This window comes from Strigops habroptila, chromosome W (genome assembly GCF_004027225.2).
Source record: "Strigops habroptila isolate Jane chromosome W, bStrHab1.2.pri, whole genome shotgun sequence".
Lineage (NCBI taxonomy): Eukaryota > Metazoa > Chordata > Aves > Psittaciformes > Psittacidae > Strigops > Strigops habroptila.
Window position 1 is genome coordinate 23040244 of NC_044301.2, and position 72089 is coordinate 23112332.

A 72089-nucleotide genomic window follows, 5' to 3' on the forward strand; every position below is an offset into this window, starting at 1 on the left:
TAACTTGAAAACATGAGGATAAACAGCCTACCATAAAGTATTCCACTGGCAAAATTATAGAATGCACACTATTCTAGAGATGCACTAGTGGACAATTTTAAATTTTTTTCCCAGTGTGTACAGCCAAACACAGTAACTCTTAAAGGCTTAACCTATATTTTATCAGGTTTCAAACAAGAAAAGGACTATAATGGAAATACTTCCAGAAATTCATAGAATCATAGAATCATAGAATAGTTAGGGTTGGAAAGGACCTTAAGATCATCTACTTCCAACCCCCCTGCCATGGGCAGGGACACCACACACTAAACCATGCCGCCCAAGACTCCATCCAACCTGGCCTTGAACACTGCCAGGGATGGAGCATTCACAACTTCCTTGGGCAACCCATTCCAGTGCCTCGCCACCCTCACTGTAAAGAACTTCTTCCTTATATCTAATCTAAACTTCCCCTGTTTAAGTTTGGACCCGTTACCCTTGTCCTATCACTACATTCCCTAATGAAGAGTCCCTCTCTGGCATCCTCGTAGACCCCCTTCAGATATTTGAAGGCTGCTATGAGGTCTCCACGCAGCCTTTTCTTCTCCAGGCTGAACAGCCCCAACTTTCTCAGCCTGTCTTCATACGGGAGGTGCTCCAGCCCCCTTATCATCTTCGTGGCCCTCCTCTGGACTTGCTCCAACAGCTCCATGTCCTTTTTATGTTGAGGACACCAGAACTGTACACAATACTCCAAGTGAGGTCTCAAATATGAATTCACAGATATTAACTTAGGTCAAGTGTCATGGATTGTATACAAGTAATTTGATAAACATAAATAAATAAGGATCTGCACTACTTTTTATTGCCTGACTTTAACGATTTTTTTTTAAGCCGAATTTGAAGTGCATCTTTACTTTAAAAGTCCTTAAAAATGTCTCAGAAATATGGTAGCTGACATTAAATTTAGATGTTCAGTTTCTGTCTGCTGTAAAGAATAGTGTTTACCTACAGAAAAACGAAGCACAGAAGTTCTTTGAGATTTGTATCAGATTATTTTCAAATAATGAAAAAAATCTTTTTAAATATTTTCTGAATTCACAGACTGAGAAATTATTCATGATAACTTCTTTAACCTATTTAAACTATATAAAGGAAATTCTGAATAGGGGAGACTGTTGCATTAAAAGGTAAGACAATTTGGCAGAAAATAAACTCCCTTGTGTTCCAGCTGGTCCTCAGATATTAGAGGGGCTGGGTGCGGCTAGGCTTAGATTCTGAGTGATGCCCAATTTGCCACTATCAGTCTGGTCACATTCAATATATATTGAATAATCACGATTCCAGATGCACTAATAGTGCACTGCACCTTCAGTCTAATCGTGCTCACGAACTAGCACGGCCACACTGAGGGAGCTGGTTGTGTTCAATGAGAGATTTACGATTAGCTACTTAAACAGTGCAGTTTATTAAAGCAACAGATACAGGTTCTTGTGGATTGCTGGTGATAAATACACTGTCTGCAAAAGCACGTGCAAATAATAAGGTATACAACCGCGTGACAAAGTTATGAATAATACAGCCTGGCTTTAAAGTATGAAAGTAAAAAGTAACTCTATATAGAGATTCCTAATTTTCCCAGGGAAGCACTGGATACAGTGCAAGTCTTACCCAAAGGCGTCCCTATGAGGGGGAAGAAAGGTCCAGCCCGTTGACCAGTCCCAGGAGTCAAGGGTAATCTGCTGATGGAATCTTCCTCAACTCATCCATGATGATGTCTTCCCTAATGCCCCCCACTTTTTGGGCCATTTTTATACTATTTTTCACTTTCAAGGTGGAGCTTAAGTGACTCTAGTCATACATACCTTTATTGTTATTGGTGTAAATTTTCCTCGCTTCGCTTTTAAAGGTACATGCCACAAAAAATTCAAAGAGCATGCTCAAAGAGGGGTGGTCTCACTTTGGAGGTGGGTAGCATTGGAGGTGGAGGTGTGTTTTCGTATTAAAATGCATTATAATGAAGCAAAGTTCACACAAAGGACAGCATTTTGTCAAAAGATGACAGACCATTGGCTCAGGGCAGCAAGTATGCAGCTTATCAGTTTTAAGTGCCACCTAGTTCCCATCTCTGCTGGTGTTATGACAGAGTTTGGCCGCAGAATCTCCACTCTGCTCCATCCTCCGTCAAGCAATGTTGCCACGGGAACTGCTGTGGAGTGAATTCCTGGCATACCACGTGCAGCTGCATCTTACCCTGAAAGTCCGTTTTTCCTTTATGTGTGAACAATGCTACATTTTTAAATATGTTTAATTTCTAAATCATATTCAGCAATTATTCCACAGAGACTGACTTATGACTTTGTGAATAATTTAATAGCAAACATTGTGATGTATTATTTATTTAGTGCCACTGATGCACAAAAGAATGTTCACACATAATAATGGGGTCCCTCCCTTGAAAGGCAGTTAAATAACTGACCACACATTTCTCATCCAAGTAGAACTTCCACTGAAATCAAATGAGTAAGGAATGCAGGATCATGCCATATTAGATCCTTCATAGAATTAAAAGTAGCAGGCTGAAATTGAAACAGAGAAAATATATGCAAACTTCTATGATTTTGCATATATTTTTTCAAAAGTGAAAGAAAATAGAAGAGAAAGAAAAGATCTTAAATTAATAGAGGCTTTATTGTGAAAGAGATTCCACAAGCATATTTGTCTGACTGTTTCACTGCACAGCCATACTATATTCCTTTAAAAATTTGCTAATCTACCCTTACAGGGCCATTATTTTTCTACTATTTGTAGACTCCAAATTATCAATGAGTATTAATGAACATTAAATTACTCACCAGGAACCTATATTTAAAATTTTCTAAGAATTATATTGAAGAAACAATAGATAATTAAAATGTAATGAGTTGAACTTCAATCTGAATCAGCTGGACATGAATTCTCTAAAATGGCAATTATGAACTTGTTTATTTATGAAAATACATCATAACCTATTATCATAACAATCTCCTTGATTAGAATTATCCATGGCTATTTGGTAAAACATTTTATTACTTAGTTTCACCAAAGAGGGGTTAAAAAATGAATAAAGCACATATTTCTTAGCAGAACAAGAAATTTTTACAGCTATATATAAACATTATGACATAGCTCTTCTAATGCTTCCACCATGGAGATTTCCATTTTTCACAATACCTTTGGCTTGCTGTTTCTTGCTCTTTCAGCCGTAGGATGGATTCTTGAATTGCCTTTCTTTCCTTCTTAGCTCACTCACAAGTATCTCTCTGGCATGCTCTAATTCCTCAATGTGTTCCTTTTGGGACTCAATCACAGTCTCCCTGCAAATACAAGCATCTTACAAAAGAAAAAAAAATATTCAAGAGAGCAAATATTTTAAAAGTGTTAAGCAAAATTAGTGTTTCTTAATGATATGCATCACAACGGAGGTTTAAGAGTTCAACTTACCATGAAAATAATTACAGGTGACCCCATGAAAAGATATGAACAGTACAATAAAAAGAGAAATAAATCAAACATTATCAAACATAAACTCTTAAAATAAATGTTTATGTGGACTGAACAACATTCAGTGGAACATAGCTGAAAACATCATTAATGGTTTCTTATACTCTATATTAAACATATCTTCCTCCTAATCCATTAGTACCAAGTATTTTCTGTAGAGGAAAACACCATTACTACCCATCAAAAGAACACAAAATCTTCAACAAATGGAGCAGTGAAAGTAATTTTTAAGCTTTTATTCTGAGTTAGGTAACTTTACAGAAACAAAAATAAAAATCAGATTATGTGTCTTTAACAGTGGAATTTATCCAGTAAATGCAATTAAAAAAAGTCAGACATCAGCCTTAATATTTTTAGTAGGCCACAACTTGGCAATTTTGATTTTCTCAACACGTTAATCTTAGATAACTTTTCCAATAACATTTTTTCAAATAAGAATAAGCAACAACTAATCTACAATTTTTTCCACTCTAAAGCTTTTGATGATGTCCTGGGTTCAGCAGTAGCAGTCATTTTTCTCCTTCTTAGTAGCTGGTGCAGTGCTGTGTTTTTGACTTTAGCCTGAGAACAACACTGATAACACACCGACGTTTTTAGTTGTTGCTAAGTAATGTTTACTCTGACCAAGGACTTTCTCAGTCTCATGCTCTGCCAGGGAGGAGGGGCACAGGAAGACAGGAGGAAGCAGAGACAGGACACCTGACCCAAACTAGCCAAAGGGGTATTCCATACCACAGCACGTCATGCCCAGTATATAAACTGGGGGGAGTTACCCGGAAGGCCCAGATTGCTGCTCAGGTCAGGCTGGGTATCGGTCAGCGGGTGGTGAGCAATTGTATTCTCTCCTCTTGTTATTTCCCTTATCATTATTATAATTGGTGATGGTAGCAGTGGTTTTGTATTATACCTTAGTTGCTGGTCTGTTCTTATCTCAACCCGTGGGATTTACATTCTTTCGATTCTCCTCCCCATCCCTCCGGGAGCAGGGGGAGGAAGAAGGCGGGGAGTGAGCGAGCGGCTGTGTGGTTCTGAGTAACTGGCCAGGCTTAAACCATGCCAGATACATAAGCTACAGTTCTTCATTACCTCATATACAAATCATAGACTTAAAAATACCTTGACATTTTTGGCCACGTGTTTGCTTTTGTACCTGAGTGCACCATTCTGAGCAGCTATGGTTATTTTTCACACCTTTGTGAGAACTGAAATCTCTGGGGGAAAAAAACCCCAAACAAAACTATTCAACTGTTTCCTGCATTATAACAATGTATTTGATCAGTTTTAGGTGAAAAGCTATTGTGAACACTGAGATTCATGGCAGTATTAATGAATAGCTCTTATTTTCCAAGTCCTAAAAACCGATAGGTGTAGGAGAAATAGCCCTTTCTAGGCCCATCAGTATAAAATTACTAAAGGGTTTTTTTTTTTTTTTTCCCCAGTAACAACTTTCTATTATAATGCAGATTATTTTAAAAAATAACTGTTCAGCAAGGGTTAAATTCAGACAGGATACTAGCAAGGGTGCAGTTTAAACACTGTTAAATAATTTCAAGTCATTTATTAAAATAATTGATAAGAACATTTCTGTAAAATTATTTCCTATGATCCCACTAAATCTTTGTGTTTACAAAATTCCGTGCACAAAATAGGTAATTGCACATATTAATTCATATATTTGTATACTTAGCTTGCCCACTTACTGAAAATTAGCATTTATGGATATTGTAGTAAATCTGATTTAGGTTCATGATTTCATCATTATGGAAAGAAACACACATACTGAAAGTAGCTTTTAGAAAACCAGATGTCTAAAAAGCATAATAGGTTCCGATATATTTTGGAGATGAAAAATATTCTAATCAGATCTTTAAATTAGATGTTAACTACCTCTTCTCCACCTTGTATAATGCCTCTTTGTTCTCATGCAGTGTCTACATTAAGGATGTTATCAAGACATTCCTGAGCTTCCATTTCAGTTAAAATGTGCAATTGGACCACAAACCAACTTTCAAAATGCAGATGTGAACCAAAATCATTTTACATTGCTATCCCATAGTGTGCTATTTGCAACTTATCCATAAAATCTGACCACCTCTAGAAACTGAGCTTAAATACATTAGCATAACGCATTCAATACAGTCACCACTTGCCTGGGTTATCCCACACATTTTAGGAGTTATGTTCATAATAATTTTGCAGCTAAGGTTCCCCTTGCTTTTGTCAGTTTTGTCCAGTGGTAAGCCAGGCAGCACTGCATCCTAGCAAAAAGAGAGGCTCACCATGGAAGATCAATTTCAACTTCCAGCCAAATTCTTATATACCTACATTGTGCATTCTGAATCTCTAATCCTATGTTTTCCTTATCATAAAACACTTCTGCATTGTTACCAGTGTTATTGTTGTCAGATCTAACAACTTTATTTCCTGTAGTGAAAACTTCTGAAAAATGTATTTTTTTTCCTTCAAGAAAACCACAAGTATTAACAGCTATAATGACAAAAATAAAGAAACATGAAAACCATACAAATCTCTTATTTCAGCCCTTGAATCCTCGAGCAGACTCAGTCCATATTCTGGGAGCACAAGGTTAGGTGATCTCACTTCTAAAATCTCATTCCTAAAAACAAAGAAAAGAAATTTTTGTCATGCTGAATGAAAAAGCATTTAACAAAACAACAATCTCTACACAGTACAAACACTTACGACTTGTATATAGATGCCATAAGAAGTATTTTTACATCAAATTCACATGGAAAGAGATAATCAGAGTATCTACAACATAGCTGCTGTGAAATTTGAACTATGGGTGATACAGCATGCATTGTTAAAAAGAAGTGTTAAAAACATGTCTTGAAAGGTTTTTCTTAGATGATTTTACTTTTAAAGACAGAAGAGAGATGTGGTCTTCAAAAAACAACAGTATCGGTATTATTAAACAGGAACATTTGTCATCACTTTTTCTCTGATAGCACTTTCTTTACAAAATCACCTAGACAAGCAACTACAGGACCATTTTTATCAGCACTGCAAATAATCTCCTTATGTTCTTTAGAAGCATATTGAGTCCCTGGTGAAGAAGTGAGAAATTACTTAAGGAAGAATTATTAGTTCAGGAGCAAAAGCAATGGTTTCTCCAAATCTCTTTCTCCTACTTCTCTACCTTCAGTAAGATGAAAACAATGAAGTTTAGAGTGGGGACCAAACTATGCATTAAATTTCAAATATAGCATTAAGGCTGCCATCCCTCAGTTCCCAAAATGGAGTCATTTAGGTTCAAGGTACAACGATACCAGCAGGTTCACAAAAATGACTAAAAAAAAAAAAATTCCTATATTGCATTTGTGCTGAGTTAACTTTATTTATTTATATATTTTGAACTTTATTATTTTAAGGCATTGGTAACTGTACTATATACATACGTGTGTATATATATGCCTAAGTATATGTATTTTGTTTATTTTTGTTCTAATCAAGATTTATCTTAGATGGTTGTATTCAATAAAGAATGTTATGAGAGAAACCAGTGAGTATTTAATGAACATTCATACCTGAACACATCTTTTGGATTGCCTTGTTACAGTATTCATAAATCAGCCAAACACAAAGCAGATACAATAAAGGGGACCTTATTATTTGTGGACTCTTCTTGCCTCTTCATACCCTGGAGACAGCTAAGCCTTCCTGAATTTATCCAGGCTTTTTTTTTTTTTCTTTTGATAATTGCTCTAAATAGTTTCTGATCTGCACTAAAAATGTTTTGAGATTCAACCTTATGGTTTCACAGAGGAATCTAAGAGTCCAACAATCTTTAAAGACAGGAAGCACATACCCGACACCAGACTGCAAGGTTTATCATCATTAATCAAAAGGGCAAGATGAGAAAACACAGAATCATAGAATAGTTAGGGTTGGAAAGGACCTTAAGATCATCTAGTTCCAACCCCCCTGCCATGGGCAGGGACACCTCCCACTAAACCATGTCACCCAAGGCTCTGTCCAACCTGGCCTTGAACACTGCCAGGGATGGAGCATTCACAACCTCCCTGGGCAACCCATTCCAGCGCTTCACCACCCTCACTGTAAAGAACTTCTTCCTTATATCTAATCTAAACTTCCCCTGTTTAAGTTTGAAGCCATTACCCCTTGTCCTACCACCACAGTCCTTAAGGAAGAGTCCTTCCCCAGCATCCTCGTAGGCCCCCTTCAGGTATTGGAAGGCTGCTATGAGGTCTCCACGCAGCCTTCTCTTCTCCAGGCTGAACAGCCCCAACTTTCTCAGCCTGTCTTCATATGGGAGGTGATCGAGCCCCCTTATCATCCTCGTGGCCCTCCTCTGGACTTGCTCCAACAGCTCCATGTCCTTTTTATGCTGAGGACACCAGAACTGTACACAATACTCCAAGTGAGGTCTCACAAGAGCAGAGTAGAGGGGCAGGATCACCTGCTTTGACCTGCTGGTCACGCTTCTTTTGATGCAGCCCAGGATACGGTTGGCTTTCTGGGCTGCAAGCGCACACTGCTGGCTCATGTTAAGCTTCTCGTCAACCAACACCCTCAAGTCCTTTTCTGCAGGGCTGCTCTGAATCTCTTCTCTGCCCAACCTGTAGCTGTGCCTGGGAGTGCCCCAACCCAGGTGTAGGACCTTACACTTGGCTTGGTTAAACTTCATGAGGTTGGCATCAGCCCACCTCACAAGCCTGTCAAGGTCCCTCTGGATGGCATCCCTTCCCTCCAGCGTATCAACCGAACCACACAGCTTGGTGTCGTCGTCAAACTTGCTGAGGGTGCACTCAATCCCACTGTCCATGTTGCCGACAAAGATGTTGAACAGGACCGGTCCCAACACCGATCCCTGAGGGACACCACTCGTTACAGGTTTCCAACTGGACATCGAGCCATTTACCACAACTCTTTGCATGCAGCCATCCAGCCAGTTCTTTATCCACCGAGTGGTCCATCCATCAAATTGATGTCTCTCCAATTTAGAGACAAGGATGTCATGCGGGACAGTGTCAAACGCTTTGCACAAGTCCAGGTAGATGATGTCAACTGCTCTGCCCCTGTCCATCAGTTCTGTAGCCCCATCATAGAAGGCCACCAAATTGGTCAGGCAGGATTTCCCCTTAGTGAAGCCATGTTGGCTGTCACCAACCACCTCGTTGTTTTTCATGTGCCTTAGCATGCTTTCCAGGAGAATCTGCTCCAAGATTTTGCCAGGCACAGAGGTGAGGCTGACTGGTCTGTAGTTCCCGGGGTCTTCCACCTTCCCCTTCTTGAAAATGGGGGTTATATTATCCTTCTTCCAGTCATCAGGAACTTCACCTGACTGCCATGATTTTTCAAATATGATGGACAGTGGCTTAGCAACTTCATTCGCCAGCTCCTTCAGGACCTGCGGATGGATTTCATCAGGTCCCATGGACTTGTGCACATCCTATGTTAATGAATACAATAGAAAATATTCTCTGACCTTCTGGAAGACAACAGTACTGTGTTCAAGTTCTAAGTATTGGTTACTAGATTTTTTTAATAAGTCTTCACCTTTGAAAAGTGTGTTTGAGAAACTGCATATTGATAGCACTCAAATTATCAGAATCCCTTCTAGTTTGGACAAGGTCTTAGAACTAAGGCACACTAGAACTTCTCTGAAATTTCTGAATGTTATTATCTGAACTGGATATTCTGTGGACAACTTTTCCCTTTTTTTCTTCCTCATGCTCTCTTCAGTTTCCGAACCAATAGCACAATCAACATGGCCCCAGTCCTAGTTCTGCAGAGGACATCTTTGATCTGGATCTGTTATTATACCAAGTCCTCACAGCATGTCATATCAACATTTGATCTTTAATCCTTGAATGAAGTTACCCTTTTCTCTCTGCTAGCACTGGGACTGAATAAATTTATTATATTTCTATCCTTTTTTTTGCATTGTTAAAATAATCAAACAATTTATTTTGGAAATAAAACTGCCTAGTTTATTTAAAATGTGAAAATGTAGGTGTATTTAGAATGTCAAAACTTTCACTATATTCAAATTAAAGCAGCAACTTGGTAGAGCTAATTGCTTTTTATTGCCTAAAAAATGAGAATTGTTTCTGTTTTCATATTCCTGAATAATCAATGCAATCAAAATAAAGACCAGTGGAAGGGTGATATGGAGAAAAAACACAGTACAGCTATGGATCAGACCATCACCCTGATCCATAGCTTGTAGAAGTCAAGGAGACAATTGTCTTGACTCAGTTTTGAATCAGGGCCATAGAGGTGTTTGGTGTTTTTTTTTTTAAACACATTATCTGTACATTGTGTAAGTTAACTGAGTACAACTACTTCTGCAAATGTTCATATGAAAATACAAAGGTTTTAAAGTGTAATTTCCAAATGTAGCTACCATAAATAAAGGACTGAGAGTGAGACTGCCTTAAGCAGCAAGTCTTGACAGTAAAAAGTATCATTATAGATGGCTGCATTGTGGTATTCTGCTTTCGAAAGTCCACACGTGTAATAGATTTTTCAAGTCTGCAGTGTTGTGCACACATGTATCAAGAGACGAAAACAAACCTTGAAATTAAAAAGGAAAAACATGTGCAAACAAACTACAGATGTAAAACTTTGTTATAACATGATAATGCTAAACTTTTTCATATACTTCTTTTATAAGCCTTGAACATGTTGTACTAAGAAAGTCCCATGACTTAACTGTTAGAAAACATGCTTGATAACTACTTTATTTTCAAATCTGTCCTTTTACCCCTACCACTGTGGATTCTCAAAATAAGGATGTCAAAGGCAAACAAGTTATCATGACTACTATAAACAAACACAAGAAAAAGGGGAAAGAACAATCTTTTTGCCTACAGGTACTATTGCCCGCTGGTGAACAGAGAAGAGTATGTACTTGCTTACTGTGATGTGCTAATTAGTGGTACCTATATAAATCACTGCTTTTCATAAATGTGAATTATATCTTTCTTTGTGTGCTCAGGCATGCCAGCAGCCTCACTCACTTTTTTGAGCCCAGTGTTAATACAAGATTGAACATAGCTGTATGGACAAGGTCTATGGCCTTGAATCTGAAGCTGCTGTTTAGCTGAAATGAGTTTGCTGTGGAGGCTCTCGTTTTGCTTCTCAAGCTCACGAACTCTCTTGCAAATCCTCATTCATTTCTTCCAGCTCCACAGCCTGGCCCAGCTGCTTGGGGCTGCCACCAACCTGTTCTGTTCAGACCTTTTTTTTAATCATTAACAAGCCATATTAACTTGGTGGCCATTCTGGGGAAAATAATAAAAAAAAGATGAAAAAGAATGTGAAAAGTCAGCATAAAAAGCACTCTGTTGAAAGGAACATAATCACTGTGAAGACTTCAGCATAGAACCTGAATAATAAATTTCAGGTTTTCATATAACTATTACTGTGAAGAACTCTTTGAAGATAATTTAAACCACTGTGCAGGAATCTGCTTTATAGCAATGACAAACAACAGTTTCCTAAAGCTTATCATTTAATGTCAGTAAAGGGAGGACACATATTTGCTCCATATGCTTCTTAAACGTAATTTTTAAAACATGACCTTATAGAGGAACCTCAGCAAGCTGTTAAGCAAAGTTACAGATTTGGGATGCAGTGGGGCAAACTATAAAAGCTACAATTCAAAAAAAAAAAACAACAAACTATTGAAAGAATGTTAATAATATGCAACATTCCGTAGTTCAGCTTGGAGAAGAGAAGGCTGCGTGGAGACCTCATAGCAGCCTTCTAGTATCTGAAGAGGGTCTACGAGGATGCCAGAGAGGGACTCTTCATTAGGGACTGTAGTGATAGGACAAGGGGTAATGGGTTCAAACTTAAACAGGGGAAGTTTAGGTTAGATAAAAGGAAGAAGTTCTTTACTGGGAGAGTGGTGAGGCACTGGAATGGGCTGCCCAAGGAAGTTGTGAATGCTCCATCCCTGGCAGTGTTCAAGGCCAGGTTGGATGGAGTCTTAGGTGACATGTTAGAGTGTGTGGTGTCCCTTCCCATGGCAGGGGGGTTGGAACTAGATGATCTTAAGGTCCTTTCCAACCCTAACTATTTTATGATTCTATGATTCTATACACAATTTCTAGATTTTTAGGGTTTAAATATATATATTTCAGTTCAAAAGTGCCTAAAATATAAAGGTGGAAGGTACTCCAGAAAAAGAAAATTAATAGTTCCCATTACCATACTGTTGTGGTTTAAGCCTGGCCGGTAACTTGGAACCATGCAGCCGCTCGCTCACTCCCCGCCTTCTTCCTCCCCCCACTCCCGGAGGGATGGGGAGGAGAATCAGAAGAATGTAACTCCCATGGGTTGAGATAAGAACAGTCCAGTAACTAAGGTATAATACAAAACCACTACTGCTACCACCAATAACAATAATGATAAGGAAAATAACAAGGGGAGAGGATACAATTGCTCACCACCCGCCGACCGATACCCAGCCCGACCCGAGCAGTGATCTGGGCCTTCCGGGTAACTCCCCCCAGTTTATATACTGGGCATGACGTGCTGTGGTATGGAATACCCCTTTGGCCAGTTTGGGTCAGGTGTCCTGTCTCTGCTTCCTCCCGGCTTCCCCTCCTCCCTGGCAGAGCATGAGACTGAAAAGTCCTTGATTGGAGTAAGCATTACTTAGCAACAACTAAAAACATCAGTGTATTATCAGCACTGTTCCCAGACTAAAATCAAAAACACAGCAGTGCACCAGTTACTAAGAAGGAGAAAAAATGACTGCTACTGCTGAACCCAGGGCACATACTCAATTTTATGCTTGGTAAATATTAGCAATGTGCTTCAGAGAAGGAATGGTTAGCTGAAGAATATAATTAGATACAGAGCGCATGGTTTTCATCCATCTTTAAAGTAACACAAACTTTGCTTTTGGCATCTGAAGAGTTGTACCTTTGATTTCCTTTAGTTCTGATAAACATTGATAAGCTAGAACAAAAGGCAGAGATGGCACATGGGGGTGATGTAATATACAAGAACAGAAAATATAACCAGCAGCGAATGAAAAAACTTGGCATATAAAGAAAGAAAAGGTGGCTTTGATGAGAGAGACAAGTTCAAGACTTCACAAATTTGGTCACAAATCTTCACGACCTTTATCTATTTTACAGGGAATCTATTTTTGCAGGCCCAGAAAGAAGACTGAAAATAAGGACATACTTCATTTCTTTAAAGGGGCTTGTTTTATTTTTGCATACTTGTGGACAGAAGCTTCTACTTCAAAGAACAAAAGTGAAACAAACAAAAAAAATCCATAGTAACTTTAGGATGTCACAGAATGTTACTTGCCTGTAAGCAGGTTTTTTGTTCATTTGTTTTTTTCAATGTACTTCTACTGCAAATTAATTCCAAACTTTTTGTTACAAAGGTTTTGACATAAGGGATACTGGGAAAGAAATTTAGCTTGAGGAGTTAAAATTTTTCTCTGGCAGCCTAGACAAACACTGTGTTTTATTTTCTGTACCTTAAAATATTAATTCCGGTATTCTAATTTGGACATTCTGTGTAATTTTACCCAAGTGGCTGATGAGTGCATTTGATGAGTCATCTAACAGAAACACGGGAAATCCCATTTGGAATAAGCAAACAATTCATTTATTCTGCTGTCTTATATTTGACAGTAGCCTGACAGAAAAGATGGAAGTTATGTCATGCTGGTTAATTTGATCCTGAATCACTGAATATGGAGTCAAAAGGGAAGAATGTTTTGGACTTTAGAGAAGTATGAAATACTCCCATCTACAGAGGCAATATCTTCAGATACACTTTCATGAACTCGTTAGCTTCTGACCAGAAGCTAGCTTAGATGCAGCAAGATTTTATTAGCTTAAGTACAGCTGTCCTGGGTTCAGCTATAGCAGTCATTTTTCTCCTGCTTAGTAGCTGGTGCAGTGCTGTGTTTTTTAACTTTCAGCCTGGGAACAATGCTGATAACACTGATGTTTTTAGTTGTTGCTAAGTAATGTTTATTCCAACCAAGGACTTTCTCAGTCTCATGCTTTGCCAGGGAGGAGGGGAAGCCAGGAGGAAGCAGAGACAGGACACCTGACCCAAACTAGCCAAAGGGGTATTCCATACTATGGCACGTCATGCCCAGTATATAAACCGGGGGGAGTTACCCGGAAGGCCCAGATCACTGCTCGGGTTGGGCTGGGTATCGGTCGGCAGGTGGTGAGCAATTGTATCCTCTCCCCTTGTTATTTCACTAATCATTATTATCATTGGTGGTAGCAGTAGTGGTTTTGTATTATACCTTAGTTGCGGGACTGCTCTTATCTCAGTCCGTGGGAGTTACATTCTTCCGATTCTCCTCCCCATCCCTCCGGGAGCGGGGGGAGGAAGGGGGGGAGTGAGCGAGCGGCTGTGTGGTTCTGAGTTACCAGCTGGGCTCAAACCACGACACAGCACAATGTGAACAGAGAGTCATGGTGCTTTTGGATTAATGAGTCCTCCTGGAATAGAGTAATACCATGAACAGTTCTGCTGAGTCCAGACTGGTTTGCCAGCACAGCACAAAGTTTAATAACACCCTTACTGTTGCTTGTGTATGTTTGGGCACACTGGATACTGTACTCCCCATGCTACTTGGGACTTCTTCAATGAAGTTATCTATTACCCTTAATAAAGGGGAGCTGATCATAATTATAAAGATATTTTAGGGTTAACTAGATGATAAAAGGTTAGATGCTAGTCAACTTGGAGGACAGAAAACAACAAAAAAAAAAGGGGCAGAATCTTTCTATATAGGCCATTTTGATTCTAGGATGAAATTCCTGATGAATAATTAGGCTTCTATAGCCTCTTCTTTAGTTCCCAGAATACCTGTTATATTTGTACTGAGACAGCATAGCTATGAACCTGAAGTACCAACTCTGAAGTGGTGGATAGCAGTGTGCCTCTCTACATGGAAATCTAATATTGTCCACTGCAAAGAATATCCCACATACCACAGAGACAACCAGAAATCAATTAAAAAAAAAAAAAAATGAATTCCCATGAGTGATTTATGCTACTGTTTTAAAAAGTGCTCTGAGAGAAATCAGCATGATTTTAAATTAGTTGATAATGCTTTAAAGAGCAAAAATGTTATTGTGAGCTAAAATAAAACCATTAAGCCCATACCTTTTAATCTTCTCCTCTTGCTTATTTGCATGCTGCTTGAGTAAGATGTTCTCATCATGTACATGAAGAAATCTGTCTTCCAGTTCCTTTTGACTGATTTGTGATACAGCTTGTTGAGCTTTTACATTCTGTGTAGTTGATGATTCTACCCAAACCAAGACAACTTTAAATTACCTTCAATACATTGAACAACATGTAATCCAAAGTCTAACTCATTTTGAAATAATGAAAAAAACCAAAGTTTTTAAGTAATTTGATATTTTACACTTGTATGAGTCTGTTGATTATCTTTTACAGATAAAAAAAAAGTAATTCAAATGATACAGCAAACAGTACATAACTAGACAGCACAAAGAAAATAGTTGAGCAAGTAACAAGGCACTGTCAAATATACTACTTAAAAAAATAAATGATCATTACCACCAAGATGCTTTCTAATCAGTTTCAAAGTTAACGTGCTCTCTTGAAGCTTGACAAGATTAACTCACAATTATGTAAATTTACTCGGATACAAGACTAAGCCCAGTAGTTCCATTCTAAGAGCAGCTGAGTAACATACCAGAATTCAATAGTACTTTTGGTTCCCATTTTGTTCAACATGCCTGGCCTTGTCCTCAGTTCAGCAAAACAAGTCCTCCTTTCTTCTGGAAGGATGAATGTTATAGCTCAATGAGATTTCCAGTTTCTAGCATTTCACAGCAGCCCCCCTCTTATAACAAGCAACATGAACATAGAATGGGTCATAGTACCTTTCATAATTTAACCCAGGTTTTGAATGGTATTTGAATTTAATTTTGTGAGTGGGAATGTCAGAAACACTTTTAGAAAGAAACTAAAGAAGCCACTGATCAAAGTCTGTAATTGTAATAAATAACAGCTGGTACAAACCTTGTAATCCTTCAATTCCAGCTGGAGTTAGATCTACATCTCTCACAGGCAGGTCCCCCACAGATTCATCAGGTGGAACAGACATGGCTTATCTATGGATAACAAAATACAAATTAAATTCTTCTCCATCTGTAACGTAAACTTGCGAGACTAGAATGAACTACAATACATCATATAAAATAAAGGAAAAAGTAATGACAGAGTCACTGAAATGACAGACTCACACATTACTGTAAATGCTTCCATCTCAATTGTGTCGCTCAGAGGAGAATCTAAACTTTCAAATTTAAAGTTATACCAGTTTTAATCCATGCACAAAATATGGCTTCTGGTACATGAGTAATGCCATTTTCCACATTTTGAATGGGACTTTGAAACAGAGGTGCTGGGGTGTTATGAAGTAATTTCAGTGTTGCCTACCATTCTCTTAGTCTTCTTTCAATCATTGTCATAAGAGAAATTCATAGAATCATAGAATCATAGAATCGTAAGGGTTGGAAAGGACCTTAAGATCATCTAGTTCCAACCCCCCTGCCATGGGCAGGGACACCTTGCCCTAAACCACGTGGTTCAAGGCTCTGTCCAACCCGGCCTTGAACACTGCCAGGGATGGAACATTCACAACCTCCCTGGGCAACCCATTCCAGTGCCTCACCACCCTCACTGTAAAGAAATTCTTCCTTATATCTAATCTAAACTTCCCCTGTTTAAGTTTGAACCCATTACCCCTTGTCCTACCACTACAGTCCCTAAGGAAGAGTCCCTCCCCACCATCCTTGTAGACCCCCTTCAGATACTGGAAGGCTGCTATGAGGTCTCCATGCAGCCTTCTCTTCTCCAGGCTGAACAGCCCCAACTCTCTCAGCCTGTCTTCATACGGGAGGTGCTCCAGCCCTCTTATCATCCTCGTGGCCCTCCTCTGGACTCGCTCCAACAGCATCATGTCCTTTTTATGTTGAGGACACCAGAACTGTACACAATACTCCAAGTGAGGTCTCACAAGAGCAGAGTAGAGGGGCAGGATCACCTCCTTCGACCTGCTGGTCACGCTTCTTTTGATGCAGCCCAGGATACGGTTGGCTTTCTGGGCTGCAAGCGCACACTGCCGGCTCATGTTAAGCTTCTTGTCAACCAACACCCTCAAGTCCTTTTCTGCAGGGCTGCTCTGAATCTCTTCTCTGCCCAACCTGTAGCTGTGCCTGGGAGTGCCCCAACCCAGGTGTAGGACCTTACACTTGGCTTGGTTAAACTTCATAAGGTTGGCATCAGCCCACCTCACAAGCATGTCAAGGTCCCTCTGGATGGCATCCCTTCCCTCCAGCGTATCAACCGAACCACACAGCTTGGTGTCGTCAGCAAACTTGCTGAGGGCGCACTCAATCCCACTGTCCATGTCGCTGATAAAGATGTTGAACAGGACAGGTCCCAACACCGATCCCTGAGGGACACCACTCGTTACAGGTTTCCAACTGGACATCGAGCCATTTACCACAACTCTTTGCGTGCGGCCATCGAGCCAGTTCTTTATCCACCGAGTGGTCCATCTATCAAATTGATGTCTCTCCAATTTAGAGACAAGGATGTCATGCGGGACAGTGTCAAACGCTTTGCACAAGTCCAGGTAGATGACGTCAACTGCTCTGCCCCTGTCCATCAGTTCCGTGGCTCCATCATAGAAGGCCACCAAATTGGTCAGGCAGGATTTCCCCTTAGTGAAGCCATGTTGGCTGTCACCAACCACCTCGTCGTTTTTCATGTGCCTTAGCATACTTTCCAGGAGAAACTGTTCCAAGATTTTGCCAGGCACAGAGGTGAGACTGACTGGTCTGTAGTTCCCTGGGTCTTCCACCTTCCCCTTCTTGAAAATGGGGGTTATATTACCCTTCTTCCGGTCATCGGGAACTTCACCTGACTGCCAGGATTTTTCGAATATGATGGACAGTGCTTTAGCAACTTCATTCGCCAGCTCCTTCAGGACCCGTGGATGGATTTCATCAGGTCCCATGGACTTGTGCACATTCAGGTTCTTAAGATGGTCTCGAACCTGACCCTCTCCTACAGTGGGCCTAAGGTCTTCATTCTCACAGTCCCTGCATTTGCTTTCCAAGACTTGGGTGGTGTGGTCAGAGCATTTGCTGGTGAAGACTGAGGCAAAGAAGTCATTAAGAACCTCAGCCTTCTCCAAATCCATGGTAGCCAGTTCTCCTGATAGCTTCTGGAGAGGGCCTACATTGTCCCTAGTCTGTCTTTTATTTGCTACGTACCTATAGAATCCTTTCCTGTTATCTTTTACATCCCTTGCCAAACTTAATTCTAGCTGGGCCTTAGCTTTCCTAACCTGGTCCCTAGCTTCTCGGGCAAGGCTCCTATATTCTTCCCAGGCTGCCTGTCCTCACTTCCACCTTCTATAAGCTTCTTTTTTCCCTCTAAGTTTCCTCAGCAGCTCCTTGTCCATCCATGGAGGTCTCCTGGCCCTCCTGCTGCACTTTCTTCTAGTCGGGATGCAACACTCTTGAGCACGTAGCAGGTGATCCTTGAATATCGACCAGCAGTCTTGGGCCCCCCTGCCCTCTAGGACTGTATCCCATGAAACCTTACTAAGGAGGTTCCTGAAGAGGCCAAAGTCTGCTTTCTTGAAGTCCAGGGCAGTGAGCTTGCTGCATGCTCTTCTCACTGTCCTGAGGATCTCAAACTCAACCGTCTCGTGATCACTAGAGCCAAGGCTGCCCTGGAGCATCACATTTCCAACCAGTCCCTCCCTGTTGGTGAGCACAAGGTCCAGCATGGCACCTCTCCTCGTCGGCTCCTCTACTGCTTGAAAGAGGAAGTTGTCTTCCACACAATCGAGGAACCTCCTGGATTGCTTGTGCCGGGCCGTACCATCCCTCCAACAGATGTCAGGATGGTTGAAGTCCCCCATGAGGACCAGGGCCTGCGAGCGTGAGGCTGCTCCTATCTGTCTGTAGAGCGCTTCATCCACAGAGTCCTCTTGATCAGGCGGCCTGTAACAGATCCCCACCGTAATGTCCCCCATTGCTGTTTTCCCTTTGATCCTGACCCACAAACACTCTGTTACCTCATCACCCGTCCCCAGACAGAGTTCCATACTCTCCAGCCTATCACTGCCATAGATAGTAACACCCCCTCCCCGTCTGCCTGGCCTGTCTTTTCTAAACAGCCTGTAACCTTCCATTCTGACATTCCAGTCATAGGAGCCATCCCACCATGTTTCTGTGATACCAATGACATCATATTCCCGTAGCCTTGCACACATCTCTAATTCCTCTTGCTTGTTCCCCATACTATGGGCATTTGTATAGAGGCACCTTAGCCGAGCTCCAAATGCAGCCGACTCAATGGCTGGGGCAGCTGGAACATCTCTACATTGCTCCAAGCACTTATTACAGGTGCTCGCAACTGACCGGGAATGTTGGGATGGATCAATGCTCCCCTCCCCCAACACATCTAGTTTAAAGCTTTCTTGACCAGCCTGGCAAGCCTCCTACCAAAACAGCTCTTCCCCTTCTTTGTCAGACCAGCTCCACCAGCCTCCAGTAGATCTGGCCTCCCAAATGGAGCCCCATGTTCTAAATAGCCAAACCCCTGACTATGGCACCACCATTCTAACCATTTATTAACCTGCCAAACGCGCCTAGCTTTTTTAAGGTACTCCCCTTTGCCCTGGAGAATTGATGAAAAAACTATCTGAGCTCCAGAGCCCCTAACCACCTCTCCCAGGGCTCTGTAGTCCTTCTTAATGTTTTCCAGGCAACTGCTATCTATATCTCTAGCACCCACATGGACCACTAGGAGGGGGTAATAGTCAGCAGGACTTAGTAGACCAGGCAGCCTCTCAGCAACATCCCTGATCCGAGCCCCTGGCAGGCAACACACCTCCCTCGAGACTGGATCAGGCCGGCAGATGAGTGCCTCTGTGCCTTTCAAAGTAGAGTCCCCTACTACTATGACCCTCCGCTTTTTCCTGGAGGCACCAGTTGTGATCCTCTTTACTGGTGCATCAGCAGGATGCTCATTAGGTGTGGAGGGTGCTTTCTCATTAGCCCCCTGCAGAGCTGCGAAGAGGTTCTGGGTGGGGACATCAGATTTAGGAGGAAGCCCCTTGTCGTTAATTGTCCTCTTCCTCCTTTTTTTGTTCGTTTTTCTCGTGACTAATTCCCAGCTTCCTGGGTTGCTGCCCTCCTTCTTTCCTATATGAGCAGTGCTAGACGTTTGCAGCCCCTGCACAGTTTGGGCCTGGAGCAAGCAGCCCAGCTTCCTCTCAGCTTCCCTGGCATCTTTTAGCTCTCCAACAGCCTCCCGCAGCTCAGCCACCTGCTGCAGGAGGACCTCCACCAGGGCGCACCGAGTGCAGCCCTGTCCATTGTGCACCCTCGCCTCAAGAGACCAGTCGAGGCACTTTCTACACTCCGAGGTCTGCGCCACAGCCTCCCCTCTCATCGGCTCTGTCTGGGTGCCTACGCTGGCCACTGCCGGGGCAGAGCTCCCAGAGCGGGCCCTGGTCCTGAGGCGAGTGCTCACCATCCCGCTCGCTGCCCGCTCGCCCTGCCTGCGCGAACTGCCGTGCCACGCTCCTGGTCGCTCGCGCTCCCTGGGATGGGTTTTTCCCCACTGAGGGCTGGTGCCGTCACTTCTGGTGCCGCCCTGTGAGTCAGTTGCTCGCGTCAGCTGAGCTGCCGGCTCCTGGGCAAGTCCTGTCGAGGACTTGAGGCTCCCTCGGTCGCTCTTGCTGCTCCGAGCTGAGGCTCCGGGACGCTGTGCTTCCCCCCGCTCCGGTGTTAAAGGCATCCTCTCTGGAGATACTCACCTCGGCAAATTACTTTCTAAGAGACTGTCCTATGAATGATTCTCATAAATCCAAACACATTTCTTTCTTGAGGCAACAGAAAGCTTAGCTATATGACAAAGTGAGGTTAAGAAAGTATTAATGTGAGAAAGTACCACATTCGTTTCAGTGTAATGTAATATGAAGATACTTGTTAACAACTACTGTTTCTTTCTTCCAGTGCAGAAAATTAGGTGCTGGCCATAGAGTCAAGTAAAGCTGAAATAGCATGAAAAGAGAGACATGAAGTCCTTTGGACAGTCTTTTTTCCCCCTATATCACCTTTCAGGTGATATAAATCCTTAGTGAATCAAAAAACATCTAGGAAAGTATTGGGAAATTAAGAGTGATATTACTTAAGACCTGCATTGGATGACAGAAGTGACAAAGTATAATCCACAGACATTGCATGAAGTATCTGTTAATTCTATTGTAACCAAAACTTCTGCTAAAGATGTGCCTTTCTTCTACCAGTAAAGTCATGACTGTTAAAATGCCTGAACTGATCTCCACTTATAGATTAGGAATAAGGTTGCAGTTTCAATGTTGTCAGTCACAGAAACAGAATAATAATTTGTGATGTTGAGTTCCATGGCACGCAGCCATTGTAACCAACGGCACAATTCTAATGACAGACCCATATCAGCCGGAATCCAGCTCCTCAGTGTCCTCTGCTCTTTCTGTGTTAATCACACGAATCCCTCAAAACTTTTTTTTAATTTGTTAAATTAGTGCTATCTGCAGTCATTGACTTCAACTCAGGTCTAGGTTCGTTACTGAGATGAGTATTATGTGTCACTGTATCAATATCACCACAGCAACTGAGACTGTAGTAAACCAGAAACCATTACTTCTCAATGATCCATCCAAATTTGGTTCATGATGGTAGGTAGCAAGGAGAAGATGCTACCATTATGTGTCTTCCTAGAATATGGTTGTCTTAGTCTTCACAAATCAATTACAGGGATTTTTTGGCAAATTTCAGAGAGGTCAAGAGCTAAACAAATATTTTATCAGCATGACTCCACAATGTTTGTGATCTATCAAAATCAGGCTTCAAAAACTCTAGCCCAATAACAGCACAGGCAAATATTCCTGTTTATCACTATTTGCCACTTGCTGAAGAAACATTGCTATGAATAGCTACATGTTATTTTCGGTGTGAAAGGAACCTATTCATTTGAAAAACAAAGACAAAACAACAGGTGCTTGTCGCTCAAATAAACAAACATAAAACCTCTTGTTAGTAGTAATTCATTACTGGCTGCAACAAAACCACAGAACTACTTAAGTTGTAAGCAAACATATCAGGGCTGTACATAAAAGCCAGTTTCTACTGGCAACATGATATGACTTGCAGACAAGTGAGAAAATAAAGCTGCTATAAATCTAAGGTTCCAAAAACTTAGAAATGAGAAATTTTCAAAAGTAAAAGGAAGAATTAGTCATTTCATTTTCATTACGAAGAGACTGAAATGGAGTATTCAGCTTTCTTTTCTGTCATGGGCCACAGGAAAAGAAAAAACCAAATTAACTGTTTTGATGAAAAAGAGTGGGTTTAGGTAGAAACAGTACAAATCTGCCTCCTAGCTTTAGGGAGGTAATGTATAATAACAAGATTTAGAATTTGGCTTGGCAATTTATTTGCCTCATTAGCAACACAGGAACCACCTATGTCCTTAATAATCACTAACAACCAGCATTTATGCTTCTTCTCCAAGAATCATAGAACAGTTAGGGTTGGAAAGGACCTTAAGATCATCTAGTTCCAACCCCCCTGCCATGGGAAGGGACATCTCACACTAAACTATGTCACCCAAGACTCCGTCCAACCTGGCCTTGAACACTGCCAGGGATGGAGCATTCACAACTTCCTTGGGCAACCCATTCCAGTGCCTCATCACCCTCACTGTAAAGAACTTCTTCCTTATCTCAAACCTAAACTTCCCCTGTTTAAGTTTGAACCCATTACCCCTTGTCCTATCACTACAGTCCCTAATGAAGAGTCCCTCTCTGGCATCCTCGTAGACCCCCTTCAGATATTTGAAGGCTGCTATGAGGTCTCCACACAGCCTTCTCTTCTCCAGGCTGAACAGCCCCAACTTTCTCAGCCTGTCTTCATATGGGAGGTGATCAAGCCCCCTTATCATCCTCGTGGCCCTCCTCTGGACTCGCTCCAACAGCTCCATGTCTTTTTTATGCTGAGGACACCAGAACTGTACACAATACTCCAAGTGAGGTCTCACAAGAGCAGAGTAGAGGGGCAGGATCACCTCCTTCGACCTGCTGGTCACACTTCTTTTGATGCAGCCCAGGATATGGTTGGCTTTCTGGGCTGCAAGCGCACACTGCCGGCTCATGTTAAGCTTCTCATCAACCAACACCCCCAAGTCCTTCTCTGCAGGGCTGCTCTGAATCTCTTCTCTGCCCAACCTGTAGCTGTGCCTGGGACTGCCCCAAGCCAGGTGTAGGACCTTGCACTTGGCTTGGTTGAACTTCATAAGGTTGGCATCAGCCCTCCTCACAAGCGTGTCAAGGTCCCTCTGGACGGCATCCCTTCCCTCTAGCGTATCAAATGAACCACACAACTTGGTGTCATCAGCAAATTGCTGAGGGTGTATTCAATCCCACTGTCCATGTTGCCGACAAAGATATCCAAATACCAATCCTTGAGGGACACCACTTGTTACTGGTCTCCAATTGGACATCGAGCCATTGACCACAATTCTTTGCGTGTGGCCATCCAGCCAGTTATTTATCCACCGAGTGGTCCATCCATCAAATTGATGTCTCTCCAATTTAGAGACAAGGATGTCATGCGGGACAGTGTCAAACGCTTTGCACAAGTCCAGGTAGATGACGTCAACTGCTCTGCCCCTGTCCATAAGTTCTGTAGCCCCATCATAGAAGGCCACCAAATTGGTCAGGCAGGATTTCCCCTTAGTGAAGCCATGTTGGCTGTCACCAACCACCTTGTTGTTTTTCATGTGCCTTAGCATGTTTTCCAGGAGAATCTGCTCCAAGATTTTGCCAGGCACAGAGGTGAGACTGACTGGTCTGTAGTTCCCCAGGTCTTCCATTTTCCCCTTCTTGATAATGGGGGTTATACTTCCCATTTTCCAGTCGTTGGGGACTTCACCTGACTGCCATGATTTTTCAAATATGATGGACAGTGGCTTAGCAACTTCATTCGCCAGCTCCTTCTGGACCCGTGGATGGATTTCATCAGGTCCCATGGACTTGTGCATGTTCAGGTTCTTAAGATGGTCTCAAACCTGATCCTCTCCTACAGTGAGCCTAAGGTCTTCATTCTCACAGTCCCCGCATCTGCCTTCCAAGGCTTGGGCGGTGTGGTCAGAGCACTTGCCGGTGAAGACTGAGGCAAAGAAGTCATTGAGAACCTCAGCCTTCTCCAAATCCAGGGAAGCCAGTTCTCCTGTTAGCTTCCAGAGAAGGCCCACATTATCTCTAGTCTGTCTTTTATTTGCAACATACCTATAGAAGCCCTTCCTGTTATCTTTCACATCCCTTGCCAGACTCAATTCTAATTGGGCCTTAGCTTTCCTGACCTGGTCCCTAGCTTCCCGGACAATGTTCCTGTATTCTTCCCAGGCTGCTTGTCCTCGCTTCCACCTTCTATAAGCTTCTTTTTTCCCCTCTAAGTTTCCTCAGCAGCTCCTTATCCCTCCATGGAGGTCTCCTGGCCCTCCTGCTGCATTTCCTTCTAGGCGGGATGCAACACTCCTGAGCTTGGAGCAGGTGATCCTTGAATATCAACCAGCAGTCTTGGGCCCCCCTGCCCTCTAGGGCTTTATCCCATGGAACCTTACTAAGCTGGTTCCTGAAGAGGCCGAAGTCTGCTCTCTTGAAGTCCAGGGCAATGAGCTTGCTGCTTGCTCGTCTCACTGTCCTGAGGATCTCAAACTCAACCATCTCATGATCGCTAGAGCCAAGGCTGCCCTGGAGCATCACATTCCCAGCCAGCCCCTCCCTGTTGCTGAGTATGAGGTCAAGCATGGCACCTCTCCTTGTCGGCTCCTCTTCAAAAAGAAATCATGTGTTACATCTGTGACAGTTACTTACTGAATATTATAGAATCATAGAATCATAGAATAGTAAGGGTTGGAAAGGACCTTAAGATCATCTAGTTCCAACCCCCCTGCTATGGGCAGGGACACCTTGCCCTAAACCATGTGGTCCAAGGCTCTGTCCAACCTGGCCTTGAACACCGCCAGGCATGGAGCATCCACAACCTCCCTGGGCAACCCATTCCAGTGCTTCACCACCCTCACTGTAAAGAACTTCTTCCTTATATCTAATCTAAACTTCCCCTGTTTAAGTCTGAACCCGTTACCCCTTGTCCTACCACTACAGTCCCTAAGGAAGAGTCCCTCCCCAGCACCCTCGTAGGCCCCCTTCAGATAACTGGAAGGCTGCTATGAGGTCTCCACGCAGCCTTCTCTTCTCCAGGCTGAACAGCCCCAACTCTCTCAGCCTGTCTTCATACGGGAGGTGCTCCAGCCCCCTTATCATCCTCGTGGCCCTCCTCTGGACTTGCTCCAACAGCTCCATGTCCTTTTTATGTTGAGGACACCAGAACTGTACACAATACTCCAAGTGAGGTCTCACGAGAGAAGAGTAGAGGGGCAGGATCACCTCCTTTGACCTGCTGGTCACGCTTCTTTTGACGCAGCCCAGGATACGGTTGGCTTTCTGGGCTGCAAGTGCACACTGCTGGCTCATGTTAAGCTTCTCATCAACCAACACCCTCAAGTCCTTTTCTGCAGGGCTGCTCTGAATCTCTGCCCAACCTGTAGCTGTGCCTGGGAGTGCCCCAACCCAGGTGTAGGACTTTACACTTGGCTTGGTTAAACTTCATATGGTTGGCATCAGCCCACCTCACAAGCATGTCAAGGTCCCTCTGGATGGCATCCCTTCCCTCCAGCGTATCAACCGAACCACACAGCTTGGTGTCGTCGTCAAACTTGCTGAGGGTGCACTCAATCCCACTGTCCATGTTGCCGACAAAGATGTTGAACAGGACCGGTCCCAACACCGATCCCTGAGGGACACCACTCGTTACAGGTTTCCAACTGGACATCGAGCCATTTACCACAACTCTTTGTGTGCGGCCATCGAGCCAGTTCTTTATCCACCGAGTGGTCCATCTATCAAATTGATGTCTCTCCAATTTAGAGGAGACAAGGATGTCATGCGGGACAGTGTCGAACGCTTTGCACAAGTCCAGGTAGATGACGTCAACTGCTCTGCCCTTGTCCATCAGTTCCGTGGCTCCATCATAGAAGGCCACCAAATTGGTCAGGCAGGATTTCCCTTAGTGAAGCCATGTTGGCTGTCACTAACCACCTTGTTGTTTTTCATGTGCCTTAGCGTGTTTTCCAGGAGAAACTGTTCCAAGTTTTTGCCAGGCACAGAGGTGAGGCTGACCGGTCTGTAGTTTCCCGGGTCTTCCACCTTCCCCTTCTTGAAAATGGGGGTTATATTACCCTTCTTCCAGTCATCGGGAACTTCACCTGACTGCCAGGATTTTTCGAATATGATGGACAGAACACCTTATCTTAGTGTCAATCACAAAGAAACAAAATTACTTTCCATCCAGTCAAAGTTTTAGCATTTTTTCTAAAAGCATGATGTTTTTCCAGAGTTCCATTTCCAAAGTGATTAAATCTGACAAAATTGTACAGCAACACTGCCACATAAGTGATTGTACTCAAGCGTCCAGCATTTCTTAAAGTAAAGCATAATAAAGCAAGAGAGATACAAATTTTTATTTGCATCTGGACAGATCCATATGCCAGGATGAACCTCAAGAAATTAAGCAAGTTTTTATTTCCAAGAAAGGTTACCCTACAGTCGCATTAGCACTTCCTATTCTTAAAAAATAAGAAAAAAAGAACTTCACATACAAAGAGAGAAGAATTTTCTATATCTCTGGGATTAACTAATTAGAATTTCAAGTTTGGTATAAGCAAGAATTTTAGATATATAGCTACTGAAGTTAAAGAAATCGTAACATCTTTTATATACTGCACTACTTAGAAAACTGGTGCTATGACCACCTGTATCTGACAATTAATTACAAAAACTTGCATACGCGTTTGCAGAGTTATGCAAAACCAGACGGTAAAAAGCATGAATACTTAAAATTAAGTATCAAAGCTCATACTTGAGGTCCAAATTGTCATATAACTCACAGAAGTGGACTGTTCTCCCAACATCGTTCAAATGTAGCAAAACTGAGGAGGGAATACATACACTTCCATAAGTTCCCAGCCAGTGGGGCTAGAAGGGACAGTTTCTAGTGAAATCTTAAAAATTACAACAAATAAATTATTTCAAGATGAATTTAGAATTTCATGAGTCTTGCCCATGACCAAGATGATGCTTTTCTTACAAAATCCTACCCCACTTCTCCGGTAAAGGGAAGGTGTCCTGGGTTCAGCAGTAGCAGTCATTTTTTTCCTTCTTAGTACCTGCTGCAGTGCTGTGTTTTCAACTTTAGTCTGGGAACAGTCAGGATCAAGCTGCTAAGATTGAAGTAGCTCAGATGGACTTAGACTAGCAACATAAGGGTGAATTATTTTTAGCCTGGTGGGCCCATGACACCTCAGGCCATCAAGGCAGAGATGCAACATATAGATGGGCTCGTGATCGAGAGGTGGACTTAACAATGGACACTATTGCCCAGGTTATTCACGAATGTGAAACACGTGCTGCAATTAAGCAAGCCAAGCAGCTGGGATCACTTGCTAGGGAAGGAGGAATTGACAAAGCGATTGCAAACGAGAAATGAGACCTCAGCCTTTCGAGGTGGCTCTTGGCAGCTGTGAAGGAAATGTTTCCCTACAAGGATGATGTGTCGCTCAGCTAACTGGACCATGATAGAAGCATCCGGTCCCTGAGGGAATCAGCCATTCTAGAGATGATCTATTGTAGGCCGAATACCGGGAATGCATCCATCGATCCAGATGAAACCGAATGTACACGACTCATGTGGCAGAAACTTACATGGAGTGCACCATCATCATATGCTCACCTCCACCACTCTGGGGTTTGAAGAGAAGATATGTGCTGTCATGATCATCAGCGGAGAATAAAGTCATGGGAAAAGCTGACAGCAGCAGCACTGTCCTCAGGTTACCATCGACTGACCCTGACTTCCCTCTGATCATCACCCCAACAAAGAATGAACTTTGACGAAACCAGACAAGCTCAGCAGTGACCACACAAGTTCGGCGGTGTCGTCAGCAGGCAACAATCCAACACTACACACCGTCCCTCCTGCCCTGAAAGACTATTACAAGAGATGGAGCCTGACATCATGGACTGGATGAATTCAGCAACTTTATAGGGATTGGTCCATGGACTAAGGAATGATATCTTTCTCTTTGTGTGTGGGTATGGGCGTATATATATATATATGAGACAAAAGCGATGGTATATTGAGAAATGTGGGATCTGAGCATGACATAAATGGTATGGAATAAGGGGTGGATACTGTCCTGGGTTCAGCTGTAGCTGTCATTTTTTCTCCTTCTTAGTAGCTGGTGCAGTGCTGTTTTTGACTTTAGTCTGGGAACAGTGCTGATAACACTGATGCTTTTAGTTGTCGCTAAGTAATGTTTACTCCGACCAAGGACTTTCTCAGTCTCATGCTTTGCCAGGGAGGAGGGGAAGCCGGGAGGAAGCAGAGACAGGACACCTGACCCAAACTAGCCAAAGGGTATTCCATACCATGGCACATCATGCCCAGTATATAAACTGGGGGGAGTCACCCAGAAGGCCCAGATCGCTGCTCTGGTCAGGCTGGGTATGGGTCGGCGGGTGGTGAGCAATTGTATCCTCTCCCCTTGTTATTTCCCTTATCATTATTGTTATTAGTGGTAGCAGTAGTGGTTTTGTATTATACCTTAGTTACTGGACTGTTCTTATCTCAACCCGTGGGAGTTACATTTTTTCGATTCTCCTCCCCATCCCTCTGGGAGCAGGGAGAGGAAGAAGAGGGGGAGTGAGCCAGCGGCTGTGTGGTTCTGAGTTACCGGGTGGGCTTAAACCATGACAGAAGGGGGGGGAAGGAAAGGGAAAAAAAAACCCAACAAACAGAAGCAAGACAGACTACCCACCTATCTCAGCCTATCACAAAGTATTTCCAGCCTACATCCTTCCTCTACTGATTGCTTGAATGTTTACACTCTGCTGGGCTTGTCATCTAAAATAATCTTGTTTATTACTTGGTAGAAGTATACACAAATATCTTTCAAACATCATCTGTTGCAGTGTTGTTAGTTTTAGGAGGTGGAAAGGAAAAAAAAAAAAGAGACAAGACATGGAAGATATTAGGAAACAAGGTCCTGCTGTAGTCTGAGGGAAGTAGCATCTCTGACCTGCAAGTCCTACTACTGCGACACAGAAAAAATGAAAATGACTGTGTCTTGCCTCAGCAAACTTTACATATGCTTTCCCATTTTTTCTTCAGCTCCGTCTGTTCTGACGATGACTGGAGGGGGCAGAGGGGACAGGCAGCATTTCCTCACGAAGGGACGCCTTCACTGCCTGATTTTTCCTGCCCTCGGGCACAGGCCACAACTCCCGCTTGCGTCCAGCGGCCATTTTACGTACAGAGGCCGAACCGACGAGGGCTATAGGGCTGCTTTTTAGGAAAATGGTGAGGCACCCTGCCTCTTCCCACGAGCACTAGGCTGCGAGGGAGAGAAGGACGGAGGAAGGGAGCCAGCCTCACGGGTCTGAAACACCCGCCTCAGGAGCGCGGCCCCAGGCCGCGCCCCCCTCAGCGTGGGGCAGCCCCGACACCACCAGCCCAGCTCCTCAGGGACACCCACGCTCCAGGACATGGTTCCGCATCCCTCTGAGCGGCTCTAGCACCACTATCCTAGTACCGCTGTGACGCCAGAAAAAGATAAACATTCCCCATACTCACAACTCCCCACCAGCCTTATATTTCCTCTCAGCGTTCTGTTACCAACAGCCGCTGTTGCCAACCGAGCGCTTCCGGCCACTGTGCCGTGTGCCAGCCGCGCTGCCCGCTGGGGGCCGTAGTCGGGCTGGTGTCGGCGGGCGCTGCTCGAAGCAGCCGCGGGAGGACAGCTGAGGTGGCAGTATGAAGAAGATAGCAGGGGAGCGGAAAAATTGAAGGTACCTTCTCTTTGCTTCCTGCTCCCGCTTAGCCTGGAGGAGCATGTCCGTGCCAAGCCCTCGTTACCGCAGCTATTGCGCGGCTTGTGGGGCTGCTGGGGGCTCCCATGCTGGAGCGCTAGAAGCCCTATGTGAGGGAGGCTCTAAGGCCGCTGTGGAGTTAATTGTGGAAGGGAAGTGACCCCAGCACTGGACTACCTGCCGCGGTATGGCCGTAGGCGGGGGACCGCAGGGGGCTGCGAGGCGGCTGCTGAGGCGTCCCCTTAGGGGCCGGGCAGGGCGGGAGCAGTGGCTCCCGGGGCTAGACCCGGCTGACGCCCCGTCCCTCCCTCGCCGCTCTCCAGTCGCCGTGGTGAAGCGGGTCCTGTGTGCCCAGTGTCACCGGGGCCGGGAGCAGGGGCTGCGGGCCAGTGAGCTCCGTTCAGGTGGAGATCTGCCTGCTCGGGGCCGGGCTGCGGGGCTACAAGTAACTTACAAACCTTAGATTCCCTGTTCCTGCGAAAGAGGGGAGCCTAGTGCAGCTTTAACAGTACTAGTAATGAAGATTTTTACTGTCTGGGCAAGATACTTCAATTTAAACGCGAGTTCTACGGCGTTATATGAAAAAAAAATTAGACGAGCAAATATATGTTTGTGAAGTCATTCTCAGTGAGATGATGCATTATGTAACTGTGCTTTATTTCCAAATTTAAAAGTACTCTACACCAAGCCTAACCTAAATAAACACTCTTAAGTCTGTTTCAGCACCCTAGCTTCATAATGTTTTTTCCTGATTATGTGTTTAGATGCAATGGTGTTAAGTGCTTACGCTGAAGATGCAATTACATAGCTGGTGTAAGCAAAGGCACTGCTGGGTGTTTTGTTTTTGCAGGTGCTTTTGCATTTTACAATGTTTGACAGCAGCTCTTGATGGTTGTACTTCTGCTGGTTTGGTTTACAAAACAGTAGTACAGAGAAGCAAAAAGTTACTTGTTTGAAAGCATAACATTGATGTTAATGACAGGAACGCTAATTCACATTATAAATTTAGAAAAAGCTCTCTAAGATGTTAATCTGGTTCACCTGTGTTTGCATACTGAGCACACTGGGTTTGATACTGCTATTAATTTACTATTTAACATTAGAAGTTATTTCACTATAGGGGCAGGGAGAAGGTCTGTTTTAAGTTTGCAACTAAATATTTAAATAGAAAAATAACTTTAAAGCCTGTTCACAGTAGTAAGATTCCTAACTCTTTAAGGACAACCTGGTCATTTTGTAAGTAGCCTTTCTGCTTTCCCTCATTGCTAAAGGACAGTAACTTCAGTGTTTCATTTGTGTTCTGCTCTTTCTTTATATGTGAAAACACATGCAGATGTAAGCTGTCCCATCCAATCCAATGGAATTACATTGCAGAAAGAAAAATATACCTTTTTTAGCCTGTATGTCTATGCTATTCCTCCAAGGGCTTTTGTCTTTGCAATAGATCTCAAACACATTTGGGAATCATTTGCATCAAGAGATAATTGCCATTGATAAGCTAATTGCTCAGGGACCTGTGTGAGGGAGTAAGAATTGTGAATTACACTGGCAAAGGCTGTAGGAGGACATGGCACTGGAAAAGGTATCAGAGAAGTAGTGCATAAGAAAAATTCAAGGATGCTGGAGTGAGAGAGTACTGTCTTAGGTGTGCAAAGAGAAGGATGAAAATTAAGATGAGGTCCTTAGAATTTAAAGGTATGAATACTTATAGGGTGCCTTAGGGGGATGTTGTAAGTTGGGTACTACTTGAGAGAAGTGTATTGGAAGCGAGTCAAAAGGAGCCTGTAGAACATCTTGGAATAAAGGATGCTGAAGAAGAAGGCGGCAATGGGAAGATGAGGGGTTATACAAGAAGGAATGTGTGCTTTCTTTTCACAGATGAATCCTTGTACTGGTATTACTTTACACAACTTAATTAGTAAGGTAATTTCTGGGCTCCTGGCACTCTGCCAAGTTGTCCCTCAGCCCCTAGGTTTAACCATTTGTCATTGTTAAAGCCCAGCAGGTAACTCAGAACCACGCAGCCGCTCGCTCACTCCCCCCCTTCTTCCTCCCCCTGCTCCCGGAGGGATGGGGAGGAGAATCAAAAGAAGGTAACTCCCACGGGTTGAGATAAGAGCAGTCCCATAACTAAGGTATAATACAAAACCAATACTGCTACCACCAATGATAATAATGATTAGTGAAATAACAAGGGGAGAAGATAGAATTCCTCACCACCCGCTGACCGATACCCAGCCTGACCCGAGCAGTGATCTCGCCTTCTGGGTAACTCCCCCCAATTTATATACTGGGCATAACGTGCCATAGTATGGAATACCCCTTTGGCTAGTTTGGGTCAGGTGTCCTGTCTCTGCTTCCTCCTGGCTTCCCCTCCTCCCTGGCAGAGCATGAGACTGAGAAAATCCTTGGTCAGAGTAAACATTACTTAGCAACAACTAAAAACATCAGTGTTATCAGCATTGTTCCCAGGCTGAAAGTTAAAACACACAGCACTGCACCAGCTACTAAGAAGGAGAAAAATGACTGCTATAGCTGAACCCAGGACAGTATCCACCCCTTATTCCATACCATTCACGTCATGCTCAGATCCCACATTTCTCAATATACCATCACTTTTGTCCCATATATACACATATATATACACCCACACCCACACCAAAGAGAAAGATATCATTCCCTAGTCCATGGACCAATCCCTATGAAATTGCTGAACTCATCCAGTCCATGATGTCAGGCTCCATCTCTTGTAATAGTCTTTCAGGGCAGGAAGGATGGTGTGTAGTGTTGGGTTGTTGCCTGCTGATGACACTGCCAAACTCGTCTCGTCACTGCTGAGCTCGTCTGGTTTCCTAAAAATTCATTCTTTGTTGAGGTGATGATCGGAGGGAAGTCAGGGTCAGTTGCTGGTGACCTGAAGATATCTAGCTGGTGGGCTATAAAAGTGTTCTATAGCAGGCAACAGCATCCAATTGAGTTCATTGGCTGTTTTCCCCCAAAATCAAATCCCCTTGAGGTACACATCGGACTTCCCCATCTTCCCGCATTACCCACCAAGTATATCCAGGTCCCTGAGCAAAAGCAACCCCATGAGTGGGTTTGCCTTTACCTGAAGCAGGAATGACCCAGACTGTCTTCCCCAACAAATTCTTCATTTGTGCCACAGGAACTTTATTCCTGTCTACAGTACGTAAAAGTTCTGATTGGGCTGGGCCAGCCCTGTTGGCAGATCCCCTACTGTTGACCAACCAGGTGGCTTTTGGCAAATGTGTATCCCAATGTTTGAAAGTCCCACCACCCATTGCTCTCAGTGTAGTTTTTAACAGCCCATTGTACCATTCGATTTTCCCAGAGGCTGGTGCATGGTGGGGGATGTGATATACCCACTCAATGCCATGCTCTTTGGCCCAAGTGTCTATGAGGTTGTTCCGGAAATGAGTCCCATTGTCTGACTCAATTCTCTCTGGGGTGCCGTGTTGCCACAAGACTTGTTTCTCAAGGCCCAGGATAGTGTTCCGGGCAGCAGCGTGGGGCACAGAATATGTTTCCAGCCGTCCGGTGGTTGCTTCCACCAATATAAGTACATAGTGCTTGCCTTGGGGGGTCGGTGGGAGTGTGATATAGTCAATCTGCCAGGCCTCCCCATACTTGTACTTCAGCCATCGTCCTCCATACCAGAGAGGCTTTAACCGTTTGGCTTGCTTAATTGCAGCATGTTTCACATTCATGAATAACCTGGGCAATAGTGTCCATTGTTAAGTCCACCCCTCGATCACGAGCCCATCTATATGTCGCATCTCTGCCTTGATGGCCTGAGGTGTCATGGGCCCACCAGGCTAAAAACAATTCACCCTTATGTTGCCAATCTAAGTCCATCTGAGCCACTTCAATCTTAGCAGCTTTATCCACTTGCTGGTTGTTCTGGTGTTCCTCAGTGGCCCGACTCTTGGGTACATGAGCATCTACGTGGCGTACCTTCACCACCAGGTTCTGCACCCGAGCAGGGATATCTTGCCACAGTGCAGCAGCCCAGATGGGTTTACTTCTGCGTTGCCAGTTGCTCTGCTTCCATTGCTGCAACCACCCCCACAGGGCATTTGCCACCATCCATGAGTCAGTATAGAGATAAAGTACTGGCCATTTTTCTCATTCAGCAATGTCCAAGGCCAGCTGGATGGCTTTCACCTCTGCAAACTGACTAGATTCACCCTCTCCTTCAGCAGTTTCTGCACCTTGTCGTAGGAGAATCCATAAAGCTGCCTTCCATCTCCGATGCTTTCCCACAATACGGCAGGACCCATCAGTAAACAAGGCATATTGCTTTTCACTCTCTGACAGTTCATTATATGGTGGGGCCTCTTCAGCACGCGTCACCTCCTCTTCTGGTGACATCCCAAAATCTTTGCCCTCTGGCCAGTCCATGATGACTTCTAGAATTCCTGGACGACTGGGATTTCCTATTCGAGCTCATTGTGTAATTAGTGCGGCCCACTTACTCCATGTAGCATCAGTTGCATGATGTGTAGAGGAGACCCTGCCTTTGAACATCCAGCCCAGCACAGGCAACCGGGGTGCCAGGAGGAGCTGCGCTTCAGTGCCAATCACTTCTGAGGCAGCTCGAACCCCTTCATAGGCTGCCAGTATCTCTTTTTCAGTGGGAGTGTAGGTGGCCTCGGATCCTTTATATCCCTAACTGCAAAAGCCAAGGGGTCGACCTCGATTCTCCCTTGGAGCTTTCTGCCAGAGGCTCCAGGTAGGACCATTCTCCCCAGCTGCGGTATAGAGCACATTTTTCACATCTGGCCCTGTCTGGACTGGTCCAAGGGCTACTGCATGAACTATTTCTCGTTTAATTTGTTCAAAGGCTTGTTGTTGCTCAGGGCCCCATTTGAAATCATTCTTCTTCCAGGTCACGTGATAGAGAGGGCTTACCATCGAACTGTAATTTGGGATGTGCATTCTCCAGAACCCCACAACACCTAAGAAAGCTTTTGTTTCTTTCTTGTTAGTTGGAGGAGACGTTGCTGTTATCTTGTTGATCACGTCTGTGGGGATCTGGCGACGTCCATCTGGCCATTTTATTCCCCACAATTGACTCTCCTGTGCATGTCCTTACTCCGTTTTATGGCAAAACCGGCCTTCAGCAGGATTTGGATTATCTTCCTCCTTTTCTCAAAAACTACTTCCGCTGTATTACCCCACACGATGATGTCATCAATGTATTGCAAGTGTTCTGGAGCTTGCCCCTGTTCCAGTGCAGTCTGGATCAATCCATGGCAGATGGTAGGGCTGTGTTTCCACCCCTGGGGCAGTCAATTCCAAGTGTACTGGATGCCCCTCCAGGTAAAAGCAAACTGTGGCCTGCATTCTGCTGCCAAAGGGATTGAGAAAAATGCATTGGCAATGTCAATTGTGGCATCCCACTTGGCTGCCTTTGACTCCAGTTCATATTGAAGTTCTAGCATGTCCGGTACGGCAGCACTCAATGGTGGTGTGACTTCGTTCAGGCCACGATAGTCTACTGTTCATCTCCACTCTCCATTAGACTTTTGCACTGGCCATATGGGGCTATTAAAGGGTGAGCGGGTCCTGCTGATCACTCCTTGGCTCTCCAGTCTGCGGATCAGCTTATGGATGGGAATCAAGGAGTCTCGGTGCGATATTGCCACCGGTGCACTGTTGTGGTCGCAATTGGCACTTGTTGTTCTTCGACCTCCAGCAACCCCACAACAGAAGGATCCTCTGAGAGACCAGGCAAGGTGGACAGCTGCTTAATTTCCTCTGTCTCCAAGGCAGCGATGCCAAAAGCCCATCTATACCCTTTTGGGTCTTTGAAGTACCCTCTCCTGAGATAGTCTATGCCAAGGATGCATGGAGCCCCTGGACCAGTCACAATGGGGTGCTTTTGCCACTTCCTCCCAGTCAGGCTGATTTCAGCCTCCAGTACAGTCAACTCTTGGGATCCTCCTGTCACTCCAGAAATACAAATGGGTTTCACCCCTTGATAGCTTGATGGCTTCAGGGTACACTGTGCACTGGTATCTAGTAGAGCTTTATAATCCTGTGGTACTGATGGGCCAGGCCATCTGATCCACACAGTCCAGTAAACCCGTTTATCCCTGTCCTCCACCTGGCTGGAGGCAGGGCCCCTCTAATAGTGATCATAAACTTCTCCACTTCTGTCTTGTAGAAAGGGATTAGTATTCCTTATCACAGGAGCTGGAGTAAAATCAGCTTTTCCACTCCATCTGGGAAACTGCTCACCAGAGACTGGAGCAGCAGCTTTCCTGGGAGGATCATCCTTGACCATTGTTCTCCTCTTCAGTTCACGCACCCGTTGCTCCAGAGCTGAAGTAGGTTTTCCATCCCACTTTCTCATGTCTTCTCCGTGATCCCGCAGGTAAAACCATAGGGTGGCCCATGGCGTGTACCTCCTCTATTTTCTCTCTCGAGCAGTAGGGCGCCTTCTGTTAATAGCTGAGACTTGGGTTGGTACATGTGGGGAGCTGGATAGATGGGATAAATTGTCTCTCACTTGTTTGAACTCCTGGGACAGTTTTTCCACAGCTGAAATGATGGAAGGGGTGAGATTGTCTTCGAACTCTCGGAGATGATTAATCAGTTCATCCACTTTTGGTGATACTCCATCATTCCAGGTCACTGATGCCAATGTGTGGGCATATGATGATGGTGCACTCCGTGTAAGTTTCCGCCACATGGGTCGTGTACATTAGAATTCATCTGGATCTACAGATGTGTTCCTGGCATCCGGCCTACGATAGATCATGTCTGGAATGGCTGATTCCCTCAGGGACTAGATGCCTTTCTCTATCGTGGTCCAGTTGGCTGAGCGACTCGTAATATTGTCTTTGTAGGGAAACCTTTCCTTCGCAGCTGCCAGGAGCCGCCTCCAAAGGCTGAGGGCTTGCTTCTCTTTTGCAATGGCTTTGTCAATTCCTCCTTCCCTAGCAAGTGATCCCAGCTGCTTGGCTTCCCTACCTTCTACTTTGTGACCGTCGGCCCCATTGTCCCAGCATCGGAGCAACCAGGTGACAATGTGCTCCCCTGGAAGACGGGTGATATCTTTTCGCATATTCCGCAGCTCGGTTGAGGTCCGGGGTCGAGAAATGACCTCTTCTTCTTCTTCCTCTTCCTCTGACCCACGTAGTAGTAACTCTTGTTCAGATGCTGTTGCATGTAGTAATGGCATTGGGTCTTCATCTTTCTTCATTGCAGGGGTTGCTCTTTGTGCCTCTCGTCTGCTTTTGCTTACAGGGGCAACAGACATTGTCACAAACTGGCCATTTGGTTTAGCTGCAGTGTTTGTCACTGTGGTTGGAGTGGCTGCAGTGTCTGCCACTAGGATTGGAGTGGCTGCAATGTCTTTTGCCGGCGTTTGAGTAGCTGCTGTGCTTGTCACTGGGGTTGGTGTAGCTGCTGTACTTGGAGTAGCTGCGTTGTCTGTTGTGGTCAGGGTCTGAGTAGCTGCTGTGCTTGTAGTTGGAGTAGCTGTATTGTCTGTTGCTTTGCCATCAGATCCAGAGACATTTTTTTCCCTATGAAGGTGCTGGATAGTGTTGAGCAGGGCTCTGTAGGCGTAGGCCAAGCCCTAGCACGTTGCCATGATTTGTCCCTCTCTAGTATAACCAGGACGACAGCACACCTCGTTTAAGTGTTTTACTAGTTATTCCGGATGTTGCATTTGTTCAGTGGTGAAGTTCCAAAGCACTGGAGGGGCCCACTGGCCTGGATACTTGCCCATACTATCCCACACACCCTGCCGCTCATGACAGTCCAGCCTCAGGGAAAATTTCCTGGTGGTCCTCCTATATCATCATCTAACCCTAGACCAGATTTGAGCCCAATACTGCTTAACTTTCGAGATCAGACGAAATAGGGTGTTCCCAGGGTGGGATGGCCGTGGGTAAAACACACTCCGTATGTGTGCCAACCTGCTGATCCCCAGCAAAATCAGCAGGCAGGTTTCAAGGGTATTCAAAGGCCATCCAAAACCTTCAGAACTCTCAACTGCTGTTGCAAATAGGCTGGTGGGGGAACGGGGGTTGTAAGGGAATGCCTCCTTTGTAAGTTGACCCCCTGAGGAGAAAAAAAAAAGATATGCAATTGCTAAAATATTTCATTATATACCTCCCAAAGTATAGAGGTGATGGCCATGCTGGAAGCACAAACCAGACCAATTTCATGATCAATGAGTCTATTGTATTACAAGTCATTACCATGAAGTACAGTGAAACAAGAACCTTAGCCCAGGCCCCCCAGCCGATAAACACTAAAACAGCAAATAGTGGCTGTAAGTAAGGTACAACGTGCTGAAAATCTGAGATCAAGCGCAACAAGTCTGAGAGCCAAATAATCACCATTGTGACGAGTAGTAACAATGAATGCTTATCACAAATATGATTAGACACACTCTGGTCAGATCTGTCGTTATCTCAACCCTTCGTGCCCCACGTTGGTGCCACAAAGAACTGTCGTGGTTTGAGCCCAGCCGGTAACTCGGAACCACGCAGCCCCTCGCTCACTCCCCCCCTTCTTCCTCCCCCCGCTCCCGGAGGGATGGGGAGGAGAATCAAAAGAATGTAACTCCCACGGGTTGAGATAAGAGCAGTCCTGTAACTAAGGTATAATACAAAACCACTACTGCTGCCACCAATGATAATAATGATTAGTGAAATAACAAGGGGAGAGGATACAATTGCTCACCACCAGCCGACCGATACACAGCCCGACCCGAGCAGTGATCTCGCCTTCCGGGTAACTCCCCCCAGTTTATATACTGGGCATGACGTGCCATGGTATGGAATACCCCTTTGGCTTGTTTTAGTCAGGTGTCCTGTCTCTGCTTCCTCCTGGCTTCCCCTCCTCCCTGGCAGAGCATGAGACTGAGAAAGTCCTTGGTTGGAATAAACATTACTTAGCAACAACTAAAAACATCGGTGTTATCAGCGTTGTTCCCAGGCTGAAAGTTAAAAAACACAGCCCTGCACCAGCTACTAAGAAGGGGAAAAATGACTGTTATAGCTGAACGCAGTACGCCATTGTTCACTTATGTTGCCCACCTAAGAAAAGCTGAAGGCAAAGGAAGTGTGTATTTATTGTAGTAGTTCTGCCAAGACTTCCATTTACGTCGTGATCAAAATTTTTCATAGCAAACCAAGTATTAGTGAGGTTAACCTGACCTCTTCTGAAGAGCCATTTATGAAGCCTACTAATGAGAGGGAAGTGGTTGGATAGAGTAGCTGGTTTGGATTATCTATCTCCTGGCAACATCTTTCTTCTGGGGAATTAAATCCTGAATAAAAGTTCTTGTTTTGCTCTAACTGTATACGGTTAAATGCTGTCTGTCAGAAGCCTGATGATTGGCTTTTGCTTTAAAATTATGCATTATGTTTCTTGTATGTGATAAGCTGTTATCCTTCTCTCAAATTTTCTTGTGTATATCAAGTTTTGATTTATTCTGTTATAGAACATTCCTGTTCCAAGTACACGTGGTAGAAATTCTTTAGAGTGCAGTGCTGTTATACAGCAATTTCTACTTTGCATATAACTCAATTGTATTGGGTAAGATTGACTCTGTAGCAGAAATGAAATTCTTTATGCTAGTATTTGTTGTTCTGAGCCCAAGAGGAGGAGGACACAAATTCATTCCTGGGAAGAGGGTCTGAGAAAAGTTGAGAAACAATAACCATAAGTTAATTACTCAGCTGTCTTAAATACCATGTTGGGGATGCTGGTGTTCTGTGGAATATTTCTCCGAGTCTGAACTGGACAGCGAAACAGAATTATCCTGAAGTTTGTAAAGACATCTTTAGAGATGTTGCATGTCATCAGCTTTGCTGGTCTTCCCCATAGTAAATATTACTTCTGTGCATAAAACCAGAGCTGTTAGAGTAAATGTTGCTCATTAGCTGGGAAGGCATTTTAATGAAACAGTCCACTGGGGGTGTGTTTCATTTGTGTGCTTTTGTTTTAACTTAGAATTCAGTTTTAATTAGTACATTTCATAGTTATTTTGATATTTATTTTTTTTCTTTACACTGTTGGTCAGAGTTTTGGTCATCTTGCAGTAAACTTTTTCTGGGTGAAAAAAAGGTACCACATAAAGTAAAACCAAACAAAGCTCTTATTTAGTTGTTTATTTAGACTATTTTCTCCTTTTAAACTTAGGAAGAAAGCTGTTTTGCTTTTAGAATGTTTATTATCTTGATTAATATTCACAGGTTAAAGTTAATCTTTAATGTAAGACTGTTCTCAAGATTTACTTAGTCAAAGTTGGCTTGTTTCAAGTAAGTTTCAGTGTGACAGATGCCAAGTTTTACTAAGTACCTTTATATGCTTCCACTTGCCACTCTGTGTATTAAGACCCTGTGTCATTACTGTGTGAAAGACAAGATGCTCAGCTAGTCTGCAGTATTACTTTCTTTTACTTTAAAAGGATTACATTGATGGGTCTTTGGAATAGACCACTAAGCCCAGTTCACAACTACCTTATGTAGCTGTTTATGCTAATTCGCATTGCTGTGTAGCCAGAACTGACTACAGAGAATGTATTCCACAGGTATTACCATTATGCTTGTACAGCTCCCAGCACATCCGGGACCCCAATCCAATGAAGTTAGTGCTACACAAATAATAAATGTGTCAATATGCACATATCTGAATATTCACAAGGGCTTTTACAAAGATATTCGTGTGCAATTTAACATTTGTGAGACATGTTAGACAGTGGCAAGGAAATATAAAGCTTTAAATAACACAAAGCTTTGCATGTATTTTATTTACAAGGAGGAAAAGGGAATATACCATGTTCTGGCTGAGATTTCAATGAAAGTCTTATTTTCTGCATCATTCTCATTCTGCTGGCTGGAAAGTAATATATATTTATGAGATAAAATAGGTTGCCTCAACATATTAATACTGTAGGAAAAATAGGCAAGTATTTTGAGAGCAGGGGAATGATTTTAGGATTAATGCTGAAAAATGTCACCCATACTGTGTAATGAAGTATATAAACTTTAACATTGCCTTATCACAGTTTGTTCAAATGTTAATTTCTTGTTTCCCATTATTGTTCAGCCTCTTAAAATATGAAAACACACAAAATTTATTAGTAGAAGGTTTAAATAGATTCTTTTAGAAGTTGTATTTAGGAAAATTAAAGTTAACGAAACAACTGGGATGCAGTTAAATAAGTTTCTTGTCATGTCATGTTTCTGCTCAGGTAAATGGTGTGCAGGTTTTACCAGACTCAGCAGCCAATATGCCAGTAGCAACTTTTGTGGTAATCACATTATTGGCCCTTCCCATTATTAATGAGACAATAATTATGAAACAGTGTTGATAGTCACATAACACATGATTTGTATATTGGAAATGGTCAGGTAGAAGCCTTGCATATGCAGAATAAAATACAAGAAAGTATGAGTGGCAAATGTTCCTTACTTTTAAATTCATCACATTCCTTCTGCTTAAATTGCCTCAGCTGCTGACGCTGGAACCATTACAGTAATGGACTCGGCAAATGAAGAACCAAGACATACACACTTAATTAGTGGAGGGGTAATTTTCTCTTCATCTGTAATAGCAGTGGTGCTGTCATGGTTTAAGCCCAGCTGGTAACTCAGAACCACACAGCTGCTCGCTCACTCCCGCCTTTCTTCCTCCCCCTGCTCCCAGAGGGATGGGGAGGAGAATCAAAAGAATGTAAATCCCACGGGTTGAGATAAGAACAATCCATTAACTAAGGTATAATACAAAACCACTACTGCTACCACTAGTAATAATAATGATAAGGGAAATAACAAGAGGAGAGAATACAATAGCTCCCCCCGGTTTATATACTGGGCATGACGTGCCGTGATATGGAATACCCCTTTGGCCAGTTTGGGTCAGGTGTCCTGTCTCTGCTTCCTCCTGGCTTCCCCTCCTCCCTGGCAGAGCATGAGACTGAGAAAGTCCTTGGTCGGAGTAAACATTACTTAGCAACAACTGAAAACATGGGTGTGTTATCAGCATTGTTCTCAGGCTGAAAGTCAAAACCACAGCACTGCACCAGCTACTAAGAAGGGGAAAAAATGACTGCTATAGCTGAACCCAGGACAGGTGCCTAGTATTCATCAGACCATCAGGATACTAATCCTCTGTAATATTACTTGTTATAATTGAAAATGTGTTAATCCAAATCAATCTGTGTCCTGACTTTCTACTTACTGTTGAATGCAGACTATTAGATGGTTTGGTTTTTTGTGATTTAAGGCCTTTATATTGAAAATAGTAGGAGCTTCCTTTGCAAGAGTGTGTGCTTAATCTTAGCTATGGCCCAGGGTTGTCTTTTCTTTTTAAGTGGGTGACGTTCTAAGTTAAGTATAGTGTGTCTATCTTGCTGCTCTGAATTATATTGGTACTTAAGGCTCTGTAGATTTATTAAACATGTTGTTTTACATTCAGTCTCTTGGTTTTGCTGTAAATAAGAACAGATATGTGCTTCACATATTAGAATCTTCTAAGGTCTTGGAGCTAAGGATGCGAGGAGCATGGATGCTGAAAATACTAAGTCATGTTTTGCTGATTGTGGTCTGTAAGGCTATTGTGTATGAGAGTAATGTAAGACAATTCAAATGCCAGGGGTCTAAAGGTCTTCAGTTTACTTTGATCCTAGTGATGCACTACATGAGACAGTACTATGGGAGCTGTGCATATTCCATATCCAAATATGCACTTTTGGGAAGGCTCCTCCTTTTCTTTATGTTGTTTCCCCTCCTCCTTTGCCTCATCTATTTTTTTCATAGTCTTGTATATTAAGATTACAAGCTCATGTCTGTTACTTGTATAGCCTCTCACCAACTAAAATTTTGGCTCGGTTGCATGCCACAAGTGTAATAGCTGTTACAGGTGCACAATACCTCATAGGACATGGCTGCATGAAATGGTTCCATTAACCCTGACCTTTCATTAGACTTATTAATATGGGTTCCTACCACATGCCAGTTACTGGTATCTTGCCAGCTTAGGGGAAGTGTCCTGGAAGTGGGACAAGATGAAGAACTGGTTGCTTATTTTAAAGAATCTGGTAGTGTTCCATGCATTTTAGGAAATTTTTGTTGTTGTTGCAGTGTCAATTAGATTTTATGCTGGCAAAATGAACAGCATATTTATTTACCTAAGTACCCCTCTGCTTTCTTTTTTTTTTATCATAATTTAACTGATTCAACTTATATAATTTAGAGAGACTTCACATTTCCTAAAAGGTATTGGAGTACCAATACCTTCACAGGAATTTTGATTCCTTGTCTGCCTCGGAACACTAAATCCCCCCCCCCCAATAAAGAGTATGAGAAGAGCATATGTTGCTTGCTTAACTCCACTTTCCCTACTGAACAGCCTCTTTACTATAATTTTCAAGACAGCAGACTAGAAATGTGTACAGGCAAAGCATCTTGTGTGATGATGTGGTGATTTGGAGGAGTTCACTTACGCAGCTGAAAGCTACACTGCCAAACGTAAGATGAACTTTAAAGTTTTCTGTTGTCTTCGTAAGTTTGCAACTAGACTTATTAAACATGAGTATGTTCTCAAACAGCAACACTGAGACAAAAAAAATAATTCACAAATCTAGTGTCAGACATGCAGTGTCTAAAAATGTAATGAGAGTGGTTTACATTAATTTTCAAATATTTTGATAACTAGCAGCATTCAGGAAGATTAAATTTACCCCAAAAGAGAGGGAAAGTATGTTGTGGAAACCATTCCTGATTTCCATAGGAAATAAAAACTGCATGTGGATTGATTTTTTTGGTTTTGAATTAACATCTTCCTGAAGAGAAATATTTTGGAAGTTGTTAGCAGCTGATTCTATTTCAGAAAGCGAGGTAGTCTCAGATGTAGGTCATGCAGACCCTGTTGTCTTCTGATTATGAACTTAGTTTATAATCTGAGAAGTTTCAGATGGAAACGGGCATTATTTTTAAATGAAGCTGTAGTGAAATGTCCCTGCTGGAGGTGCAGTACTAGGCCTACTTTCACTTCTGTTTATAGATTTGGAAAACATTGAATAAATAATTGCTATACTTTCCCTTTTGTAGCAGGTAGCATTCAGTTTCATCTGACCCAGGTTAGTGAAAAGTAGACAGGCCAAATAGAAACAAGCTTTAGGCATTTGCTGTTCCCAGTGCAACTGGTGATCAAATTTACACAGCCTTTAGCTGAAGCAGGATTGCGCTCTCGTGTTTATATAATCGATCCATTTCTTAAATTATTTAATTAAACTTTTATGACCAAGAGCATCTGAAATATCAGATGATCCTCTTCTGTCATGGTTTAAGCCCAGCCAGTAACTCAGAACCACACAGCCACTCACTTGCTCACTCCCCCCCCTTCTTCCCCCCACTCCCAGAGGGATGGGGAGGAGAATCGAAAGAATGTGAATCCCACAGGTTGAGATAAGAACAGTCCAGTAACTAAGGTATAATACAAAACCACTACTGCTACCACCAATAATAATAATGATAAGGGAAATAACAAGGTGTCGTGTTTTGAGCCCAGTTGGTAACTCAGAACCACGTAGTCGCTCGCTCACTCCTGCCCTTCCTCCTCCTCCTGCTCCTGGAGGGATGGGGAGGAGAATTGGAAGAATGTAACTCCCACGGGTTGAGATAAGAGCAGTCCAGTAACTAAGCCTAAGGTATAATACAAAACCACTGGTGCTACCACTAATAGTAATAATGATAAGGGAAATAACAAGGGGAGAGGATACAATTGCTCGCCACCCGCTGACCGATACCCAGCCCAACCCGAGCAGTGATCTGGGCCTTCCGGGTAACTCCCCCCGGTTTATATACTGGGCATGACGTGCCATGGTATGGAATACCCCTTTGGCTAGTTTGGGTCAGGTGTCCTGTCTCTGCTTCCTCCCGGCTTCCCCTCCTCCCTGGCAGAGCATGAGACTGAGAAAGTCCTTGGTCGGAGTAAACATTCCTTAGCAACAACTAAAAACATTGGTCTTATCAGTGTTGTTCCCAGGCTGAAAGTCAAAAACACAGCACTGCGCCAGCTACTAAGAAGGAGAAAAATGACTGCTATAGCTGAACCCAAGACACAAGGGGAGAGGATATGAAACTAAAAGGGGAAAAAGAAAAGAAAAAAATAAATACAAGTGATGCACAGTAAAATTGCTCACCACCTGCCGACTGATACCCAGCCTGACTCAAGCAGCAATCTGGGCCTTCCGGGTAACTCCCCCAAGTTTATATACTGGGCATGATGTCCTGTGGTATGGAATACCCCTTTGGTTACTTTGGGTCAGGTGTCCTGTCTCTGCTTCTTCCCGGCTTCCTGTGCCCCTCCTCCCTGGCAGAGCATGAGACTGAAAAGTCCTTGATTGAAGGAAGCATTACTTAGCAACAACTAAAAACATCGGTGTGTTATCAGCACTGTTCCCATTCTAAAGTCGAAAACACAGCAATGCACCATCTACTAGTGCGGGGTTGTATTTGGAGGACAGTGGACATGTGATGAGCCAGCCATATGAGGGCCTCTTCTAAGCATGCAGCCGCATACCGAGAAGAAGATAAGAGGATGTGAACCAGCCATCAGAGAGCTTCTTCTAAACATGTAGCCGCATACCAAGAAGAAGATAAGAGGAAGAAAACATCTGCAGTCGGATACATGGGAAGAACACCAGGAATTAGGTGATCCAATAAGGACACTTACCGAGCCGCGTGATTGCCTCATGCAAGAGGGCTTTTACCAATCAAAAGGCGTGTGACCGCATGTAGAGATATACAGAGTTTTCTATAAAGGGATCGTGGGAACAGTAAAGTAGCTTCTGCTTGATTCACATTGGATCGTGTAGGGTCCATTGTCGTCTCTCCTCAGTTGGTGACCCCGACGTGATCGTCATACGATAGTACCGGGAGCAACCCCGAAGGAGAGGACCGGCTGGAGAGCCGAGCCAGCAGGACTGGAGTCGGGACAGATCGGAGGACGGTCCGTGAAGAAAAAGAATGTATGTTGCAAGGGGACACCCTTAGAGGTGAGCAGCCAGTAATAAGAGATGGGGCAGAGTGTAACAAAGGAAGAAAGTGCAATTGTGAAACTGCTCCTACATATACTCTCTAAGAGAGGAATTAAACACGATGAGCTTGTGCTCCGAAACTTATTAATATGGTGCCGAGAGAACGGGTTTCCCCCAGATCCACAGGCTGCTTTTAAGGTCGAAACTTGGGAAAAGGTTGGGGAACGGTTATGGGATGCCGTAAGCGACGGCAACAAAGAAGCTAAGGGACTAGCAACAACTTGGAAGCTGATTCTAATGACCCTTCAAGCGATGAGGGCGGAGCGATCAGCTGCTGCTGGAGCTTTTATAGCTTTACAGCCCCCATCGTCTAAGATCAAAGTTTTCGATCGGCTCCCTGTCCCTTCCCCCACTGCCCCGTCGGCAGCTCTGACAGGGGATGAGGTGGATCCCCAGAAAAAAGAGGGGATGGAAGTGAATGAATCCTGATCCGTATCGCTGCCTCCCGACCCCTGCGTAGAAAAGCCACACAGGGGAGAGCCGCCACCTGTCCCACCCAACCCGTCTGACTCCAAGAGCCAGCCATCGCTTTTTCCACCTCTCCCTCCATCCATGCCTCCCCCACCAACGTCTCCGCGAAAATCATCCACGCTCGAGCCCCACAGGGAACTGGACTGGGCGCAGAAACTACTTCGAAACTTGGAGGATTTGGAAAGAGATAAGATCACTCAAGAAGAACACAGGGGGGTGGGGGGAGGCGAGAGGCGAAGCTGTGGGAAGCTCCAGGGGGTGGGGGGAGGCAAGAGGCGAAACTGCTAAAACTGACCGGGACCCAACACGATGATGGAGAGGGATTATTCAGAATGCATTAGTGAAAAAAAAAAATTAAAAAAAAAATTGCAAAAGAATTTGCAAAAGGATAGAAAAAAGGGGGATTTGAGACAAGGAAGTACAAAACGAAATATAATCTTTTGTAAATAAGAAAATTTAGTTCTAAGTAACTTTAAGCTTGGTGGCTTTGTATATAAAAACAAAACTTTCCAAACCTAAAAAAGGCCCGACCAAAAGAACACAATAAGGGTCCTTGTCTAAGATGAATCGTTGTAGCTGACATAGTTTTGGAATCTTATGACCTTCGCATAAAATTTATTGTAGCCAAAACAGGATTGTAGCTAAGGAGTAGCTGAAACTAAGCAGATGTTCAGGAGGTGATGTAGCGAAGTTAACTGATAAGCAGAAGGACAAGGAGAAATCACTCATTTATGCCAGCAGTGTTACCGAACTAATTAAGTTGGCAAGTTCTTAACGAGTTCTACGAATCAGTTTGGCGACCCAGATGGGACCCTCTCTGCTCGGCTGCAGGACCCGCTGAGAACAGGGCTCCCTAGGGCCCCCAGGGAATTTTCCCGGAGGGACCCCTCGACTCACTCGGATCACTGCAGGAGCAGACAAGGACCATCTTTAAGAAAGTATTCTTTTGTAAATATTGTTTTGTTTTGGTTAACATTCCATAAGTCATAGGAGATGTCATGCACGGGAGTCTGAAGTTTGAATTTTGGTGGGTTAACCTTTTGTTTGGAGCCTTCTGTAAATCGAGATATAGAAATCTCATAGGTAAAGGCGTATACCCGGCTGCTAGCGCTCGATTGGTATACATTTGGATTTGTTTCTGTTTGTGACTTGCTGGTATTTGACCTAGTTTTGTGGATTATCACGGTAACGATTTTGGTGTTGACGATATAATATGGTTAAGGCTGCACTGTATGTTGTGATTGTGTCCTTAATAGTTGTTTGTCTAATTGGATTTTGTTTGTGTTTTAGGTATTGTAGTTGTGTGGAGTGTGTTTGTGGGATCCCTTGTGTGTGTGTGTAAAATTAATAATGGGATATCAACAGAGCGAAGTAATGTATGCAGATATGTTTTTCACGTTAAGAAACCAGCAGGAGTGGCAGAAGGAATGTGGAATTAAGAGAGCTCTGCCAGATCCCTTAATTTTAGCTTTGGAAAGGGACAGGAGCAATTAGAGAAAGGTCACATTAAACCGACCACAAGCCCTTGGAATACCCCAATTTTTACAATTCCAAAGAGAAGTGGCAAATGGCGCCTATTGCATGATCTGAGGAAAATTAATGAGGTCATGGAGGATATGGGGGCGTTACAGCCTGGATTACCCTCCCCAAATATGATTCCGAAATTGGGACATTTTAATTATCGATTTAAAAGATTTCTTTTTTACCATTCCCCTGCATCCAGAAGATTATCAGAAATTCGCTTTTTCTGTACCGAGCATAAACAAAAGTGAACCTATGAAAAGGTACCACTGGGTAGTGTTACCGCAGGGCATGAAAAATTCACCAACCGTGTGCCAGGTTTACGTGGCCTAGGCACTTACTCCGGTACGTGAAGCGCATCCAGACTTGCTTATTTATCATTACATGGATGACATTTTGATAGCCGGAAAACAGCTGAATGGAGACCAATTGATTGTTGAATTACAAAATGTGTTGCAGTCAAACGGGCTACAATTGGCCCCTGAAAAAATACAACAAACAGAAGTATGGAAGTATCTTGGCTGGGAAATCGACAAAGCAGTTGTTCGACCTCAAAAGGTGGAACTCCAGACAGAGATCCACACCTTGAATGATGTACAAAAATTGTTAGGAGATTTAAACTGGGTGAGGACCTATGTGGTATTACCAATGAGGAGTTGGCACCTCTGATGAGGTTACTCGGGGGAGGAGGTGGTGCAAACGCACCCCGGACATTGACAAATGAGGCCAAAGAGGCTTTACAGCAGATTAGCATAAAAGTTAATAAAGCCTACACCCATTGCTGGAACCCTGATTATGGGATAGGTTTAGCAATAATCAATAGTGAGCAGCACCCTTTTGCTGTAATACTGCAATGGATTCCTGGAAGAGATCGCTTGTGCTTATTAGAGTGGGTGTTTTTATCGGCACAGTCAAAGCGGACAGTTACAACACGAATGGAGGCGCTAGCACAATTAATCATGAGGGGGCGAAATCGAATTGTCGAAATAGCAGGGAAAGAACCATCTTTTGTCATAATACCTTTAGTGGCAGAATATTTAGCTTGGGCTTTGCGCCAGTGTGTTTTATTGCAAGTGGCGTTGCTGGATTATTCGGGTGAAGCAAAGGTGCACTATCCACCACACAAGTTTTTTAGTGTACTACATTCCTGTCAAATAGAAGAGCAACCTAGACGCTCTGCATGTCTGGTAGATGGTGCTACAGTCTTTACAGACGCAGGAGGAAGATCTCAAAAGGCTGCCATCACGTGGCAGGCCAACGGGCAATGGCATGATGTAGTTTTAACAGACTGTCAAGGCTCCACACAACATTTGGAGTTGTGAGCCGTGGTAGAAGTGTTTGCTCAATGGAAGACAACACCAGTCAATGTTGTTTGTGATTCACTGTATGTAGTAGGAGTTGTATCACGTATAGAACGAGCATTGCTGAAAGAGAGAAACGATGAGGTATTGTACAAACTATTTCAGAGGTTGTGGCTATTGCTGTCAGAAAGACAATGTGAATATTTTATCACCCATATTCGGAGTCACACAGGAATAATCGAAGGCTTAGCGGAAGGCAACCGGAGAGCCGACAAGCTGGTAGTGCCGCTATGGGCGGCTCCCTCAACGGACCGGTTCGCGCAAGCCAGACGGTCTCATGAATTTTTCCACCAGTCAGCCAAAGTACTGCGCCGCCAATTCGGGCTGTCTGAATCAGATGCCCCGGGCATTGTCCAGTCGTGCCCCATTGTCAACAGTATACTGGAGGCTTGGCTCCTGGAGTCAATCCTCGTGGTACTGGACCCTTAGAAATTTGGCAAATGGATGTTACACATGTCCCAGAATTTGGTGAGCAAAAATATGTGCATGTCTGCTTGGATTGTTTTTCTCTTGCAGTTTGGCCTACAGCTCAGACTGGTGAATCTAGCAAACACGTGCAGCGTCACATGCGTTCGGCTATAGTGGCCCTTGGCGTGCCACGAGAAATCAAAACTGACAACGGCCTTAGCTATGTAGCTCATTCTGCGCGTTTTTCCAGCTCTGGGGCATTACTCATGTGACGGGTACGCCCCATTCACCTACCAGTCAGGCTGTGGTCAAATGTATGAATCAGACATTGAAGCATTTGCTTCAAAAACAAAATGGGGGAGAAAGTACTGTATCACCAACAGATAGATTAAACAAAGTCCTATATGTGTTAAATTTCTTACGATTGCCACAAGATAGCTTGGTGCCACCAATGGTAAAACACTGGGCTGGTCTACAAGGAGGGTTGGAAGAAGTTAAGAGCAGACAATGTAAGGTAATGATTAAAAACGAGATAACAGGGGCCTGGGAAGGACCATTTAAGTTAATCACATGGGGAAGAGGATATGCATGTGTTGTTACGGATACAGGAACCAGATGGATACCAGCCAAGTGGGTAAAGCCATGGCAAGAAAAGTTGCATGACCCACCCGAAAACACCCCAGCACCTAAGGACTCCGTGCCATAACTGTGGAACTTGGGAGCCTTGGAGTTTGTGTGTTTGCGAGTATTGTGGGCTCAGATGGTATTGTCGAAGTTCTAGAGCATGCATGGGGTAGAAGGTTATCAGTCACAATGGTTCAAGGGATATGTGTCAAATGACACATTGTTTAAGTTAGAGCTCAATATTACTTGTCAACAAGGATACAACTGAGGCCCAATTGTAATGGTCAGGTACAATTTTGGGATGTGCCGTCTTGAGTTATCGCCTCCTTGTTTGCACCTGGAGTAGCTGCAGCAAAAGCATTAGAAGACGTGACTGAATTAGGGTGTTGGGCCGCAAAGCAGATAAATTTAACGTCAGAAGTACTTACACAAATGCTTAATGATGTAGATAGCACAAGACATGCTGTTTTGCAAAATAGAGCTGCAATTGATTTTTGCTTTTAGCACAGGGTCATGGGCATGAGGATTTTGAAGGGATGTGCTGTATGAATCTCTCTGAGCATTCGGAGTCAATTCATAAAAGTCTCAAGGAGATAAAAGACAACATGAACAAACTAACGGTGGTCAATTCAGGTTTAGATAAGTGGTTAAGGGGTTGGGGCATAACGGGATGGCTTTTAGATCTTTGTAAACAAGGCATTGTAATTTTAAGTATAACTGTGATTGTATTGTTAATCGTTCCCTATGTCTTAAAGGGAGTGTCTAACATGATTACTAATTCCTTGAAGAAAGTTTGGCTGGTTCAAAGAGAAAAAGGGGGAATTGTGGGGTCGTATTTGGAGGACAGTGGACATGTGATGAGCCAGCCATATGAGGGCCTCTTCTAAGCATGCAGCCGCATACCAAGAAGAAGATAAGAGGATGTGAACCAGCCATCAGAGAGCTTCTTCTAAACATGTAGCCGCATACCAAGAAGAAGATAAGAGGAAGAAAACATCTGCAGTCGGATACATGGGAAGAACACCAGGAATTAGGTGATCCAATGAGGACACTTACCGAGCCGCATGATTGCCTCGTGCAAGAGGGCTTTTACCAATCAAAAGGCGTGTGACCGCATGTAGAGATAGAAAACTCTGTATATAAAGGGATTGTGGGAACAATAAAGTGGCTTCTGCTTGATTCACATTGAATCATGTAGGGTCCATTGTCGTCTCTCCTCATACTAGGAAGGAGGAAAATAACTGCTACAGCTATGCTTTAAGCCCAGCCAGTAACTCAGCGTTGTTCTTGGCCTAAAATAGAAAACACAGCACTGCACCAGCTACTAAGAAGGAGAAAAATCGTTGCTACACCTGAACCCAGGACAGTGTCCACCCCTTATTCCATACCATTCACGTCATGCTCAGATCCCTTTTTTTTATATATACCATCACTTTTTGTCTCATATGTACGCACAGAGATATCATTCCTTAGTCCATGGGCCATCCCTATAAAGTTGATGAAATCATTCAGTCCATGATGTCAGGCTTCATCTCTTGTAACAGTCTTTCAGGGCAGGAGAGGTGGTGTGTAGTGCTGGATTGTTGCCTGCTGATGACACCGCCAAATTTGTCTTGTCACTGCTGAGCTCATCTGGTGTCCTCAAAATTCATTCTTTGTTGGGGTCGTGATCGGAGGGAAGTCAGGGTCAGTCGATGGTGACCTGAGGACAGTTCTGCTGCTGCCAGCTTTCCCATGATTTTATTCTCTCCTGATGATCATGACAGCACATATCTTCTTTTCAAAACCTGCAGTGGCAGAGATGGGCATCTAGCTCATGGGCTATAGAAGTGTTATATAGCAGGCAACAGCATATAATTGAGTTCATTGGCTGTTTTCCCCCAAAATTAAATCCCCTTGAGGTAAACACCAGACTTCCCCATCTTCCCGCATTACCCACTGAGTATATCCAGGTCCCTGAATGAAAGCAATCCCATGAGTGGGTTTGCCTTTACCTGAAGCAGGAATAACCCAGACTGTCTTCCCCAACAAATTCTTTATGTGCACCACAGGAACTTTATCCCCCTCTACAGTACGTAAAAGTTCTGATTGGGCTGGGCCAGCCCTGTTGGCAGATCCCCTACTGTTGACCAACCAGGTGGCTTTTGGTAAATGTGTATCCCAGTGTTTGAAAGTCCCACCACCCATCTCTCCCAGGGTAGTTTTTAACAGCCCGTTCTACTGTTCCGTTTTCCCAGAGGCTGATGCGTGGTAGGGGATGTGATATACCCACTCAATGCCATGCTCTTTGGCCCAAGTGTCTATGAGGTTGTTCTGGAAATGAGTCCCATTGTCTGACTCAATTCTCTCTGGGGTGCCGTGTCACCACAAGACTTGTTTCTCAAGGCCCAGGATAGTGTTCCGGGCAGCGGCGTGGGGCACAGAATATGTTTCCAGCCGTCCGGTGGTTGCTTCCACCAATGTAAGTACATAGGGCTTGCCTTGGCAGGTCGGTGGGAGTGTGATATAGTCAATCTGCCAGGCCTCCCCATACTTGTACTTCAGCCATCGTCCTCCATATCAGAGAGGCTTTAATCGTTTGGCTTGCTTAATTGCAGCACATGTTTCACATTCATGAATAACCTGGGCAATAGTGTCCATTGTTAAGTCCACCCCTCGATCACGAGCCCATCTATATGTTGCATCTCTGCCTTGATGGCCTGAGGTGTCATGGGCCCACCAGGCTAAAAATAATTCACCCTTATGTTGCCAATCCAAATCCATCTGAGCCACTTAAATCTTAGGAGTCTGATCCACCTGTTGGTTGTTCTGGTGTTCCTCACTGGCCCCATTCTAGGGTACATGAGCAACACCTCCGAGAGCAAATAAATCAACATTCTTATGAGTGGCTATTAAGCCGCAAGAATGAATGCTTATCACAAATACGATTAGACACAATCTGCTTAGATCTGTCGTTATCCGTTATCTCAACCCTTCGAGCCTCATGTTGGGTGCCACAAATGACTGTCGTGCCCAGGTGCTTGCTCACTCCCCCCCCCCCAGCTCCCCGAGGAGTGGCGAGGAGAATCATAAGAATGTAAATCCCTTGGGTTGAAATAAGAACAGTCCAATAACTAAAGTATAATATAAAAGTACTACTACTACCACTAATAATGATAAAGGAAATAACAAGGGGAAAGAATATAAAACTAAGAGGGGAAAGGAAAAAGAAACCAAAATCCTATAAAAACAAGTGATGCACAATGCAATTGTTCACCACCTGCCAACCGACACCCAGCCCCACCTGAGCAGTGATCTGGATCTTCCAGGTAACTCCCCCCAGTTTATATACTGGGCATGACGTGCTGTGGTATGGAATACCCCTTTGGCTAGTTTGGGTCAGGTGTCCTGTCTCTGCTTCCTCCCGGCTTCCCATGCCCCTTCTCACTGGCAGAGCATGAGACTGAAAAGTCCTTGTTTGGAGGAAGCATTACTTAGCAAGAACTAAAAACATCGGTGTGTTATCAGCATTGTTCTCAGACTAAAGTCAAAAACACAGAACTGCACCATGTTACTAAGTTGGAGAAAAATAACTCTTACAGCCAAACCCAGGCCTTAATGGAAGAAACCCAGGATAGTATTTAGAACAATGGGTACAACAGCTGTATGCCGTTACAAGAAAATCAAAGAACTTCTTGTGTAATAATTGAATTTCTTAAATATTTAAGAGAAGCAAAAAAATTTAGATGTCTTTCCCCTCACCCTCCTACCCTGCCAAATCTGGCTTGCTTAAGACAGGTGATGGGAGTTCTGTTTAACATTATACTTTGCGTGCATTTGTGATTTGTAATATAAGAAAAAAAAAGTCAAATTTGAGAGGGATCATTTGAATGGAGTGCTGTCAGTTTGGCTCTTCATGAATTGGCAATGGTCTAATTTAGGACCTTCAATGTGTCTGCCTGGAGTGAATGAGAACATTTTGCATATTCTTCAGAAGACAACCATTCCTTTCTGCCTCACAGTATTCACTGGTGCATGACAGTTGCCCTTCATTGCTGTCTTCTTCGAACTTAACCTGTGACCATCCACTTAGTTGCTGCACAATGGCTGGGGCAGGCCAAGATGTTCATGAATGATGGGCATTGGCCTGCAACATGCGTGTGAGTATTTGACTGTCAAAGGTAGCCTGCTGTTGGGCTCCATCAAGGTTTGAAACGTATATGTGCAGCAGTCCATATTATTTCCAAGTCTGTCAAAAAAACATTCAACGCACTTTTGTTATGCACATTTGATCATGTCTTTGATCATAATATAGGGAGATATTTTTTGTGCGTCTGTCCTGGGTTCAGCTGTAGCAGTCATTTTTCTCCTTCTTAGTAGCTGGTGCATTGCTGTGTTTTCGACTTTCAGCCTGAGAACAATGCTGATAACACACCGATGTTTTTAGTTGTTGCTAAGTAATGCTTCCTCCAATCAAGGACTTTTCAGTCTCATGCTCTGCCAGGGAAGAGGGGCACAGGAAGCCAGGAGGAAGCAGAGACAGGATGCCTGATCCAAACTAGCCAAAGAGGTATTCCATATCACAGCACGTATATAAACTGGGGGGACTTACCTGGAAGGCCAGATCACTGCTCGGGTCGGGCTGAGTTGGTGGGTGGTGAGCAATTTCACTGTGCATCACTTGTGTTTATTTTTTTCTTTTCCTTTTCCCCTTTTAGTTTTATATTATCTTCCCTTGTTATTTCCCTTATCATTATTATTATTGGTCATAGCAGTAGTAGTTTTGTATTACACCTTAGTTACTGGACTGTTCTTATCTCAACCCATGGGAGTTATATTCTTTCGATTCTTCTCCCCATCCCTCCAGGAGTGGAGGGGAAGAAAGGCGGGGAGTGAGCAAACGGCTGTGTGGTTCCGAGTTACCAGCTGGGCTTAAACCACCACAGTCCTTTGTGGTGCCCAACGTGGGGCTCGAAGGGCTGAGATAACGACAGATCTGACCAGAGTGTGTCTGATCATGTTTGTGATAAGCATTCATTGGTTTGGATTAATAGTCACTCATTACAATGTTGATTTATTTGCTCTCGGAGTTGTTGCACTTGGTCTTGGAGTATCAGCATGTCATACCTTACTTGTAGCCAGTATTTGCTGTTTTAACGTTTATTGGCTTTGGGGCCTGGGCTAAGGTTCTTGTTTCGCTGTACTTCTTCTTAATGACTTGTAATACAACAGACTCATTGATCATGAAACTGGGCTCGTATGTGTTCTCAGCGTGGTCATCACCTCTATACTATGGGAGGCATGTAATGGGAATTTTTAAAAATTACACATCTTTATTTTTCCTTCCCTCAGGGGGTCAACCTACGGAGGAGATATTCCCTCACACCCTCTGTTCCCCCACAAGGCTATTTACAGTGGGAGTAGTTTCTGGAAAATTTAAAGATCTTGAATATCCTTTCAATGCCCTTGAAAGCGTCCTGCCCCTTTTGCTGGGAACCAGCTTGTTGCTGCATATGCTCTCTATGTTTTGCCTATGGTGTGACCACCCTGAGAACGCCCGATCTTGTCCGATCTCAGAAGATAAGAGGGTCCAGCTCGGGTCTCGTCTAAGGTTAAATGACTGTTTAAGTATACTACCATGAGATTTTCCCCGAGGCTGGACAATCATGAGTGGCAGGGTGTGTGGGATCATATGGGCAAGCACTTAAGCCAGTGGGCCCCTCCAGTGCTTTGGAAATTCACCACTGAACTAGTGCAAAATCCGAAAAACTACTAAAATGCTAAAACGAGGTGTGCTGTCATTCTGGAAATACCAGAGAGGGATAAATCATGGATACATGCTGGGGCTTAGGCTACGCCTATAGCTCCCTGTTCTGTATGGAGCAGGAGAAAGATGTCCCTGGATCTGATGGCAAAGCAGCAGACAACGCAGCTACTCCAACTCCAACCACAGCAGCTATCCCAACTCCAGCGACAAGGACAGCAGCTACTCAAACCCTGACTGCAACAGACAACGCAGCTACTCAACCGCCAAGCACAGCTGCTACACAAACCCTGACAACAGACACTGCAGCCACTCCAACCACAGTGAGAGACACTGCAGATAAACCAAAGGACCAATCCATGCCAATATCAGTTGCCTCTATAAGCAAGGGGAAAAACAAATGAGAGCTATAAAGAGCAACCCGTGCAGTGAAGAAAGACGAAGACCCAATGCGCATACTAGCAGGATTGCCATCTGAACGAGAGTTATTACTACAGGAATCAGAGGAAGAGGAAGAAGTAACTTCTCAAGCCCAGACCTCAACCGATCTGTGGAATATGCAAAAAGATTTCAGCTATATTCCAGGTGAGCACATTGTCACCTGGTTGCTCCGATGCTGGGACAATGGGACTGACGGTCACAAACTAGAAGGTAGGGAAGCCAAGCAGCTGGGATCACTTGCTAGGGAAGGAGGAATTGACAAAGCGATTGCAAAAGAAAAACGAGCCCTCAGCCTTCGGAGGTAGCTCTTGGCAGCTGTGAAGGAAAGGTTTCCCTACAAGGACAATGTTATGTGCTGCTCAGGCAAGTGGACCACGATAGAGACAGGCATCCAGTCCCTGAGGGAATCAGTCATTCTAGAGATGATCTATCATAGGCCGAATGCCGGGAATGCACCTGTAGATCCAGATGAAGTTGAATATACATGACCCATGTGGTGGAAAGTTACATGGAGTGCGCCATCTTCATATGCCCACTCATTGGCATCAATGACCTGGAGTGAGGTAGCACCACCAACAGTCGATAAATTAAGTCATCAACTCCGAGAGTTCAAAGACAGTCTCACCCCTTCCATCATTTCAGCTGTGGAAAAACTCCTGACCCAGGAGTTCAAACAATTGAGAGACGATCTATCTGATCTATCCTGCTCCCCACGTGTACCAACCCCTGTCTAAGCAATTAACAGAAGGCACCCTACTGCTTGAGAGAGAAGATATAGGAGGTACAAGCCATGGCCCACTCTATGGTTTTACCTGCAGGATCACGGAGAAGACATGAGAAAGTGGGATGGAAAACCTACCTAAGTTCTGGAGCAACGGGTGCGTGAATTGAAGAGGAGAACAATGGTCAAGGATGATCCTCCCATGAAAGTTGCTGCTCCAGTCTCTGGTGAGCAGTTTCCCAGATGGAGTGGAAGAGCTGGTTTTACTCCAGCTCCTGTGATAAGGAATTCTAATCCCTTTCTACAAGACCTAAGTGGAGAATTTTATGATCAGTATTAGAGGGGCCCTGCCTCCAGCCAGGTGGAGGAGAGGGACAATCAGGTTTACTGGACTGTGTGGATCAGATGGCCTGGCCCATCAGTCCCACAGGAGTATAAGGCTCTAGTAGATACCGGTGCACAGTGTACTCTGATGCCATCAAGGTATCAAAGGGTGGAACCCATTTGTATTTCTGGAGTGACAGGAGGATCCCAAGAGTTGACTGTACTGGAGGCTGAAATCAGCCTGACTTGGGAAGGAGTGGCAAAAGCACCCCATTGTGACTGGTCCAGAGGCTCCATGCATCCTTGGCATAGACTGTCTCAGGAGAGGGTACTTCAAAGACCCAAAAGGGTACTGATGGGCTTTTGGTATCTCTGCCTTGGAGACAGAGGAAATGAAGCATCTGTCCACTGTGGCGGGCTGAAAGACACGGACTCAGCATATGCTCAAGCCAAACCAAATCCGGTTTTTTCTCTCACTGCCTTGCTTTTATAGTTACATTTCAGGAACTTGACTATGCAGCCAAACAGGATGTTTATGCACACAGCAAACACTCTTTCTTAAACATACGAATGCTGCCCCAGTGTTCCGGGACAAGGGGTGATCTGACCTGTTCTGGTGTTCCATAAACAAGTCATAAATTGACCGCCACTATCACACATTCGTGTTTCACACCCACACACAGCTGTGCTTTGAACTCCTGAGAAAGGCTGGTCAAGACCTGTCAAGGCACTATTTATGCTTTTGTTTGCTTCTTGCTAAAGCTCTTAAAGATACAGTTGCATTCTTCGGGTCATGCAATGTTTTGCAAGATCTCTCCACATTTCCCCCTTCTTTGTTTGCCAGTTGCATGATCAGCGCCACCATCACTCTTGCTTCCTTTTTTTGCAAGCTTCTTGTGATTCTCCATAGGAACTGAAGACTATAAAAATTATTATTACAGCAAGAATGCCAATACCAACAAATATCCAAATTTGTAAGTTTAGTCTGGAAAACCATGTTGAAGGGTTTAACCATTTTACACTGTGTGTTGGATGGGCCTAGCACTGTGGAATTGGTCCGTGATGGACTGCCCCAATCATCTGGAGTGAGTGTGTACAGTGGGGGGCTGGTAGGGCCGCTCCTTCTGGAGCAGACTGGCCCTCTGCATTGGAACAGGTGTGCGCGGGAAGGGGAGCCAGCAGGGACACTCCTTCTGACGCAGGCTGGCCCCCTGCGTCAGGATGAGTCTGCACTTTTGACATATAAAAAGCCCAGGGTTCGAGAGAGATCGAGAAGGAGGCAGATCCAACTACCACTGAGGTCGACATTGCCTCCGCGGGAACACCTGCTAAAGTAGTGCCTGCCGCCCCATCTCTTCACAATGTACCCCGGAGCTGGCCTTTTGGTCATTGGACGAGTGTGTGTGTCGGTAAGAATCTGTGCCTAACCTATTCTTTGGTAGCCTTTAGTTATCTCTCTTTCTGGCTTGTTATATCTCTGGATTATATACCTATTCTGGATCTTGTAATAAACTTTCTAGCAGTTTGGGGGGTGTGTGTGTGTGGCTTACGTCCTTCTCCACGCGGAATCCTTCGATCCCTGGAACACAGTGTCGGCCAAATCATCCATCACACTTTTTTGAGTAAGAATTTGTAATTGTTTCAATTGTTGCCTTAGACTATAGCTGAGACTTTTAACTTCAGCAGCAACATTTACAGAAAAGGCTCCTTATAAGTGAGCTTTAACCTGTTCCCAGTCCATAATAGAGTGATTCCACTTTAGTGTTGTTACATATAAATTTTTTTCTACGTGTTCCCAATCACAATGTAAACTCATTCTACTCATTAATGCATTTTCTTTTTCTCCTATCCATAAAACAGCAACTTCTAGGGCATCCAGTCTTGCTAAAATCTGTTGATCTATTAATGTTTGTAAACGCATGTCTGCTGTAAGATTAGCCAAATCATGTCCAACTTCATGAACTGTTTTAACAGAAGTTACTAATAGTATCAATCATTTCAAAATGACACTCAGGAATATTTACAGGTGGAAAAAGGTTCTCTAAAATATTACTTGATTGCATACCAGGTAAGGTAAAAAATGTTAGATTTTCCTTTTTAGCAACTAAATGCCATTGTTACTGAACTCGTACGCATCCTTCCGATTCATTGTTACTAGTAAAGCACATAGGAGGTAACTCTGTTCGAAACTCATGCGTATCATTAATCATCAACCAGTCACTAAGATTTGACAATGGGCCCGATGGTGGTAGCCATACCCCACCAGCCCACTGTGTGTTGTTTGAGATTGGAGGATCTGGATCCCACGAAGTAACAGGCCTAAACAATGGTGGATCCACTATGTGTGCCCAGTATACGTTACCTTGAGCTGAACATAAGATCCTTAAAAGGATCAGTAAGAACACCCATTTTCCCCATTTTACCTTGGAATTGCTAGCTACTATAGCTAGATATGCCAAAAAGGTATCAACAGGGTTTGGTTCTGCTCCCATGTGCCGCCTCATATTACTTGCATCTTCATCCAGTTTATTCAGGTCTCCACTAGTGATGCTCTGCGCCGTCTGCTTCCTTTTCACTGGTTTCTTCTAAATTTGCAGGTTGGTTATCTGAGGCACTGGGTTGTTTACCACTTCTTTCCAACTCATGGTATGGCTTCATGTGTCGAGCAGGTAACCACCGAGGACCTGACAGTAACAAAACACAAGCATACTCTCTCCCCCAAGTTAGTAACTCCACAGGTCCTTTCCATTGATTATAATCTGGGGGATCCCGAAACCATATCTTAGGTTTATGCATTAATCGTGTTCCTGACACAGAATGCCATTCCCTGGCTGTAGATGCTAAATGATCTACAGAATGATTTAAAAAATTGAGAGCATAAGTAGCATTATCTAATTGTTCCAGCAGAGGCATATTCCCCCTTCTTTGTTTTTCAAGCATATGTTTCAAGTTTTTAGGTGCACGTTCACAATAGCTTGGCCAGGAGGAGAGTGTGGAATGCCAAAAACATGATCAACACTCCAATCCTGAAGAAATAATTTTATTCAGTAAGACTGATAGGCAGAGCCATTGTCTGTCTTAATAGATTTTGGAACACCTAAAGTGGCAAAAGCATGCGTCCAATGACGTTTAACATCTTCAGCCCTTTCCCCACTGTCCTGGGTTCAGCTATAGCAGTCATTTTTTCTCCTTCTTAGTAGGTGGTGCAGTGCTGTGTTTTGACTTTCAGCCTGAGAACAATGCTGATAACACCGATGTTTTTAGTTGTTGCTAAATAATGTTTATTCCGACCAAGGACTTTCTCAGTCTGATGCTCTGCCAGGGAGGAGGGGAAGCCGGGAGGAAGCAGAGACAGGACACCTGACCCAAACTAGCCAAAGGGGTATTTCATACCACGGCACGTCATGCCCAGTATATAAACCAGGGTGAATTACCTGGAAGGCCCAGATCACTGCTGGGGTCGGGCTGGGTATCAGTCGGCAGGTGGTGAGCAATTGTATCCTCTCCCCTTGTTATTTCCCTTATCATTATTATTATTGGTCATAGCAGTAGTAGTTTTGTATTATACCTTAGTTACTGGACTGCTCTTATCTCACACAGTGGCAATTACATTCTTTTGATTCTCCTCCCCATCCCTCCAGGAGCAGGGACAGGAAGAAGGAGGGGAGTGAGTGAGAAGCTGTGTGGTTCCGAGTTACCAGCTGGGCTTAAACCATGACGGTTCTTTGTGGCGCCCAACGTGGGGCACGAAGGGTTGAGATGATGACAGATCTGACCAGAATGGGTCTAATCATATTTTTGAGTAGCATTCATTGTTTCGGATTAATAGTCACTTGTCACAATGTTGATTTATTTGCTCTGAGTTGTTGCGCTTGATCTCAGAGTTTCAGCATGTCGTACCTTACTTACAGCCAGTATTTGCTGTTTTAGTGTTTATCGGCTGGGGGGCCTGGGCTAAAGTTATTATTTCACTGTACTTCATGGTAATGACTCGTAATGCAATAGACTCATTGATCATGAAACTGGTCTGGCTTGCATTCCCACCATGGTCATCACCTCTATACTTTGGGAGGTATATAATGGAATTTTTTAGCAATCACACATCTTTCTTTTTTCTCCTTGGAGGGTCAACCTATGAAGGAGACATTCCCTCACACCCCCCTCTCCCCCACCAGGCTATTTACAGTAGCATTTAAGAGTTCTGAAGGTTTTGGATGGACTTTGAATGCCCTTGAGACCTGCCTGCTGCTTGTGCTGGGGATCAGCATGTTGGCACACATACAGAGTGTGTTTCACCCACGGCCATCCCACCCTGGGAACACCCTATTTTGTCTGATCTTGAAAGTTAAGCAGTATCGGGTTCAAATCTGGTCTAGGGTTAGACGACGATATAGGAGGACCACCAAGAGATTTTCCCTGAGGCTGGACTGTCATGAGTGTCAGGGTGTGTGGGATAGTATGGGCAAGTATCTAGGCCAGTGGGCCCCTCCAGTGCTTTGGAACTTCACCCCTGAACAAGTGCGAAATACAGAAAAACTAGCAAAACACTTAAAACAAGGTGTGCTGTTGTCCTGGTTATACCAGAGAGGGACAAATCATGGCAACGTGCTGGGGCTTGGCCTATGCCTACAGAGCCCTGCTCAGTACTATCCAGCACCTTCAAAGGGAAAAAGATGTCTCTGGATCTGATGGCAAAGCAACAGACAACACAGCTACTCCAAATCCAAGCAGAGCAGCTACACCAACCCCAGTGACAAGCACAGCAGCTACTCAAACCCCAACAGCAACAGACAATAGAGCTGCCGGTGTTACTCAACCCCCAAGCACAGCAGCTGGACCAACCCCAACAACAGATACTGCAGCCACTCCAACCCCAGTGAAAGACACTCCATCCAATCCTACCCCAATGACAGACACCGCAGATAAACCAAAGGACTAATCCGTGTCAACATCGGTTGCCCCTGTAAGCAAGAGGGAAAGTAAACGAGAGCCACAAAGAGCCACTCGTGCAGTGAAGAAAGATGAAGACCCAATGCACTTACTACAGGGGACAGCATCTGAACAAGAGTTATTAATATGTGAATGAGAGGAAGAGGACGATGAAGAAGAGGTGACTTCTTGACCCTGGACCTCAACTGAGGTGAGGAATATACGAAAAGATTTCACCCGTCTTCCAGGGAAGCACTAGATACCAGTGCACAGTGTACCCTGAAGCCATCAAGCTATCAAGGGGGGGAACCCATTTGTATTTCTGGAGTGAGAGGAGGTTCCCAAGAGTTGACTGTACTGGAGCCTGAAATCAGCCTAACTTAGGAAGGAGTGGCAAAAGCACCCCATTGTGACTGGTCCAGGGGCTCCATGCATCCGTGGCATAGACAACCTCCGGAGAGGGTATTTCAAAGACCCAAAAGGGTACTGATGGGCTTTTCATATAGCTGCCTTGGAGATGGAGGAAATGAAGCAGCTGTTGACCTTGCCTGGTCTCTCAGAGGATCCTTCTGTTGTGGGGTTGCTGAAGGTCGAAGAACAAGTGCCAATTGCGACCACAACCGTGCACCGGTGGCAATACTGCACCAACCGAGACTCCTTGATTCCCATCCATAAGCTGATCTGTAGACTGGAGAGCCAAGGAGTGATCAGCAGGACCCGCTCACCCTTTAATAGCCCCATATGGCCAGTGCAAAAGTCTAATGGAGAGTGGAGACTAACAGTAGACTATCGTGGCCTGAATGAAGTCACACCACCATTGAGCGCTGCCATACTAGACATGCTAGAACTTCAGTATGTACTGGAGTCAAAGGCAGGCAAGCGGTATGCCACAACTGATATTGCCAATGCATTTTTCTCAATCCCTTTGGCAGCAGAGTGCAGGCCACGTTTCGCTTTTACTTGGAGGGGCATCCAGTACACTTGGAACCGACTGCCCCAGGGGTGGAAACACAGCCCTACCATCTGCCATGGATTGATCCGGACTGCACTGGAACAGGGGCAAGCTCCAGAACACCTGCATTACATTGATGACATCATCGTGTGGGGCGATACAGAGGAAGAAGTTTTTGAGAAAGGGAGGAAAATATTCCAAATCCTTCTGAAAGCCAGTTTTGCCATAAAACAGACTAAGGTCAAGGGACCTGCACAGGAGATTCAATTTTTGGGAACAAAATGGCAAGATGGACATCACCAGACCCCACAGATGTGATCAACAAGATAACAGCAATGTCTCCACCAACTAATAAGAAAGAAACACAAGCTTTCTTAGGTGTTGTGGGGTTCTGGAGAATGCACATCCCAAATTACAGTTTGATTGTAAGCCCTCTCTATCAGGTGACCCGGAAGAAAAATGATTTCAAATGGGGCCCTGAGCAACAACAAGCCTTTGAACAAATTAAATGAGAAATAGTTCATGCAGTAGCCCTTGGATTAGTCCGGGCGGGGCCAGATGTGAAAAATGTGCTCTATACCGCAGCTGGGGAGAATGGTCCTACCTGGAGCCTCTGGCAGAAAGCTCCAGGGGAGAATCGAGGTTGACCCCTTGGCTTTTGCAGTTAGGGATATAAAGGATCCGAGGCCAGCTACACTCCCACTGAAAAAGAGATACTGGCAGCCTATGAAGGGGTTCGAGCTGCTTTAGAAGTGATTGGCACTGAAGCGCAGCTCCTCCTGGCACCCCGGTTGCCTGTGCTGGGCTGGATGTTCAAAGGCAGGGTCTCCTCTACACATCATGCAACTGATGCTACATGGAGTAAGCAGGCCACATTAATCACAAAGTGAGCTCGAATAGGAAATCCCATTCATCCAGGAATTCTAGAAGTTATCATGGACTGGCAAGAAGGCAAAGATTTTGGAATGTTACCAGAGGAGGAGGTGATACATGCAGAAGCGGCCCCACCATATAATCAACTTCAGAAAGTGAGAAGCAATATGCCTTTTTTACTGATGGGTCCTGCCATACTGTGGGAAAGCATCGGAGATGGAAGGCAGCTGTGTGGAGTCCCCTGGGACAAGTTGCAGAAACTGCTGAAGGAGAGGGTGAATCCAGTCAGCAGAGGTGAAAGCCATCCAGCTGGCATTGGACATTGCTGAATGAGAAAAATGGCCAGTACTTTCTCTCTATACTGACTCATGGATGGTGGCAAATGCCCTGTGGGGGTGGTTGCAGCAACGGAAGCAGAGCAACTGGCAACGCAGAGGTAAACCCATCTGGGCTGCTGCATTGTGGAAAGATATCGCTGCTCGGGTGCAGAACCTGGTGGTGAAGGTACGCCACGTAGATGCTCATGTACCCGAGAGTCGGGCCACTGAGGAACACCAGAAAAACAAACAGGTGGATCAAGCTGCTAACATTGAAGGCCATCAAGGCAGAGACGAAACATACAGATTGTCTCGTGATTGAGGGGTGGACTTAACAATGGACACTATTGCCCAGGTTATTCATGAATGTGAAACGTGCGAAACAAGCAAGCCAAGTGCTTAAAGCATGTCTGGTATGGAGGACGATGGCTGAAGTACAAATATGGGGAGGCCTGGCAGATTGACTGTATCACGCTTCCACCGGTACAATGGGCTGTTAAAAACTACACTGAGAGCAATGGATAGTGGGACTTTCAAACATTGGGATACACATTTACCAAAAGCCACCTGGTTGGTCAACACGAGGGGATCTGCCAACAGGGCTGGCCCAGCCCAATCAGAACTTTTGCCTACTGTAGAGGGGGATAAAGTTCCTGTGGCGCACATAAAGAATTTGTTGGGGAAGACAGTCTGGGTTATTCCTGCTTCAGGTAAAGGCAAACCCACTCGTGGGGTTGCTTTTGCTCAGGGACCTGGATATACTTGGTGGGTAATGCGGGAAGATGGTGAAGTCCAATGCTTACTGCAGGAGGATTTAATTTTGGGGGAAACAGCCAATGAACGCAATTATATGCTGCTGCCTGCTATGTAACACTTCTATAGCCCATCAGCTAGATGCCCATCTCCACCATCTGTGCTTTCAAGAGAAGATATGTGCTGTCATGATCATCAGCGGAGAATAAAGTCATGGGAAAAGCTGACAGCAGCAACAGAATTGTCCTCAGGTCACCATCGACTGACCCTGACTTCTCTCAAATCATCACCCCAACAAAGATTGAACTTTGACGAAACCAGACGAGCTCAGCAGTGACCAGATGAGTTCAGCGGTGTCATCAGCAGGCAACAATCCTAAACTACACACCATCTGTCCTGCCCTGGAATACTGTTACAAGCGATGGAGCCTGACATCATGGACTGCATGAATTCAGCAACTTTATAGGGATTGATCCATGGACTAAGCAATAATATATCTCTCTTTGTGTGTGTGTGGGTTTATATATATATGAGACAAAAGCAATGGTATATTGAAAAATGTGGGATCTTAGCATGACGTGAATGGTATGGAATAAGGGGTGGATACTGTCCTGGGTTCAGCTATAGCAGTCATTTTTCTCCTTCTTAGTCGCTGGTGCAGTGCTGTGTTTTTGACTTTCAGCCTAGGACCAGTGCTGATAACACCGATGTTTTTAATTGTCGTTTATTCTGACCAAGGACTTTCTCAGTCTCATGCTCTGCCAGGGAGGAGGGGAAGCCAGGAGGAAGCAGAGACAGGACACCTGACCCAAATGAGCCAAAGGGGTATTCCATACCACAGCACAGGTGCTCAGGTCTGACTGGGTATTGGTCTGCGGGTGGTGAGCAATTGTATTCTCTCCCCTTGTTATTTCCCTTATCATTATTATTATTGGTGTTAGCATTAGTAGTTTTGTATTATACCTTAGTTACTGGACTGTTCTTATCTCAACCCATGGGAGTTACATTCTTTCGATTCACCTCCCCATCCCTCCAGGAGTGGGGGTAGGAAGAAGGAGGGGAGTGAGCGAGTGGCTGCATGGTTCCGAGTTACCGGCTGGGCTTAAACCACGACAGCTATTTAAACATGGTTGAGAAGAAATGCAGAGATTTTTTGTTGTGTGAGCCCTTCATATCACAGGACACAGGATACTGCAACAAGGAAGTACAAAATGAAATATAACCCTTTGTAAATAAGAAAATTCATTTTTAAGTAACTTTAAGCTTGGTGGTTTTGTACATAACAACAAAATTTTCCAGACCTAAAAATCCCAACCAAAAGAACATAATAAGGATCCTTGTATAAGATAAATCATTGTAGCTGACATAGTTTTAGAACCTTATGAGCTTCGTATGAAATTTATTGTAAGCAAAATAAGGACTGTAGATTGTAGAGTGTCTGAAACTAGAAGATGTTCAGGATGTGCTGGAGCTAAGTTAACCAGTAAGTAGAAGGACGAGAAGAAATGGCTCACTTATGTCAGCAGTGTTACCGAACTAGTTACACTGGCATAAGCACTTATCTACTGCGCAGACCTCAAAGACTACCAGAACAAGAGTTCAACAAAAGGGTAAGATGATGAAGAGGAAGATGATGAAGAAACGACCACCAGGGGTCCCAAAGACCACTACCATAATATAGTATGTAAAACAATTCTCGGAAAACTAATAAATATGTATGACGTTTAACGAAAATGTAATGAATATGTATGTTAAGCAACAATATAATCACGGTCTGTTTGATGCTTAAACGAGACACATTAGGAGGAGATATCCCCTGTGTCTCCCGGCAACGCACTAAAGAATACCTGCTTGTCAACTTAAAACTTTGTTGGCAAGTTCTTAAAGAGTTCTATGAATCAATACGTATCAAGAGATTCCTTCTCACCACTTCAGGCACTCAGGGGTCACGTTCTGCAATTTATCCTGCTCTATGCTTGTCTGTGGCCTTTTGCTATTGTCATGGTTTAAGCCCAGCTGGTAACTCAGAACCACGCAGCCCATCTGCTGAGCCTGCCAGATAGCTTGAGTTCACCTACATGATCCATATCTGCCTTGATGGCCTGAGGTGTCATGGGGCCACCGGGCTAAGAATAATTCACCCTTATGTTGCCAATCTAAGTCCATCTGAGCCACTTCAATCTTAGCAGCTTGATCCACCTGTTGGTTGTTCTGATGTTCCTCAGTGGCCTGATTCTTGGGTACATGAGCACCTACAGGGCATACCTTCACCACCAGGTTCCGCACCCGGGCAGCGATATCTTGCCACAGTTGCAGCAGCCCAGATGGGTTTACCTCTGCGTTGCCAGTTGCTCTGCTTCCATTGCTGCAACCACCCCCACAGGGCATTTGCCACCATCCATGAGTCAGTATAAATTCCTGGCCATTTTTCTCATTCAGCAATGTCCAATGCCAGCTGGATGGCTTTCACCTCTGCTAACTGACTAGATTCACCCTCTCCTTCAGCAGTTTCTGCAACTTGTCCCAGGGGACTCCATACAGCTGCCTTCCATCTCCGATGCTTTCCCACAATACAGCAGGACCCATCAGTAAACAAGGCATATTGCTTCTCACTTTCTGAAGTTGATTATATGGTGGGGCCTCTTCAGCACGCGTCACCTCCTCCTCTGGTGACATTCTAAAATCTTTGCCCTCTGGCCGGTCCATGACTACTGCATGAACTATCTCTCATTTAATTTGTTCAAAGGCTTGTTGTTGCCTAGGGCCCCATTTGAAATCATCCTTCTTCCACGTCACGTGATAGAGAAGGTTTTCAATCAGACTGTAATTTGGGATGTGCATTCTCCATAACTCCACAACACCTAAGAAAGCTTGTGTTTCTTTCTTATTAGTTGGTGGAGACACTGCTGTTATCTTCTTGATCACATCTGTGGGGATCTGGCGACGTCCATCTTGCCACTTTATTCCCAAAATTTGACTCTCCTGTGCAGGTCCCTTGACCTTACTCTGTTTTATGGCAAAACCGGCCTTCAGAAGGATTTGGATTATTTTCTTCCCTTTCTCAAAAACTTCTTCTGCTTCAGCACCCCACACGATAATGTCATCAATGTATTGCAGGTATTCTGGAGCTTGCCCGTGTTCCAGTGCAGACTGGATCAATCCATGGCAGATGGTAGGGCTGTGTTTCCAATCCTGGGGCAGTCGGTTCCAAGTGTACTGGATGCCCCTCCAGACCCTCCTTGGCTCTCCTGTCTACGGATCAGCTTATGGATGGGAATCAGGGAGTCTCGGTTGGTGCGATATTGCCACCGGTGCACTGTTGTGGTTGCGATTGGCACTTGTTCTTCGACCTTCAGCAACCCCACAACAGAAGGATCCTCTGAGAGACGAGGCAAGGTCAACAGCTGCTTAATTTCCTCCATCTCCAAGGCAGCTATACCAAAAGCCCATCTATACCCTTTTGGGTCTTTGAAGTACCCTCTCCTGAGATAGTCTATGCCAAGGATGCATGGAGCCCCTGGACCAGTCACAATGGGGTGCTTTTGCCACTTCCTCCCAGTCAGGCTGATTTCAGCCTCCAGTACAGTCGACTCTTGGGATCCTCCTGTCACTCCAGAAATACAAATGGGTTTCACCCCTTGATAGCTTGATGGCTTCAGGGTACACTGTGCACTGGTATCTAGTAGAGCTTTATAATCCTGTGGGACTGATGGGCCAGGCCATCTGATCCACACAGTCCAGTAAACCCAGTTGTCCCTCTCCTCCGCCTGGTTGGAGGCAGGGCCCCTCTAATAGTGATTATGAGATTCTCCACTTAGGTCATGTAGAAAGGGAGTAGAATTCCTCATCACAGGCGCTGGAGTAAAATCAGCTCTTCCACTCCATCTGGGAAGCTGCTCACCAGAGACTGGAGCAGCAACTTTCATGGGAGGATCATCCTTGGCCATTGTTCTCCTCTTCAAGTCACACACACGTTCCTCCACAACTTATGAAGATTTTCCATCGCGCTTTCTCATGTCTTCACCATAGGGTGGCCCGTGGTGTATACCTCCTATATCTTCTCTCTTGAGTAATAGGGTGCCTTCTGTTAATAGCTGAGACACAGAATGGTACACGTGGGGAGCCGAATCGATTGGATAGATCGTCTCTCAATTCTTTGAACTCCTGGGTCAGGAGTTTTTCCACAGCTGAAATGATGGAAGGGGTGAGATTGTCTTTGAACTCTCGGAGTTGATGACTCAATTCATCCACTGTTGGTGGTGCCGCCTCACTCCAGGTCATTAATGCCAGTGAGTGGGCATATGATGACGGCGCACTCTGTGCAAGTTTTTGCCACATGGGTCATGTACATTCGACTTTCTCTGGATCTACAGGTACATTCCTGGCATCTGGCCTATGATTGATCATCTCTAGAATGGCTGATTCCCTCAGGGACTGGATGCTTTCTCTGTCGTCGTCCACTTGGCTGAGTGGCACATAACATTGTCCTTGTAGGGAAACCTTTCCTTCACAGCTGCCAAGAGCCGCCTCCAAAGGCTGAGGGCTCGCTTCTCTCTTGCTATCGCTTTGTCAGTTCCCCCTTCCCTAGCAAATAATCCCAGCTGCTTGGCTTCCCTACCTTCTAGTTCATGACCGTTGGTCCCATTGTCCCAGCATCGGAGCAACCAGGTGACGATGTGCTCCCCTGGAAGACGGATGAAATCTGTTTGTATATTCCACAGCTCGATCGAGGTCAGGGATCGAGAAGTTACCTCTTCCTCTTCCTCTGATTACTGTATTTACAACTCTTGTTAATATGCCGTCCCCTGTAGTATGTGAATTGGGTCTTCATCTTTCTTCACTGCACTAGTGGCTCTTTGTGGCTCTCATTTACTTTCCCTCTTGCTTACAGGGGCAACCGATGTTGACATGGATTGGTCCTTTGGTTTATCTGCAGTGTCTGTCATTGGGGTAGGATTGGATGGAGTGTCTTTCACTGGGGTTGGAGCAGCTGCAGTGTCTTTCAGCGTGTGGCTGCAGTGTCGGTTGTCGTGGTTGATGTAGCTGCTGTGCTTGGGTGTTCAGTACCTGAGTTGTCTCTTGCTTTGCCATCAGATCCAGAGACATCTTTTTCCAGAGACACTCAGTAGGCGTAGGCCAAGCCCCAGCACGTTGCCATGATTTGTCCCTCTCTGGTATTGCTTGGATGACAGCACACCTTGTTTAAATGTTTTAGTAGTTTTTCTGGATTTTGCGCTTGTTCAGTGGTGAAGTTCCAAAGCACTGGAGGGGCCCTCTGGCCTAGATACTCACCCATACTATCCCACACACCCTGCCACTCATGACTGTCCAGCCTTGGGGAAAATCTCTTGGTGGTCCTCTTAGATCATCTTTTAACCTTAAACAAGACCCAAGCGCAACCCTGCTTAACTTTTGAGATCTGATAAAATAGGGCGTTCTCAAGTTGGCATACCTGTGGGTAAAACACATGCTGTATTTGCAGCAACATGCTGATTCCCAGTAAAAGCAGCAGGCAGGTTTCAATGGTAGCCAAAGGATATTCAAAACTTTTAGAATTCTCAAATGCTGCTGTAAATAGCCTGGTGGGGGAGCGGAGGGTGTGAGGGAATGTCCCCTTCATAAGTTGAAGCTCTGAGGAGGAAAAAAACTATGTATAATTGGTAAAAATTCCCATTATATGCCTCCCAAAGTATAGAGGTGATGACCACGCTGAGAACACATGCCAGAGCAATTTCATGATCACTGAGTCTATTGTATTACAAGTCATTACCATGAAGTACAGTGAAAAAATGACCTTAGCCCAGGCCTCATAGCTGATAAAAACTAAAAGAGCAAATACTGGCTTCAAGTAATGTATGACATTCTGAAACTCCGAGATAAAGCGCAACAACTCTAAGAGCAAATAAATAAGCATTGTGACGAGTGACTATTAATCCGAAACAATGAATGCTTATCACGAATACGATTAGACACACTCTGGTCAGATCTGTTATCTCAACCCTTTGTGCCCCACGTTGGGCGCCACAAAGGACTGTCGTGGTTTAAGCCCAGCTGTTAACTCAGAACCACGCAGACACTCGCTCACTACCCCCCTTTTTCCCTCCCTGCTCCCAGAGGGATGGGGAGGAGAATCAAAAGAATGTAAATCCCACAGGTTAAGATAAGACTTAACTGAGGTGCCTCAGTCTTCACTAGCAAATGCTCTGACCACACAACCCAAGTCTTGGAAAGCAAATGCAGGGACTGTGAGAACGAAGACCTTAGGCCCACTGTAGGAGAGGATCAGGTTCGAGACCATCTTAAGAACCTGAACGTGCACAAGTCCATGGGACCTGATGAAATCCATCCACGGGTCCTGAAGGAGCTGGCGAATGAAGTTGCTAAACCACTGTCCATCATATTCGAAAAATCCTGGCAGTCAGGTGAAGTTCCCGATGACTGGAAGAAGGGTAATATAACCCCCATTTTCAAGAAGGGGAAGGTGGAAGACCCGGGGAACTACAGACTAGTCAGTCTCACCTCTGTGCCTGGCAAAATCTTGGAACAGTTTCTCCTGGAAAACATGCTAAGGCACATGAAAAACAACGAGGTGGTTGGTGACAGCCAACATGGCTTCACTAAGGGGAAATCCTGCCTGACCAATTTGGTGGCCTTCTATGATGGAGCCACGGAACTGATGGACAGGGGCAGAGCAGTTGACGTCATCTACCTGGACTTGTGCAAAGCATTCGACACTGTCCCGCATGACATCCTTGTCTCTAAATTGGAGAGACATCAATTTGATAGATGGACCACTCAGTGGATAAAGAACTGGCTGGATGGCCGCATGCAAAGAGTTGTGGTAAATGGCTCGATGTCCAGTTGGAAACCTGTAACGAGTGGTGTCCCTCAGGGATCGGTGTTGGGACCGGTCCTGTTCAACATCTTTGTCGGTGACATGGACAGTGGGATTGAGTGCG

General features: G+C 44.4%; 1 long non-coding RNA gene and 1 pseudogene across 1 annotated transcript; both read right to left on the reverse strand.

Annotated features, from left to right (window-relative positions):
- Nucleotides 1–15646, reverse strand: part of LOC115619292 — a 65298-nt pseudogene extending 49652 nt beyond the window's left edge.
- A 4917-nt stretch (nucleotides 15647–20563) lies between these two features.
- On the reverse strand, nucleotides 20564–38745 carry LOC115618953. The gene is made up of 3 exons (XR_003994874.1): nucleotides 38667–38745; nucleotides 28968–28969; nucleotides 20564–20574 (listed from the first exon to the last, which is right to left on the reverse strand). It is a non-coding gene; the product is annotated as an uncharacterized LOC115618953 (long non-coding RNA).
- Nucleotides 38746–72089: the final 33344 nt, after the last annotated feature.